Source organism: Apium graveolens, chromosome 2 (assembly GCF_009905375.1).
Source record: "Apium graveolens cultivar Ventura chromosome 2, ASM990537v1, whole genome shotgun sequence".
NCBI classification, from domain to species: domain Eukaryota; kingdom Viridiplantae; phylum Streptophyta; class Magnoliopsida; order Apiales; family Apiaceae; genus Apium; species Apium graveolens.
Genome location: NC_133648.1, coordinates 11,749,856 through 11,821,944, shown reverse-complemented (window position 1 = coordinate 11,821,944; position 72,089 = coordinate 11,749,856). Strand labels below are relative to the sequence as shown.

Below are 72,089 nucleotides of genomic sequence, written 5' to 3'. Positions count from 1 at the left end.
CCGGAAATTGGTTCTCGTGATTCTTCCACCATGTTAGTATTGAAAAATCCTCATCGAACTCATAGTTATATGAAAAAAAACTCTCTAAGCATGCTAAATGAAGTTTAAGGTGTAGATGCATTTTCAGAAATTCTACACTTTTGTTTTTTAGTTAGGATACCAAGCAATGTGGGATTAAACCTACTAGACTGACTAATCTTATGTGGTATAATATTTTGAGTTCTAGGAGTATATAGATCTATAAGACGGTGTAACAAGTCTAAACAATTTTGCACATAAAGCACGTGATTATATGAAACTCCTAATACCGAGTAATAATGTTCTAACATATTTTCTAAACCTTCTTTTCTAACACCGGGATCAATAAGACATGCAACACCATAAATAAAAGGAAATTCGGTAAAATATTCTACCCACTTTTTTTTCATATCAACAATAATTGCACCAAAACAATTATCTTTTTCATATGCTTTTAAAGTAGTAATAATATTAACACACTCAATAATAACAAGATGTACATTTAGCTCGTAAACGTAAGAAAATATCTTAGTACCACCACGTGCATAACAATCAAGCAAATCACGTACCCTATTTGCCAAGTCCCAATCATTTTCGGTAATAAGTCTATCCTCCACTTGATTTCTTGGATCGGAATTATATAACTCGGTGATAACTATCTTATATTTAATTGCCTCGCATAGTAATTTATAAGTCGAACTCCATCTCGTGGGACAATCAATTCCCCACTTTTTGGGTATTAATCCATTTTCTCTACACAATTTTTTATATTGTCTCTTTAATGTGTGTGCGATACGTAAATACTTAATTATTTTTCTAATAGGTGCTAAAAATTCGGTTATTTGTTGAATAACCTTTTGAGCCGATAAATTGACAATATGTGCACAACATCTAACATGCAAAAAAATACCGTCTAAAGTAGTAGGAATATCTTGTGCAATATAGTAAATAGCTTTATCATTTGCCGAAGCATTATCCAAAGAAATAGTAAATACCTTGTGTTGCAAATTAAATTCGTTAATAGTTTCGACAATTCTCGTCTTTATATTATAACCCGTGTGTTGCTCGTCCATAACATCAAAGGCAATTATTCGTTTTTGTAAAAAATAATCAGAATCAATCCAATGCACGGTAACACAAATATATGGCTCACCGCAACTCGAACTCCAACAATCACTAGTTAAAGAAACCATGCCATCATAATCACGAAAAAAATCAATTAATTACGCACGTTGACTATAATATTGTTTTTGTGTGTGACGTTTAAGCTCGTTTCTAGGAATTCTTTTAAAAGCCGGGTTTATTGATTCTTTCATCATGTGCTCTAAATTAGGACTCTCACCGTGAGAAAAAGGTAACTCGTCTAGTGTAACATAAGTAGCAAAAGATTCGATCATTTTATCTCGACTATAGTGGAAAGGCATACCTCCACCGGGAGACGATGTCACAAAACCACCAATTTGTGTTTGTTGCGGTGATTCTCTGCGTGCTTCTACACTTTCGTGACTTTGTTTCGAAATTCCGTGATGCGTTTTCAAGTGTCGATCAAGTGTACCTGTGCCGGCACCTTTAGAGTGAAGAAACGGGGATTGATTTCGATCGCTTTGAATACAAAGTAAACAAAAGCATTTAAATTTGTTGGGATCTTCCGGTACTGCCTGTCTCGAAAAATAATTTCAAACGTTCGAGGAATGTCTCGTAGACGTACAAGAGGGCCCTGCAAAATTCGAACATATACAAAATTAATAATATACATCATTCGAATATATACAAAATTAATAATATATATATAAATTAACAATATACATATTCGAACATGTACAAAATTAACAAGAAGATGTTGATTCGAACATATTCTGTTTTAATAATTACTATGTACATAATCTACCTACGTATTAAAAATGCAAAATTTTAATACACCAAAAAACATAAAAAAATGAAAATTTATATTAACAAAAACAAAAATATAAGAACACGAATATGAACATAAAAACAAAAAAATGAGGAAGAATTTTACCAACTTCCGGTCGAGGAGGTCGCATAGAAGTTGCTTGACTCGATCCCTGAGAAGAAATAGTACCCCTTCCTTCTTCCATTGTTCAGAAAGACTTGCCTGAAAAAATTGAACTCGCCGGAATTTGTTACAATGTTGCCGGATTTGTTCGAAAAAACCGTGTAACTTTGCCTGAATTTCTTTACGTGTGCGACTTGTGTAACTGTGTTGTTGTGACTTACTGACTAGTGACCTGTGACTGTATTGTGAGCAGAGAGCTTGAGTGAACAGAGATAATTCGAGTGAGTGAGAGGGATTGAGAGATTGATTAAGAGTGAGACAACTTAACAGTGAGGGCGAGATTATTTATAGAGAATAAAGAGGTGAACGTTGGAGGAGGTTACAGAGCTTGCAGGTTGCAGGTGAACGTTGGAGAGCTGCAAGTTACAGGTGAACGTTGGAGAGCTGCGCAGGTGACCGTTGTTCTGTGGGTTAGTGCCGAATAACGGGCCGGTTATTGCCGAAACACGGGCCGGTTAGTGCCGAATAACGGGTCGAATAACGATTAATCAAGTTCTCATTCGTTTACGAATCACACGGGCCGGTTCGCGTGCCGTGCCGGTCCGTTCGCGTGTCGTGCCGGTCCGTTCGCGGTTTCTGTAATCCTGATTCGTGTCGGTTCGCCTCTAAAGCCGGTTAGTGCCGAATAATTAACCGGCACGCAACGAGCCGAGTCAAGCGAGTTTTAGGCGAGCCGGTTCACGTGCGGGCCGACTCAAACCGGCCGTCTGGCCACCTCTAGTTGTGAGTATACGAGCATGTCTCTAGGGTATGAGGCATGATTAAGATCATGATCATTTTGTTTGTTTGTGGAAATGTTTTATATATTTTATTTTATTTTTCTCATGGATAACCGGGGAAGGAACTGTTGTACTGTATTTTGCTTGGTGTTTACTAGCGAGCAAAGGTTTTATAAGATGCCCTTATTAGTACCCACCATACTTGTTCTCAGTCATTTAATTGATTTTGTTCAGATTAGTTTGTATCCTTGACTCTAAATAATTATTGTCATATTACTCATCTTCTTGGTTAATTATTAATATCAAATATATTCATTTATTTCACATTTAAATGATATATTCGTACTGGGCATTTGACTCACTCGTATTTATTTCTTTCCGCAACTAATCAGGGGTAAAGCGGGGGTATGATGAATGCAGCCTAACTTTTGGCTTGTTTTTGCTTTCATTAATAAACTAGCTTTTTAACCCGTGCCTAAGTTCTATAATAATAATATTTTTTTTCTAAAATATAAGATACATCTAAATATTTATGATAAATGAGTTAGTATTAAATTATTTATATGATCGATATCTTGACATGATATATCATATTTTGTAATATTAATGATCCCCTTTATTTAATTATTCTTTTAAATATGAAATTTTGATATTTATTACATTGATATGAGTTTATTTTTGTTTATAGTCTAAATATAATTCAATAGGAAAGATGGCATACGAATTAGATGTATATATATTGTTACATGCATGCGTATTATCTATTTTATAATTTACTTTTCATGATACGTAAATTATGATTATCTTATAAAACACTCTTCATATTGATTTGCATGTGTATTCTGAAAACGTCATTCTAAATTCATTAACAAATTCTTTCACATACTATTAATTAACAATCGATACCATAGTAAATTTGGTATTACCGTTACCATTAAAAATATTTCTCATTTTTCGTGTTCAAATGTATTAACTCTAACAACGATTTTCCTTGAATATAATCGGTATAATGAATATATTCCTCAAAGTGATAAATTTTAAACATTATTTTATCGATTTGTGTTAATATTATAATCTGATAAATATCATTAATGTAAAGTACTAAACTGTTAATAAAAATAATTAAATTTTAATGTTTATATGTAATAAAGAGAAAGAATTTCCAAAATACACCGCTTTTGGCTTTCAACTATCCAAAATACCCGGATGCGCGAGAACCGCCCGAAATACGCATTAAAGAAATGCACATTCAAGCTTCTAGAATTTAATAAAGAATACGCATGTTGAACATGCGTATTCACTTTTGTTTTAAATAAGAATGCGCATGTTCACCATGCGTATTCACAAAAAAAATAAAATGTGAATACGCATGTTAAACATTCGCATTCCTTGTTAAGTTTTTAAAAGCCCAATACGCATCCCCCGGATGCGTGTTTCGTGGGTATTTTGGGCGCACAGTACTGCCAATTGGTATTTTGGGCAGTTTGCCCCAAATGGTGGGTATTTTGGTTTTTCACCCTAATAAAGACTAATACGTGTATATTAAATTAAATTCAAATTCTAATAAAAAAATACTATTAATACATACGCATTAAATAAAATGCCATTAATATATAATAATATGGGGGCAATATGGTAATTTCAACATGAATAAAATGTCTCATAAATCCCCTAGATCATTTTATAACGACTCTTCATATTGATTCACATATGTAATCGTTCCAAATTTATTGACAAATTCTTTCACCCTACGATTAACAATCTTTGTCATAATCAATTCGCCATTTATGAAAACTCCAGTTCGTCTCTATTTATGTTTAGTTTTGATGGAACGATGTTCTTATAATAATCTCCATTACCTCTACCAGTAAATGTTATTTAACATTTTTCGTGTTTAAATCTACAAATTCTAATAGCGTTGTTTTTCTTGAATATAATCTATATAATAAATATATCCTCTCAAAATAATAAATTCCAAACATTGTGTTATCAATTGGTGTTAAAATTATAATGAGATAAATGTAAAATTAATATAAAGTACTAAATTGTTAATATAAATAATGAAATTGTAATTATTAGATGTAATAAGACTAATTAATACATGTACATAAATTAGATATAATTAATACATGGATATTAAATATAATATCATTAATATATAATAATATGAGGGCAAAATAGTAATTTCAACTTGAATAAAATGTCTCACAAACCCCGTATTTGCTCTATTATATATATAATAGATAATAGATAAGTCTTAGCTTGTGTAGCCTCTACTTGTTTATGTGGGTGTTACACTCCCCCAGGCCCGCCTCTACTTGTTTATGTGGGGTGTTACACTCCCCCAGGAACAGATAACATATCATACCATGCCATACCAATGTGATGTCTATTGTTTCAATTAAATTTATTGTAACCGGCTCCTTTTACTTTAGTTACTACAGTATAATCTAAATTGCTAGATACCCTTCCTTATTCAAAATCATTTTCCTTAAGATTTTAATTTAAAATTTTATCTTATCATTAATATCTAGTTTATTAGTAAAAAATTTACTCTTTAACCTAAAGAGGGATAAGTAACACGTGTCTTTTCTGAATTTAACTTATAATTCATTATCCCATTTCTAATCCACTTTTTTCAAAATAAATCCCACTTAAAATGTGTTTTAAAATTTTAGAACTTATTATTATTATTATTATTATTATTTTAGTTTTGTATATTCATTCACTTCTACAAATGTTTAGCCTAAAAATTATTAAAAATTATTTTTGATAGAGAAAAAATTATTATCACTTTAAACTAAGGCACAAGGCTTTATTTGCATAACAAAAATCATACATGACACCTCAATTCATGCGTGCCATGTATTTGGTTTTTATCATTTTCATTCTGTTATGCAAGAAAACCACTAAAAGACAAAATTGATCTCACATTAAATTTTTTATTTTGCTTTTGATAATAGAGGAGGGACATGCTTTGTTTTGCAAGAAACGCACAAAAAAGGCAAAATTATTCTCACATTAAATTTTTTTATTTTGCTTTTGATTATGTATGGAGAGACGTGCTTTGTTTTTTTCACTTAGTTTGATATGTAAACAAAAATTTGGCTATCAAAATAACATTTCCCTAATTTATTGTCAACAATCAATTTATTATCAACCAATTGAATAATTAATAAGTCGCCAATTGTGCACATCAGCACATGTTATATGTGAATGCTGCATATTTTACTAATGAAGTTGGTGAAAACAAGATCTTTGAATTAGTAAGACCTATTTCGGCTAACTTTCATTGTCCCAAAGCAAATTGTCTGGGTGCAACATGTCATAACAAAACCCATCTTTGCAAACCAAATCGACGACATAAATTTCTTTTCATACACTTTTTTTGTTAAAACTCTAAAATTACAACAATGTCATCTCATGAATGGGGAATGTGTCGAATGAAGTGCATGGTGATCAGGTTAGGATCCAGAAATATATTTTTAGGAGGATACCCACTAAATTATTGTGTAATCCAAGATATTTGCTGACGCAACAGTAAGCCCTTATGTTTCTAACTAAAAACCTATTTAAACACTATTTAATCAAGTAAGTTCCCGGATTCTCATTCTCACACAAACAACTGATATAGCTTTGTAACTTTTTATCGTATGTTCCTTCTGTTAGTCATGATTGATCAGTAAATTTTATCGATTCTCTTTCTTACACTAATCACAAATGTTTTTTTTTTCTGAAACCTTTGATGTAACTTTTGATTGTTTTACATCCTGATGTCGAGTTCCTCAGACAAGATTGCAGGAAAACATTACTGACATGAACATACAAGATATGTAATTGACCAGGTTACTTATATAAAATAAGGAAATGGTGTTAGATTATTATCTTAAGTAAAGTTAACAAATCTATTATTTATTAATATTTATCAATCTATCTATCTATACTATTAGACGAAATAATAAAAATTTGGTTGGTAGTCGGTCTGGTCAGCGTAATTATAGTAATATTTAAAATAAAAAAATTTCATAAATTAATAAATTTTCATAACAGAATTATAATATGTTTAATAGTTTTCGTTAAAACAAAAATAATATATAAAATTCAACCGACCAGGCTAAACAAAATTATATTATTGATTCAATTTTAAATAAAAAATAAAAAAAACTACATATAATTAGTTGAATTTGAAGAATCGGGCTAAAATAAAATAATAAATATTATTAATCCCGCTAAAAATATTATATTATTAGACCGGACTATAACAAAATAAAAATTTGAAAGTAAATTTGTGGTGTCGATATAATATCATCAAACTAAAATAAAATAATACATATTATCCATTCGATCTACAATAAAATAATAATCACGCTGTACTAAAATAAAATTAAACAAAGTAGTAAGTATATTAGCTGAATTTGGTTGATATACCGGGCCTCAAGCTAACATAAATTTTTTGTCATTGACACGTAAAAATTTACTATTGATTCGGGTTTAAACTTATTAAACTTACATAAATCTGAATGTAGTTAGTTGGATTTGGTCGGTTAACAGACTAATGACAATTCGTATACTATTGATCTCAGCTAAAATTTATCTTTTAATTAAATATAATAATTTTTCGTAAACACGCCTATAAATATCAATAAAAAAATGAATTTCAATTGTTACATTATTTTTTAAAACTGTAATATCACTAACTTATACATATACATGTATATTAATAAGTATTATCAAATCATATTATTAAAGTTTTGAATAAATAAGTTTCATAGTTTAAAAGTTTTACTCCACAAATTATATTCAAAAAGATTATGTAATATTAAAAATAATTTGTGCATCGTACGGGTTTGGCTTCTAGTATTATATAAAAGACGAAATATTAAAAGTTTTGGTAAGGTATCTATTTTTTGGTACACGTTGATTTTACCGAATTATCTTTACTCTAATAGACGAAATATTAAAATTTTTGATATGGTATCAATTTTTTGATATGGTACTAATTTTTTAGTACACGTTGATTTTACCAAATTACTCTTATTTATAGATTTTTATAAACTAAAAATTTTGATATGGTACCAATTTTTTGGTAAATACTGATTTTATCGAATTATCCTTACTTATAAATTTTTACAAGTTATATTTATGATATTTTATTAAAGGCAATTACAGGTGAAGAAGGATTCTATTTTGTAATATCTAAAAAAGGCCCCGAACCATTCAACTTCAACAAGTTCATCGAGATGGCTAATCTCTCGGTTTAAAAATTGAAAAGCAACAGTAAAGAACCGAACTATCTATACAATATTATACTATATGCTAAAATAAAATTAACCATAATTATATACTAAAATAAAACTAAACATAAATTTAATACAATTACTTGAATCTGGTTTATATATCGAGTTTTTTCTATATCAATAATATCTATACAATTTAAAATAATATTAAAAACAAAAAATTAAAAGTTTTGTTAGTTATCGTCTATTTTGGTCATAGTATAGTTACTATAGCCCGTGCGATGCACGATTTTTAAATTTTACTTCTTTTTTTATTTGTTATAAATTTATAAATCTATTTTTATCATTTTTAATGTACATATATATTGGTAATTATGATGTTATTTATTATTATTTGGTGTGATATAATGTGGTAATTATGATGTTATTTATTATTATTTGGTGCAATATAATGGACATTATATGTTATTGATATTTTCCTGTGGTGTAAAACTTAAAACTTTTAATGTGTATTTGTTGATGTTATTAATTTATATAACCAAGTTAGAATAATTAAGTAAATTAAAGAAAGATTGTACCAATTAAACTTTTAGTTTTTCATTTACTATAAGATAGTATAGATGGATAAATAATATATAAATTATATTATTAATAAATGACAAAAACTTAAGGTTTAAAAACAATTATAAATTCCAAAGTGTTAAATAGGGGCAAAATATTGTAATCACGTCACTGTAAAATTTTGAGATTGCACCGCTACAAATAAAGGAGAAAAAATAGTCATGCAATTTGAGGAATATAAAGGTAGCATCAATTAAGATGGACTAGTGCTTATAATTCATTTCGTATTTTTGCATACACTTAGAACATGATATTCATCACGGTATATTTTACAATAAAATTTTTATCATATTATCCTCACTAAAAAGCAGTGTTGTTAATAAAAATAAAAATATTTGATATCAATCCAAAATATATGTATTTGTATCCGAAACAAAACGGATATTATTTATATTCAAAATAAAACCGATGTTATCTCTATTCGTGTTCATCTACAGTATGTATAGTTTTATCATGTAACTTTTATATATTTTTATACGCGTTCTTTTTGTTTTAAATATTTATATTTTCATAGGGAGTGTTCTTTAAAATTTTTGTGCTAGTATGTGTTATGTAAATATCCTTTGGTTCTTTAATTATTTTTGTGTGTGATATATTTTTTACCAGTGCTTTTCGAAAAATAAAAAATTATTTATTAATTTTTGGCATAATTATTTTTACACACTAGATTATAATTGAACACATAATTTTGTATTATGGTCAATTATTTTTGTATTATCTATATTTCTACACCAAAATTTTATATATTTATTATCTTTTATTGCATGTCCTGTAATATTTTTACATGTTCTGTGACTATTTTGTGTCCTGTAAATTTTTCTTTAATGTTCAATATTTTTATATTAACCGTAATTCTTTTAGTGTTATGTGTTTTTTATGTAACTATTTTGTGTGCTGTAAATTTTTCTTTAGTGTTTGGTAATTTTTTATGTGTGTACTATAAATTTTTTCTTTAGTGTTTTATGTTTCTATTAAATTTTAATTTAGTGTTCTGTAATTTTTTATATGTACCGTAAATTTTTCGTTATTGTTATGTATTTTGTTAATGTTGTCTTCTTAAATAATTTTGTGTTCTATAAAAAAATTATTTTTCATATCCTGTAGTTTTTCTTTCTAGAGTTATATTTATTTATCCTATGTTATTTCTACTTTTTTTTAAATCCATATGCTAGTGATAGAAAATATGTGAAAAATAAATTCATAAAAATATAAAAAAAAATGAAATACATTAACATTATATATATTATTTTATTTTTAATTTTTCATCGTAAAAGATGAACAAAAAATTTATAAAATATACGGAACAATAAATAAATAAATATTATTAATCGGAAAATGTACGTGTTTTATATAAGTGCGTGTTGAATGAAGTCAGTTTTGTTAACGTCCGTCTAACTGGATTTGGGCTTTTATGGTATGCCTGCGTGGGTACGGAGAAGAGAATCGTGGGACTTGTTAAGGTACCTCTCATCTATGTCCCAGCTCCCTTGGTGCATCTTTAGAGATTTTAATGATTTACTTTTTCAAAGTGACAAAGAAGGTATTCATGATCACCCTCAGTATCTCATGAACGGTTTTAGGGAATCTATAACGGATTGTGGGCTTATGGAAATGGGTTTGAATGGAGGTCGTTTTACTTGGGAGAAGGGGAAAGGTACAGCCAACTGGGTTCGTGAGCGTTTGGATCGTGCGTTTGCATCGAGTTCTTGGTGGCAACTGTTTCCTTTATGTACCCTTTCTATTCATCATGTAGTTTACTCGGACCATGATCCAATTCATTTGGATTTATTCAATGATAAGTTGTCTAAAAAGGAGTTCCGTTTCAGGTTTGAGAATACTTAGTTAAAGGAACCAAGTTTTAGGGGTGATGTCCAAATGCAATGGGACAGCCTTCCACGTATGCAGCTGATGCCTAAGTTGCTTTCTATTTCTTCTTTCATGGCAAAGTGGGGTAGAAATTTTTTCCACAAATTCAGGGAGAAACTTGGTAAGCAGAAAAGTATTGGCAATGCTTTGGCGGATAAAACTGATTCAGAGAGCATTCATAATTATTTTCTGGAGAGAGACAAGTTGTATGAGTTGCTTTATCTAGAGGAAAACTATGGGAAACAGCGTGCCAAGACGTTTTGGTTAGCCGAGGGGGACGCAAATACCAAGTTCTTTCATGTATATGCTTCCACTAGAAGAAAGTCAAATTTTATTTCTAAACTTCGACTGATGAAGGGGATACAGTAACGAATGAGGAGGATATGCACAGGGTGGCCCTTGAATATTTTCATAATATTTTTGGTGATCACATGCCTAGTCAGCAAATGGTTGATGCCAATGTAATCGGTGTTGTGACTGAAGATCAGAATGAGATGTTGGTGTCAGATTTAACTTTTGAAGAGTTTACCAAAGCTGTGAAGCAAATGCATCATGACAAATCGTCAGGGCCCGATGGTCTAAACCCGACCTTTTTTAAAATTTCTGGCCTAATTTGGGTCGAGACGTGTTTGAAAGCTGTAAGGAGTGGCTCAACCAGGGCAGTTTTCCAGATGATTTAAATGATACAAATGTAGTTCTTATTCCCAAAAAAGATGGTGCAGATCGTATGTCAGACTTGCGCCCTATTTCCCTCTGTAACGTGCTTTATAAAATCCTCGCAAAGGTGCTAGCTAATAGACTCAAAGTGATATTGGATGGTATCATCTCCGAGAATCAATCAGCCTTTGTGTCGGGGAAGAATATTTCTGATAACGTTCTTGTGGCTTTCGAAATTATTCATCGTATGAAAAGGAAACACACTGGCAGTGTAGGAGAGGTCGCGCTCAAGCTGGATATCAGCAAAGCATATGATAGGGTTGATTGTCATTATCTGTTCACAAGGATGCAACAAATGGGTTTCTGCACTAAGTGGGTTCACTAGATTAAAATATGTGTTTCTACGGTAAAGTACTCGATTTGTTTTAATGGTACTAACATTGGTCCTATTGTGCCTAAAAGGGGGCTTCGCCAAGGGGATCCCATCTCCCCGTACCTATTTTTATTGTGTGTAGAGGGTTTATCTCGAGCTATTCAAAGTGCAGAATTAGAGAATGCAATCCATGGTTGTAAAGATAGTCGCTCAGCCCCTGCTATCACTCATCTTTTATTTGCGGATGATAGTTTTTTATTCTTTAGAGCTGAGCAAGATGAAACTGTTAAAGTTAAAGAGATCCTTAATAATTATGAGCTCTTGTCTGGCCAAGCTGTCAACTACCATAAGTCGGGGATTTTCTTTAGTTCTAATGTTCGTCGAGATAAATAACAGGAACTATCGAACATTCTTGGTGTGACTAATGATCTTTCTACTGGTAATTATCTGGGTTTACCATCTTTGGTGGGAAGCTCGAAATACTCGGTCTTCAGGTTTTTAAAAGACAGAATCTGGAAGCGCATTCATGGGTGGAATGCAAAGTTATTGTCCAAGGCTGGCAAGGCTGTTCTCTTAAAGAGTGTGGCTACAGCTATTCCTTCGTATTGTATGAATTGTTTTATGCTTCCAAAGAAGTTATGTCAGGAGATCGAACGCATTCTTAATGATTTTTGGTGGAGTTCTTCATCCTCAGGTACTGGAGGAATTCGATGGATGTCTTGGGATAAACTGAGTGATTCAAAAAATAAGGGGGGCTGGGTTTCCGTAATTTGCATGGTTATAATTTAGCCATGTTGGGAAAACATGTGTGGAACTTTGTTCATAAACTTTGTTCAAAGCTAAGTACTATCCTAATTCACACATTCTTAATGCCAGTAATAATGGAGGGGCCAGTTTTATATGGTCCGGGATATTCAAGGCTAAAGAGGAACTGAAGAAAGGATTCAAGTGGATATTGATGAATGGTAAAGATATTTCGGTAAGTTCAGATCCTTGGCTTCGAGGGAAAGAGGATTTTATGATTGACAATGGGGATGATTTTGATGTTAACATGAAAGTTAATCAGTTGTTTCGTCATAATTCTGCTGAGTGGTACAGAGAGAAAATTTATGATATGTTCAATGAGAGGGATGTCAATGTCATTCTTAATTTGAGAATTCCCTATTTAAACACCCCTGATAGGGTAGCTTGGTTGCATAGCACTGATGGTCATTACACCACTAAATCGGGCTACAACTGGTGGCAAGATAGTAATAGACAGCAGGTTTCTAATGAGAACTCCATAGGATGGAAGAGAATTTGGAAATTGCATGTGCCTTCTAAAGTTAAGTTCTTCCTGTGGCATTTTTGTAAAAACAATATCCCTGTTCGTACACTTTTAACGATGAGGTGTACGGGAATCCCACTGACGTGTCCTATGTGTAGCACAGATGTCGAGCACCTACTCCATATTTTCTTTGACTGCTCTTTTGCCTCTCAGTGTTGGCAACTCATGGCGTTAAACTTTGAGATGTGGGAGGTCGAGGACGCAACAGTATGGTTGTTAGATAAATTGGTTGTTGGGAGATATGAGGAGCTAATCAAGATTGATATGACACTGTGGACTAATTGGTTTTTCCGAAATAAAAAAGTTTGGGATAACAAGGCTGTGACTCCAAGATTTGCATTCGATTGGAGCTTGAAGCATCTTCAGGATTGGAGGTCTGCTGTAGCCAAGGTGAATGTTCCTCAGTCCTCAGGTGTCAATCAGGGTGGTAGAGAGAGTTCGAAATGGGTTAAACCAGTTGAAGGTAATTTGAAGCTTAATGTCGATGTTGCCATCAACCAAGGGTCCTCATATTTCACTATTGGAATGTTGCTCAGGGATCATACTGGTGCTTTTCTTGAGGGACGAACCATGAAATTCAATAGAATAGCTTCAGTAATGGAAGCTGAGGCAACTGGTATTGAAGAAGCTCTCTTCTGGATAGTGTCAAAAGGTGTTAGAGACGTGTGCATTGAATCTGACTCTTTGCTGGCAGTCCAAGCTGTGAATGGTAGTACTCGGTTTCAGCTAGATGTTGGCCACATTATTGATTTGTGTAGGTCAGTTTTAGCTAGTAGAGCTGATGTTAGTGTGCAACATGTTAAGAGATTAGCCAATAGGGCGGCCCATTGTATGGCTCGTATCCCTTGTCCGCTAAATTCCATTGTTTTGATTATGATTCCTCCACGTAATGTGTTGGAGTCGGTGATGTATGATGCAAGTTTTGAGTAATGAAATTCCCTCTTTTATTCAAAAAAAAGTAGTAAATTGAGTTACCATTTGATCCTCCCTGTAGGGTCAGATTCAGTGGCTAACTATTTTTTTAAGGTACACAGGTTTATCAACTTTAACAATGTTCATGTTGTTTGTTATTCTTTAGTACCTTTTACTTTATTTTCTTCAATTTTGACCTGATGTTTTGTATTCTTTTAACATGTGTGTTAAGTCTTTAAAATATTTTACAGTGTAGTATTCTTTTTTTCATCTAGTAATTATGTGTTCTATATTTTATTTATGTTCCTTAATTAATGCTACTTGGTTTTTGTATGTTCAGTGTTTTGAATGATGTTATATAATTTTTATGTAATGTTATGTTAAATTTTTTTATAATTTTTATTGCACAAGTCAGTGAAAGTACATGTTCTGTAATTGTTTTGTGTATTGGATATTTTTCATTAGGGTTCTGTATTTTTTAACATTGTTATATTATATAGTAATTGTTTGTTCTTTAAAATTTTATTTATTTGTTTTATGTGCCCTATATTTCTATATATTTTTTGTTCTTTAAATTTTGATATGTTATCTAATTTTTACAGTCCCTATTTTTATTTTATGTGTTCCCAGTATTTTCATGTTCTATGAATTTTTTTGTACACTTTGTGTTCCTTAATTTGAAATACCTTTTATTTTTATATTCCTTTATTAGTACCTTATGTATTCTGTAAATTTTAATGTTTTGTTATATATTTTGTGTTTCTTTAATTTTTATGTGTTCTGTAATTCTTTATGTTCATTAATTTTAATTTATGTGTTCATTAATTTTATATTTCATAATATAAATATCTATTTATATCTTATAATTTATATTTTATGTTCACTAATTTAAATACTTATATAACACATAAACATTGCAGAACACATAAAAATTTTACACAACACATAAATTTTTTATGTTTTATTTATATGTTTAAGTACTTTATGTTTTATATTATATAATTTATATTTTAAGTGCTTTGTAAATTTATATTTGTGTGTTCTGTATTTTTTATGTTCTCTAATTTATATTTTATGTGTTCTCTAATATTTTTCATGTTTTTCAATTATGTCCTCTAATTTATATTTGTGTACTTTTTATATGTATTATACTTTTTTTTATGTATGTAAGTTAAAAATTATGTTTTTATAAAAAAATTATGCAAATTTAATTTTTAATGTGTAAATGTAAACATTATAGAACACATAAAAATTTTACATAACACATAAAATTTTTATGTTTTCTTTATATTTACAAGTACTTTATGTTTTATATTATATAATTTATATTTTAAGTGCTTTGTAAATTTATATTTGTATGTTCTGTATTTTTTATGTCCTATAATTTATATTTTATGTGTTCTCTAATTTTTTTGCATATTTTTCAATTATGTCCTCTAATTTATATTTGTGTAATTTTTTATGTATTATAGTTTTTTTATGCATGTAAGTTAAAAAATTATGTTAATTATGTTTTTATAATAATTTATATTTTAAGTGCTTTGTAAATTTATATTTGTGTGTTATGTATTTTTTATGTCCTCTAATTTATATTTTATGTGTTCTCTAATTTTTTGCATATTTTTCAATTATGTCCTCAAAGTTATATTGGTGTACTTTTTATGTATTATACTTTTTTTATGCATGGAAGTTAAAAAATTATGTTAATTATGTTTTTTTAAAAAAATTATGCAAATTTAATATTTAATTTGTAAATATAAAGTAAATGGACAATGAAAAAATAAATAAAAAGAAAGAAAAAATAATGTACAAAGGAAAGAAAAAAAAAAGTAATATTTTGTGGATAAAAACAGTAAACAACGTTAAGTGAGACCTGAGACAGGTTTTGTTACACATGTCAAGTTACTCACCATTTGATCCCAAGCCTATATATATATATATGATGTTTAAATATTATAAATATAATATATTTTATATAATTATATAAAATCTAAAATTCATTCTATTAAATTCAGAGTATGTGTTTATATATTTATATATTAACTGAGCCCGCCCGCCTGAGAATTTATGATTTACGGGAGGAGAAGGGTAGCGGTTGTGGATTCCCTACGATAAAAAAAAACTTCATGTGTTTATGTATTTATATATTAAATAAATAATATTTTGTTCAACTTTAAATAATTGTAAAACATTAAAGACATATATAAATATATCAATTGACTTTAATTTTTAAAGATAACAACATTATATTGAAAAGAAATATAAAATTTAATTTTTGAAAAAAGTTAATAGACTTAAATCATTTTAACTCTTAACTTAATTTTTAAAAACTTATCTTAATATTTACTACTTATTTTGCAATTTTTTTAAATTTTATACAAATAAAAAAGTCTCATTGAAAATCGCATTCAATTATTATCTATATCTGGATAGTATCCGTTGGACCCGCATTCTGATATTATATTTGAAAAAATTTCTGATCCGGATACGGGTATAAATACGAATTTTAGAATCCGGATACGATTATAAGCATATTCGTATTTGAATTATCTGTTTGATAGGACTACTTGAAAGTTTTATTAGTCTTACTAAAAGAATTATACTGAATTACCCTTCCTAATTTAAAATTTGGTACACGCTAATTTTACCAAATTACCCTTCCTAATTTAAAATTTTTATTAACACTTAGACGAAACATTATTGGGGTCGTTTGTTTCGTCATATTCTGGAATCAAGTATGAGTTTCAGCAATTCCAACCTCATACCTATCGTTTGATTCAGAAAAAATAGAATTTCATACCCATTTCTCAAACCCCCAAGGTACGGGTTTTTCATACCAAGTAGGGAGTTGGGCATGAGGGACGAGTATGAGTATCAACTTTTATTTCACTATTTTAATTTTTGTTTAAGCAGTTAAATATAAATGTTTAGTATTTAAAGAAATCTATGAACCTAAAATATATTAAAATAATAATAAAATTAAATATTTATTAAATCAAAATATTGACAACCTATTTTAAATTAAAAATATTTATTACAGCACGCAACCAAAGACATGATATTAAATATGATATCAAATATGATACCTGATCCTCAAACCACTCTAACCCGATTTCTGATTACAACCCGATACCACATCTTTAAGCAAATGACCCCGAAAGTTTTGGCACGGTACCCGTCTTTTGGGACACGTTGATTTTACCGAATTACCCTTCTTAATTTAAAAGTTTTATTAACACGGATTAAAATCAATTTTTCATTTGAAATATCAAATATAGGCAATTTAATTGTTTCCGTTTTTCACCTAGCGCCCCAACAGAGCCACACCCCAATTCTCTGGCCTCCTTGTTTTTTATCTGACCCCAGTCGCTTAACTCCTTTTTCTCACCATTTTTTTATTAAATCTGACTATTATCGCTTAATTAACCTATATATGTCATTAGCTTATTTAATTATATTTGTTTTGGTAGTCTCCGGAATATCTTAATCTATTTTAAAAGTTTATACTTACTATATTAAATATTCAAATATAATTAATTATATTCTTATCAACATTATTATAGAAAAAATATTAAAAGTTCGGTTAGTCGGTTGGTCGATTGGTCATCCTAATTCTAATTGATATTGAAGTTAATTTTGTCTACTAATATAAATTCAAATTCATGTTAAATTATGTGTTATTATATTTGATATTAAAGTCAAGTCTTCTACAAATTTAAATTATAATTCATATTCATGTCTATATTATTCTAATTGATGAAGTCAACTTATTCTACTAATTTAATTTTTATATAATTAATTTCTATACCAATATTTACTATAACTAATTGTTATAACCAATATTCTGCCGACCTAGTCTTCATCCAGATGAATTGACTTCGGCCTGTAAAGAGAAAAATGCAAGGGATGATCCTCCGATTCACCTCCGGTGTGAGAGTAAGTTAACTGGTTTTGATATGGGTAATTCAGAATACGAGATAGTAATGTGATCTGAATGTGTGTAAATAAAAGAATTCATCGTGTATATAACCTGAACTACCAACATTACTCTTTGAGGTTTTCGATCGGTTCCGTTTCGTGGGGGCTAGTGGACGTTATGGTCATGGATCACGTCTTCGCCCCTCCTAGGCTAATCAGCTGCTTCCTAAATGGGATAATACTCTTTGGGCCGACCCGGACACATTTATTATGGACCGAAAAGGGTGAACTTATAACGTGTCCCTGGACTTCGGTCGATGATAAATGATAGGGTGAAGTCCAAATCATTCGGCCCAAGGACGTCCCGGTGTGCCAACCCTAATCTTCGGCGCTTTGGAAATCAAAAAGACTCCAACACGTCGCTTGGGTAATTATGCATTACTTAAATGATGACAGTTGTCTATTATCGAGATTTGAGTCACCATCCAGCCGTAGAATTTTAAGCGTTTCAAATCTAACCATCTATTTCAAAACAGATGCCTTTTGGACAGAAAGGTCTCGTTTTTTGTTTATAAATACACTGACCTTTTTACTGTGCATTTCATTTCCAAAATCTTGCCAAAATTCTGTCCAACTGCAAACCCTCAATTTTCAAGCATAAACGACAGGTAATGTATCATCACCATTTCCTAGGGCTCCCTACAGTACGTCTAAGTTTCTTCATAACAATAAGTTTCTTTCTTTGCTTCCTTTATCTCTTTTTTTCTCTGATTTCTGTTATGCATGCTCTTTCCTTTAAGTAGATAGCGCCTTATGTATCTGTTAATTGGGGGTATGTGCCCCTCAAATCCTCTTATTTCATTTTCTTTCTCTTTTTAAGAGAGTTTTATGGGATTTAAAGAGGGCATGCGAAAGTGTTTATGAGTTTGAATTATCTTCGGACAGTTGAAGCCTTTGAACATACTTCGAGAACCGATCTCTAAACTTTGTTGACTATTAACTCCACCTTCTTTGGACTGATCCGGCCTATTGTACTCGGCCCCCCGTCTTTATTTTTTTTTATTCGTTACATATTTGGTCTGAGTACACGACTATCGTTTCCTCATTTTCGGATGCAGGAACATGGATCAGTCTGACCGCGGTGCCAGACCCTCTAATAGGGTACGAGTCCCTTCAGGCCCTTTCCATTTCAACAATACAGTTACCTTCCCGGTTGGAAACAACCCCACACAACTCAAGAAATCCGACATAGAGACCTTCCATGTTAAATACAACATTCCCCGTGGAGCCTACCACCTATAAATGCCAAAGCCATCATATAGGGGTATCCCAATCCCTATCTACCCCAGTCCCTGCTACCGCAGGTGATTATGCAATTGGGGTATCCGAGTCTGCTTTCCGATGCGATTTTCGGGTTCCCTTGCTGAAACTCCTTGAACGTCTTTTTAGGGAGATGAAAATCGCCTTCGTCCAGATGGACCCCAACGGGTTCATCCACATAAACAACTTCCATTTTCGATGCGAAACAGAGAAGGTCAAGCCTTCAAGCATTTTGTTCTGGTTTCACTATGACTTCTGTAGAAACGGATTGAGTGATGGTCTCTTTACCATTAGTCGGATAGCCGGTAAAGGAGACTGGTGTGCCACGAACTTCAGACTGAAACTGGCCGAATTCCGACATAATTATGTCATTAATATATTAATATTCACAACATAATTATGTAAATATAAATTAAATTAAATAAGTTGTTATTCCCTAACAATACAACAAGAATTACAGAAGGGGAGTTGAATGTAATTCTGGCTACTTTTTCAAGATTTTAAAAACTGTTCTAACTGAATATATATAAGTGTTTGATTTGCAAAGTGCGGAATGAAAGAGTTATATAAATCAAAATACAAAGTAATAAAAATACAAGCTTTTAAAACTTTCTGGTGGATTTGAATGTATCTACCAGATATATATATATATATATATATATATATCAGTTTGAGAACTCTGTGTAGCTTAGAATGGCTCATAGTTGCTTTACAAGTTGAATAAATAAACTACAGAGAAATTCTTGACAAGTACAGCTTTTTCTATCTCTCTTTAAAATGTGTTTGCTTAGTTGAATATTCTACTAGCTACACTTGGTTTATATATCACCAAGTTTACATGACAATAGGACAAGATAATAAAATAAAACATATCTAGTTTAACTCCATGCTGCTTCACTACTCTATTCCAGCATCTTTGAATATCTTCACAATTGCATGGAAATGGTAATACTTCTTCGTTCTCAAATTCCTGCTTAACAGGCTGCCACATTCCTTTTGCAAACACCCAACGCATGTGACTGTGTTGTCACTGTCAACAGATATTTGACTTTGATCATCCGTCGGGTACATGTTTGTCATCCATCAGGTAGCTTTGTTAATCATCCGTCCGTTAGCTTTGTTGATCATCCGTCGGGTAGCTATTTGTCACTTGACTCCATTTCACTTATACAGAATTACAATACATCTCATATTTACAATTAATCAACCTATTCTGCATATCCACTAGTAGTCAACATGACTCATATACTCCTACAGAATTTACACAAAGTTGTTTATAGAAATGTGCTACAATTCTTATTATTATATAAGCTACTCACTCGATGGATATTAATCTGTCATCCGTCGGGACTGTAAGGTTTATCCGTCGGGAATATGTTAGATCATCCGTCGAGTGATACAAAATTCGCTAAGTTAAATCTACTAAGGTGATTTATTTAACTTATCATCAAGTTCACAACATATTCCTAATAATCTCCCCCAATTTATGTCTACTGGAATTATAGCCATAAATTAAGAAAAACTTGATGATAACAAAACACCTTAAATACACAGATTTAAAAATAGTAGATAAAACTGATAAGTGCTACAAAATTTACTGAAAATTGAACAAGGCAAAGTGTACAAAGAGTTGCTCACAATCATTATCAAGGTGCTCCTCTAGCTGAGTAGATAAATCTATTTCCTTGATTGTCTGGATTTCTTCCTAAGCCTCCTGTTGTTTTCTTCTATCTGATTCTAGAGTTGTCTGTGGAATTCAAGTTCATCAGCTTCAGATAAATCCAACATTTCTTGCATTTCCAAACGAGTCTCATTGCTAGAGATGCTCAGTTGGTCATCCAGTCTGAAGAATCTTCTAACTCCCTTATCATCCATGAATTCCATCAGCCAATAAGGCCTCAAATGCACTCTCTTTCCTGTGAAGGGAATAGACAGAGTTTTTAGAAGTGCATCTTTGGCTCTATTACTCCTTAGCTCCTCTATTTTCTTTAGAACTATTCTCCTTGCAGTCACATTAAATCCAAAGTTCTTCTTGAAGGATGAATAGACCTTTATCAGTATAGATTGGCTTTCTTGAAGAACCCTGTGAAGTGGCCATGTGATCTCTTTCCATCCCTTGTATTTGAACACTAGCCTTTCAGAAATATGTTTGTAAGCATCAATCCCTCTTACTTCTTCCAATTCTTCCAAGTAGAGGTTTATTTCAGAGAACTTCTTGATGTCACAGATGTATAAGATATCTTCCTTGTTGACTGTGAGTTGAGATTTGGTTAGGGTCTTGGATATAGGAGTCACAGGCTTCACTTTCTTGATTTCTCTAGTCTTTGTCTTCTTTAGCTTGTTGAAGATAGGAAAATTTAGTTCAGGAATTGGAAAACTATCCCAGTCTACTGGCTCATCCTTTGGAATTATGGGCTCACCATGAATATTCCTAGTTGGATCCACCACCTTCAATTCTTCAAATACCATTGAGGGTTTTGATGTCTGAGTTGAAGTTGTAGACTTTTTGGGAATGTAATCTTCCATTTCCTCATCACTGAAGTCCAATTTTCTTTTAGAGGGAAGTTTGTACCTGAATCTTCTTTTCTGTTGTGGTGCATCTTGCACTTTCTGATCTTGAGGTTCAGCAATTACAGATGGTTGTGCAAAAATCTCTGTTATAGTCTTCACAGCTTGAAGTTTGGCCAAGATAGTAGCTTGCTCCTTCTTTTGTTTGAGCTTCTTAGCATCTAAGGCAGCCTGCTTCTTTTCTTGCCTGATTCTTTCCTTCTCTTCCTTCTTAGCTTCTACAAACAGAGGGTGTCCAGCCACCACACAAATTTCTATACCATTTCTGTAGATTTTGGCAATTCTTCTTTTAAGTGCTGAATCAGTAGGATCTTTGAAAAATGTAATTGACCTAGCCAACAGCTTCTTCTCATCTGGCCTGGGTGTCTCTAACACAGTATCCATAGGATTTTTATCTGAAAACTTTGAGTAGTTTCTTTTAGGCTTCAGGATCAGATTTGCCTTTGGAGACTTTATGCAGGATGTTTGACCCTTTTTCAGATAATTCAAACTCATTTCATTCACAGAAATCTGCTTGACTTGAGAGTGATGATTAAAGATTTTGTCTGGTTTCTGAATTGGTCCAAACTTCTGTTGAATTTCTGCATCTATTTTCCTCATTTTTTCTTTTAGTTCCTTCTCAGCTGCTGCTACATCAATCTTTAGCAGTTTGTCATTTGATTCCAGTTTTGCTGCTGCCAGATTTATAATGTCAATGTTGTCCATAGCTGGTGGCTTAGTGAAAGCAATTATTGGCACAATTACTTTGCTGACTTGAATGTTGAGTTGTTTCTCCCCCTCACTTGATGAGTCTTTCTCCCCCTTTTTGTTAGCATCAAGTTTTTGAGTGAAAGGGAGTTGAGCAGCCACCAACTGTTGGAGCAGAGCAGTATGAGTTTCTTAGTTAGCAAGTATCTTGGCCATTGACTTCTCCACATCAGATAATCTAGAGTCCATGGCCTCAACCTTTCTATTGAGATCAGCTTCCTTCCTCAGTTTCTGAGCTATCTCAGTCATGGTGGTTCCAAGAAGTCTAGCATCCAACCTTGCTATGAGATCATATTTTACTTTAGAAACTTCTTGCTTGATTTCATCCACACTTTGACTATGTTGGAGAGCTTGAATCTTATGCAGCTGAAGAGCTTCAAGATGTGCTGTAAGTAGTCTCTTTGTGCTGGCATTTGTAAATGCTTAAATGGTTGTTTGGGTGTCATGAATGAGCTTGAATAGTGTGGATTGGAGATGTGAGTAAGAACATTCTTCAGTTAGCATCCAGGCAGGAATATCTGCATCTCCCCCTATGCTCATGCTGTCTTCCTCATCATCCCCACCAGTATCCCCAAATGAGTCTTCAGCCAGTTCAAAATTACTGCCAGTAGTTGAAGGCATAACATTAATTGCATCCTTTGCTCTTTTTAGAGATTGAGTAGTGTGCACTAAGTTGAGCATCTTTTCAGCCTCCTCATTGCCCTGTAAAGCTAGAGTTTGATAAGCTGTAACAGGATGAGTAAATGTCTCAGCATCTAGGGAAATAGAATCTATGACAACTTGATATTCTTGCTGAAATAGTCTTTTCCTTTTTGTATCACTAACATTCATTGACTCACTAACAATGGTATACATCCTTATCACTCCTGTACCTGCATTTCTCTCATAATCTCTCTTTTATTGCATCAAGGGCTCCCCTTGGCTTCCCACCCTCACACCCTCACCTTCACCATCTAAGGTGGGACTCCCCTCACTCACTTTTTCCAGTCCTGAAGAAATGGACTGCATAGGTTCACTCAATTTCTCTCCTTTTGCCTGGGAGCAACCCAGCCTCTCACTCAGTTCACTCACTGCCCTCAGTCCTAAGAGTGATTGCACTACTACTAAGTCATCTACACTTGTGACAATTGAAGGAATTTTAATTTGTGCATAGACTCCCGACGAATGAAGAATATCCATCGGGTTAGTAGTTTGGCTAGCCGACGGATGACTGCTGTTAGGCACATCCGTCGGGATACAATCACTACTCGACGGATGAATAATATCCACTGGGATATAAGAAATGAATGAGTTTGGAGTAGAGACTATTGTAGACTCTGTGCAGATTGATGAAAATTTGGGCACATATGTCTCAATAGACTCAGAAAGAATTGGCAAGTGAGCCAACAAATCATATAAAAGATGATGCTCACTTGCTTGGATTTTTGGCTTCTCCAATAGAGTTAAAGATGGAGAATTTGGAAGTGATGTATGAATCATGTAAACATCCAGTGAGTGTGTTGGTGAATTTGGTGTTTCAGGTGCTTCAATTATTAATGATTTTGGCTGTGACTCCATATTTATTGGAGCCACATCAATCTGACTTTGAGATGGTGCAGTGACTGGGTCTTTAGCACCAGTTTGCACTGTGTATGTTCCCTGTACATCCCTAAGGGTTTTTGATCTTTTCATTCTGGCATAAGTCTGTGGTGAACTTGTGTCCCTAACCCTCTTGGCATGTGCTCCTGGTTGGGAGCTTGTTTTAATAGTAACATCCTTTTAGGAGGATGAAACTAGAATTGAGCTTATATCCTTATTAACAACCACAGTTTATTTGGAAACTGTGGTGTGGCTAGGCTTGGGTACACTAAACTCACCAACCTTATCCTTAGGGTTTTCCTGGTTTTCACCCTGTCCCTCACCTTGCTCACTCTCCTTCACACTCCCCTCTTTGTGTTTAGTAGATTTTGTAACTGATTTCTTTTGAAAGAAATCAGAGGGGGTTTTCTTAGTTTTGGATTTTGAGATTGTTGATTTGGTAGCTTGGGTAGGCATCTGTTAGGTCATTGACACAGATGTCATAGCCACACTTGAACGCAAAGAAATGTGTGAGGTTAGAAGAGTGGAGACAGTGGAGCTTACCTCACTTACCTGAGGTCCCTCCATGATTGGAAAGTATAGGAGGGGCACATCTTTGTGGTGACTTTCCCTGTTGAGATCGGCAATGACTCCCCTTTCTTGAACTCAACAATTCAGTTTATTGGTTGGGTTCTCAACATCAATATTCTCAATAAGATGGTTAGCAAGCATCATAAAGAATCTAACATAATAGACACCTTTACCTCTCTTATTAAGTTCTCCTAACTTGTAACCTAACTCAAACATGATCAGGTCACTGAGATTAAAGTACTTATCAGTAACTAGCATATAAATCATGTTAAGCATGGAGATGTTAACAGAATCAAAATTGCTAATTTTACCAGAAAATACTTTAGTTACCACATCACATAGATAGCTCCATTCCTTTCCAAGACCTAGCCTCCTAATTTCACTTAACTTAGAAGTAGAAAGTGCATAGCCCATAAAATTTAACATGTTATATATCAGTATCTGTGTATGGAACAGTAGCAGTGTTATCTGAAATTCTGAAGCATGTTTTGACAATGTCACTATTGATGCAAAATTGCTTACCTTTTAAGTGTAAAAGTTATGGTTTTGTAAGATGAGTTGTACACGGCAGTTGTCCATATCTCCTCCACAACTTCACAGTAGATTGTGGGTGATTCCAGCATAGCATAACTGAGTTTACAGCTCTTCACAAAATCCATTATCTTGTAAAAGTCTCCAGACTGAGGAATCTCCTTATTCACAAGAGCTACAAAGTTGTTCTTTTCATAGATATATCCAGATTGAGACATAATTTTGACTACTGGTACCATTGTTAGAGAATGAGAAATTTGCAGAGAGAATATTTGCTTTGGAGAGGAAAGGAAGTTAGAGAAATTGATTTGAGAATAATAAAAGAGTTGTATAAAAATGAATTCTGCTTTTATACTATCTCAGAAATAAACTGTCAAAAATAATAAAGTGAAGTAAAGTAACCAATCAAAATAGCCCAAAATAGCCGTTTAAAAATAAATAAACTGTAAAAATTCTGTCACTTATCCGTCGTGTTATACTTACAAACTGTAAGTATACCCGATGGATAATGTTCAGAGTTTTAACGGCTAAGATTGAGACAATTTGACGGATGAGGATAAATCAATTATCCGTTGGGTTATAAAATAATCCAGAAAAGTAATTGATTTTTACTAACAAATAATAGTCTAACGGATGATCAAACTCGATGGATAATGAACATCCGTCGGGATGTAAATTTTGACTTAGCCAAAATTTCATCCATTACAGAAAAATCAATTAAGTTTATGGCTGCATTATAACTTGCAAAAATATCTGAAATAATTCAAGAATAATTAAGCATACCTAACTCACTTACCAACCTTGAAAAGGTGGATTCATCAAGTGGCTTGGTAAAGATATCTGCAAGCTGCTTTTCACTTGGAACAAAATAAAGTTCCACAGTACTATTCATCACATGTTCCCTAATGAACTGGTACTTGATGTCTATGTGCTTTGTTCTTGAATGCTGTACCATATTTTCAGTGATGGCAATTGCACTTATGTTATCACAGAAAATGAGAATTATATCCACTTGTAGACCATAGTCCAGCAATTAGTTTTTCATCCATAAAATCTGTGCACAGCAACTACCAGCAGCAATATATTCAGCTTTAACTGTAGAAGTAGAAAATGAATTTTGCTTTTTACTGAACCAGGACACAAGCTTGTTTCCTAGAAATTGACAGGTTCCTGTTGTACTTTTTCTGTCTATTTTACAACCTGCATAATCTGCATCTGAATAACCAGTCAGATTAAAACAAGAATCTCTAGGGTACCAAATGCCAAGTTTTGGTGTTCCCTTGAGATATCTGAAAATTCTCTTAATAGCTACTAAGTGAGATTCTCTAGGATCGGCCAGAAATCTAGCACAAAGATAGGTAGCAAACATTATATCTGGCCTACTAGATGTTAAGTACAGAAGTGAGCCAACCATGACCCTGTAGCTTGAAATATCCACAGACTTTTCAGTAGTGTTTAATTCAAGCTTAGTTGCAGTGGCCATGAGAATTTTTGCAGATGTGCAATCCATTAGATCAAACTTCTTTAAAAGATCATGAATATATTTACTTTTACTAATGAATATTCCATCACTAACTTGCTTAATTTGTAAACCAAGAAAGTAAGTTAGTTCTCCCATCATGCTTATTTCATACTTACTTTGCATCAATTTGGCAAACTTTTTGTAAACTTTTTCATCTGTAGAGCCAAATATAATATCATCTACATAGATTTGAACAAGTATACTAGAGCCATTAACATTTCTAAAGAATAAAGTTTTATCAACAGTACCTCTTGTGAAGTGATTTTCTAAAAGAAACGTTGATAAAGTGTCATACTAGGCTCGAGGTGCTTGCTTCAGTCCATAAAGTGCCTTCAAAAGATAGTAGACATATTCTGGAAATTTTGGATCTTCAAAACCAGGAGGCTGACTAACATAGACTTCCTCATCCAAATCTCCATTCAGAAAGGCACTTTTGACATCCATTTGATAGACCTTGAAATTGGCATGAGCTGCATAGGCTAAGAAAATTCTGATGGCTTCAAGTCTTGCAACAGGAGCAAAGGTTTCATCAAAATTTATTCCTTCTTGTTAACAGTATCCCTTAGCAACCAATCTAGCTTTGTTCCTGCCCACTATGCCATTTGCATCCATCTTGTTTTTGAATACCCACTTGATGTCAAATGGATTCTTTCCTTTAGGTTTGGGTACCAGCTTCCATACCTTGTTCCTTTCAAATTAGTTTAGCTCCTCCTGCATAGCTAAAATCCAATCAGGATCCAACAAAACTTCTTCTACTTTCTTTAGTTCTTCCTTAGATAGGAAGTTGTTATATAGACATTCTTCTTGAGTTGCTCTCCTTGTTTGAACTCTAGAAGATGCATCACCAATGATGAGCTCAAAAGGGTGATCTTTAGTCTTTTTTTTTATTGAGGTAGATTAGCTCTAGATGAAGAGGCCTCATTATTGTCTTGATGTGTGACTGAGTTTCGATTATAAGAAACTCCCCCTGAGTTTGTGAATCTTTGATTTGAGAAAGGGGAACTTTCTGGTAGGTGATCTATTCTGACTTTCAGCTTCTCTTAATATTCCGACGGATGATGCACTTTGTGTCCCGACGGATGAAGCTAATTGTCTCCCGACGGATAAGGCAAATTGTCTCCCGACGGATGAAGCATTACAACTTGACAGATGTTGAATTGTGTGATTCATTAGTTGTAGACTTTTCTACATTATCCTTATTCACTATTTCTTGATCACTATCATCATCACCGTCATCACTAACCATCTCCACATTATCAAACTTGAGGTTTTCATGGAAATCTCCATCTTGCAGTCCTTTAATATTTTTATCATCAAACACAACATGTATTGATTCCACAACAATGTTGGTTCTTAGATTGTAGACTCTATATGCTTTTCCCACAACATATCCAACAAAAATTCCTTCATCTGCTTTAGCATCAAACTTTCCATGTTGATCAGTTTGATTCCTTAAGATACAACATTTGCAGCCAAAGACATGAAGAAAATTTAGAGTTGGCTTCCTATTCTTGAACAATAGGTAGGGTGTCATACATTTTGCTTGATTAACCAAAGAGATATTCTGAGTGTAGCAGGCAGTATTCACAGCTTCAGCCCAAAAATATGTTGGTAACTTTGATTCTTCAAGCATTGTCCTTGCAGCTTCAATAAGGGATCTGTTCTTTCTTTCCACTACTCCATTTTGTTGTGGAGTTCTTACTGCAGAAAATTCATGCATAATCCCATTCTCTTCACAAAATGACCTCATCACATAATTCTTGAACTCAGTTCCATTGTCACTCCTGATTCTTCTTACTTTAAAATCAGGATGATTGTTGACTTGCCTTAGGTGATTGATGATGATTTCACTAGCTTCATCTTTAGACTTTAAGAAATATATCCAAGAGAACTTTGAGAAATCATCCACAATTACTAGGCAAAATATTTTCCTTGAGATAGACAACACATTGACTGGTCCAAACAAATCCATGTGTAACAATTGCAAAGGTTCTTCAATTGTTGAATCAAGCTTCTTTCTGAATAATGCTTTGATCTGCTTTCCTTTCTGGCAGGCATCACACAATTCATCCTTAGTAAACTCCACTTGAGGAATACCTCTAATCAGTTCTTTCTTGACAAGCTCATTCATGGTCTTGAAGTTTAGATGGGACAACTTCTTGTGCCATAGCCAACTTTTATATTGACTTGCTTTACTGAGAAGACAAGTGACAGATTCTGTATTAGATGAGTTAAGGTCAGCTAGATACACATTTCCTTTTCTCACTTCAGTGAGAACCACTTTGTTGCTCTTTTTGTTTGTCACAACACAGTTTTATGAATTGAAGGTTACTGAATTGCCCTTATCACAAAGCTGGCTGATACTCAATAAATTATGCTTGAGACCATCCACTAGGGTAACCTCTTCAATGATGACATTGTCTTTTGAAATCAAGCCATATCCCACAGTATAACCCTTGCTGTCATCTCCAAAAGTAATACTTGGTCCAGCTCTTTCCTTGAACTCAGTGAGCAGGGTAGAATCTCCAGTCATGTGCCTTGAGCAACCGCTATCCACATACCAAAGATTCTTTCTATTTCCATGCACACATTAAAATCAAATCAAGTTGATTTTGGTACCCAAGTTTCCTTGGGTCCTGCCTTGTTAGCTTTCTTCGTTGGTTTCTTAGTTTTGATCTCATTTGACTTGGGAAATTCTGATTCATCCTTAGTCATTTGAGTTGGACCTTGGAAACCAGTCATTAAAACAATTTGTCATGCACATTTTGATTAACAGGAAAATGCATGCTATTTGCAAATATGTTATTCCAGTAAGGCATGCTAAATGACATTTGAGGCATACTAAATACAATATAATAAGGATTAGGTGCAAATGGCATATTAGCGAATTGTGCATTCATATTCTGAGCAGACATAGCATTCATAGGCATGACAGTCATGTTGGGAAAGAAGAGGGTGCATACATGGAAGTAGGCATAGCCAGTTTGCAATTAACAGACAAATGATTAACACTGCCACACTTAACACAGATTTTTCTGGGTGCATATTTGCCAGGTATGTAGTTGTTATGTTTGTTAATTCCTACTTTCCCATTTCTATTGTTTTTCTTTTTAGCTTATGTTTTAACCTCAATATTTTATAATCTGTCATTTAATTGCTTGATGAACAGATGACCAACATTAACTTTCTTTTCCTTCCTGATTTGACTTGATTCTCTTGGAATAAAGTTCTTAGAAACTGAGCCATATTTCTCATTTAACTTGGCTAGCTTAGCTTTGCTCACAGGTTTACTCACCGGATGTGGCTCTTTGTCACTCGACGGATAATCCTTTTGATTATCCGATGGATGATTTTCATCATCCGTCGAGTCCGCATATGTCAATAATCCTTCAACCAAATTGGATTCCAGCTTCTCCTTACTCTTCTTCCAGGCTGCATCACAAAAGGACTCAATACCTTGAACTTTAGTGATTTGAGCATGGACATCTCTGGATGATTTCCATGCCTTAATTACTTCATGTTCTCATTCAAGCTGCTTCTTTAAAATCTCTTATTTCTTCAAGGACTCAGTTAATTCGTCCTTAGCAATCTTACACTCAATTCTCAATTTTTTAAATTCAATAAACTGAGACTCTAGCACATTATTCCTCTCACTTAAAAATAAATTATTTTCTTTAATTTTAGCATTTTCCTTAATGAGGGACTTAAGTGTAACACGCAAGTGATATAATTATGTGGACATGTCATTGATTGCATCATTACACTCAGCTTTAGATAAATTTGCTAGGTTAGTGGTGATTACCTGATTACTTGAAGAACTTATTTCTGTTTCATCAGATTTAGCCATTAGGGCTAGGTTGACATAACTTGTTTCTTCATCTTCATTCAATCCATCAGCCGCCCAGTCATTTTCTTATGTAATGAAAGCTCTTTTCTTTTGCTTGAGCAACTCAAAATATTTCTGTTTATGATCAACAGGCTCAAACTTCTTCTTGCTAGAATCTGACTTTCTACACTCATTGGCAAAATGCCCTGCCAAGCCATATTTGAAACATTTGAATTTGGATTTATCCACCATGTTTCTACTTGGCTTGGATGCTCCAAAATTCTTTTTAAACTTGAGCTTGGAAAATCTTCTATATAGGAATGCTAAATGCTCATCAGTATCATCCATGTCATCTTCACTCAACTGATCTTCATTTTCAGCTACTAGCACTTTACCCTTACTTTCACAGACCTTTGATGTAGACTCAACAGCTTATACCTTCATCTCTTTCTCTTTCTCTAACTCAGCAACCAGTGCTATGGACCCTCCTTTCTTCCTTTCTTTCTCCATCCTCTCATCTTGCTCAATTTCAAGCTCATAAGTTTATAGGATGTCATACAGTCTCTCCAAGGTGAACTCCTTGTCATCCTGAGAATTTCTCAATGAAAATGTCATTGGCTTCCACTCTTTTGGAAGAGATCTAAGGAACTTGAGGTTAGAGTCTTTTGTTTAATAGACTCTTCCATGCAACTTCAGAGCATTTAGTAACTTTTGAAATCTACTAAAAATATCAGTGAGAGACTCACTTCCTTCACAGTGAAAATGCTCATATTGCTGAATCAGTAGCTGCATTTTGTTCTCCCTTACTTGCTCAGTACCATCACAAATAATCTGGATTGTGTCCCAAACCTCTTTGGTTGTTTTACAGTTAATGATGTTATCAAACATATCACCATCAACTCCATTGAACAAAATGTTCATGGCCTTCTTATCTTTCCTGACGTGCCCAATATCTGGATCTGACCATTCATGCCTAGGTTTGGGAACAGATGGTTCATTGCCAATTGCAGCTCTCATTGGTACATGGGGACCTCTCTCTATGCAATCCGCATAGGCCTCATATTGGGAAAGAAGATGTAGGTGCATTTTCACCTTCCAGTGGTGATAATTATCTTTGTCCAGAAATGGAATTTTGACTCCAACATCCTTCTTGTTCATCTTGCTGTTTGTTGTGATCTTTACACTCTTTGTACTTCAAGAGCTTGCTCTGATACCAATTGTTATTCCCTAACAATACAACAAGAATTACAGAAGGGGGTTGAATGTAATTCTGGCTACTTTTTCATGATTTTAAAAACTGTTATAACTGAATATATATAAGTGTTTGATTTGCAGAGTGCGGAATGAAAGAGTTATATAAATCAAAATACAAAGTAATAAAAACACAAGCTTTTAAAACTTTCTAGTGGATTTGAATTTATCCACCATATATATATATATATATATATATATCAGTTTGAGAACTCTGTGTAGCTTAGAATGGCTCACAGTTGTTTTACAAGTTAAAACAAATAAACTACAGAGAAATTCTTGACAAGTACAGCTTTTTCTATCTCTCTTTAAAATGTGTTTGCTTAGTTGAATATTCTACTAGCTACACTTGGTTTATATATCACCAAGTTTACATGATAATAGGACAAGATAATAAAACAAAACATATCTAGTCTAACTCCATGCTGTTTCACTACTCTATTCCAGCATCTTTGAATATCTTCACAATTGCATGGAAATGGTAATGCTTCTTTGTTCTCAAATTCCTGCTTAACAGGCTGCCACATTCCTTTTGCAAACACCCAACGCATGTGACTATGTTGTCACTGTCAACAGATATTTGAATTTGATCATCCGTCGGTACATGTTTGTCATCCGTCGGGTAGCTTTGTTGATCATCCGTCGGGTAACTTTGTTGATCATCCGTCGGGTAGCTATTTGTCACTTGACTCCATTTCACTTATACATAATTACAAGACATCTCATATTTACAATTAATCAACATATTCTGCATATCCACTAGTAGTCAACATGACTCATATTGTTTGCAGAAATGTGCTACAATTCTTATTATTACACAAGCTACTCACTCGATGGATGTTAATCTGTCATCTGTCGGGACTGTAAGGTTTATCCATCGGGACTATAATAGATCATCCGTCGAGTGCTATAAAATTCGCTAAGTTAAATCTATTAAGGTGATTTGTTTAACTTATCATCAAGTTCACAACATATTCCTAACATAAGTATAATGGCCTCAGGTAAAACATAAGATATACTATTTACGAGTGCAAAACAAAATATACTCATTCGGGCTAAAAAAATAAAATGCAACCTTGACTAAAATGAAATTAAAAACAAAACAAATACAATTACTTTGATTTGATTTGATTAATATAATGATTTTATATAATAATGAGATTTTTTCTTTGTCTATAATATCAATACTATTTGAAATAAAAAATGATAAAATAACGATTAATTAAAATAAACAGCATCGCACGGGTTATTGGCTAGTATAATTATTAATACACGAAACCCCTTTTTAAATAGTATAATTAAATTTGATTTCATCAATTTTTAGTTGTACCAATTTTTGGTACCATTAACTTTTGTTTTCAGTTATTCATTCACGTATGTATATCTTATAATTCTACTTTTATATGTCTTTTAATTCTACTAAACTTTTGATTACACCGTTTATTTTTGTTATACTTCTACATGTATTATGATTCTATTAAATTTTATTTTATTTTTATTATCTTATACTTATCTTATATTAAATTTAGTTTTATTTTTGCTTGCTTATACTTTTACCTATTAAGTTTGGTTTTATTTTTGTTTCACCCTTTTTGAATTTCATTATAACTGTGAATGTATAATTTGTATTCTTCTTTTACTTCTATTTCTTTTACTTCTATATGACTTATAATATTATATTTATTATTTTACCCATTTTTTAATTATATTGATTTCAACTGAGTAACCCTATTTCCCATACGACCCAATAATATATTTTAATGAAATAACAATTTTTTGAAATCGTATAATAATTATAATTTTTTATTATAATCTTTACTCAAATATCATACTCAATAATTTGAATTAAATTTTTTGAGTAAAAATTAGAATTTTTTTTTGCTAAGTAAAAATTAGAAATTTTGATATTATAGATTTTTAAATAAATTAACACAGTGCAAACGGTGTAAACTAACTACAGGAAAACGCTGGACAGTTGCTACTTAAGTAAACTTTTAGCCTGAAACTTGGAAAAAGATGAGAACTACTTCATGATAGAAATCGAAACAAAATTAACTCATTATGAGTCACTCAGTTGCCAGGCAAAATTACAGAAAGCAAAATCAAGGATCTTGTCTTAAAAAAGTATTTGTATTAAAGAAAACCGTAACCTTTTTAAATTATCTAAAATTTATCAAATGTTCAATATAGTTGAATCGAACCAGCTAAATCATGTTTTTTCAGATGTAGTTACCATCTAACTCATCACTGCAAAATAGCTTGGCGTCCGTTTAGGCGTTCGATATAACCGCAACACAATTCATGATTTTTCAGATGTGGCTATTGTTTATTTTTCATCACTTGCTTCCTTTTTCCAATCAATGTGTACTAGTGTCAAACTACTGATCAATATTGTAAAGTATCTTGAAAAATAAAACCCTCAACTATCACTTGGAAGACTGTTCAATTTGCAGCCGTATCACTTGGAACATCAGCCCCAGCAGGAATTTTTCCAGGAAAGTCTGTTGTCGAAGAATCTGATCCTATCATACTGCAAAATCCAAGATATCTTATGCAGGTAAGTAGTTGAAATTTAAAAACTAAAATCAGTAATTTGTATGTTAGCCAACACTAACCTTCTATCAACAATGACCACTGAACGAAGCTCACAATTGTTAAAGCTGAGTAAATAATATAAACGATCGATGTCAGTAATATAGATAGCAAGCACCCAAGTCAGGTGAACTAATTTTAACAAAGAATGCACTAAACAGAGTCTCAACCATCAAACTATATTCGGTTGGGAAATTTTGATGAAAGGAGGTTAGCAGTGAATGCATCGTAAGATGTGTTGAAGCAATCTATATGTTAAAGAGTTGGTATCCGGAAACAAAGAGTAATCTCATATTGTATACCATAAATCTTGCAATATCATCGTACAAGACTACAAACAGCCTAAATTACAAACATAAGGGCTTAAATTTTGATTGGTATTTTATAAAGTTACATCAAAGAATCTTGTGTACTTGTGTTATATAAAATAGGTGTCACGGAATACTTACAATGTGCCCATTTCACTCTTGATGGAAGGATGACAATCATCTCCATATTCCCTCAGAGTATGAACAAGAAATCCACTGTGGGTAACAACTGCTATCTCTTTCTCCTTTCTCGTCCACAACCTGATTGAATCGAAACAAAAGAAAGGATAAATTAACTAATTAATAACACTCTGAGAAAATCCTATTACACATTTTCCATTATCCAAAGGTCTACAACTAATTTAAGTATTCCAAAAATGTTACAGAGAAGGAGCAAACGAAGAAAAGAGTAGCATCAGTTATCAAGATGCCTTGTAAAACACAATTTGCCTTATACTAAAATCCTCAGAAGTACATCCATTGTAAAAAAAAATGTGCTAATGGTAAAATTGTATGAGATGCTAATACACAGCTGGTAGTCTTTTGAGACAACTCTGCTGACCACTTAATTCAAACACGGTATGAGATGCTTAGATATACAGCTAGAAGTCTTTTGAGGCAGAAACTTCTTTGCTGGCTACTTAATCCAAAGATAATCATATTTAAGGAGTAGTACTTTACCAGTCCAAAAACTTCTTTCCTCGGGCAGCGACCTCTTCATTCTTCTCTCTAATATCAGCTTTCCACAAAATGTCATCTTCGTTTTCAATCTGCATAGAAGTCAAGTTATATCAGTCTGCAACTCTGAGAAGTAGATCGAGTCAGGATAATTAACAAAGAAAATAAACTAGACACTTGATAACTTGGTGGGGGTAGGGGAGCACTTGCCAAGGAAAAATCGACAGCAGGAAACAAGGGTCTGTACTCGCTGATGCTTCTCCTTTGATCACATGGATGAACTCCCTGCATTGCAATTCAAGTGTGATCAACCCAAATGCAAAAGCTAGATAAGAGGCACACTTCAATGTTTCTTTATTTGAGGAAAATTGGTAACAAGCTCTTATTTATATATCCTTCTTATAAAACGGAAACTATAACATGGTGAACAATTGTAAATATTTAAACAGGCAAACGTAAACGTATGGCAATAAAGCATCTTGAAGCAGATTTATAAGATAAGGAATTTCTGAAATAGTGTAAAATAAACTCAAAAAAATTGAAATGTTACTAATTTTGACAACTAGAACCTAGTTTCAGTAACAAGTTGAGGTAACTCAGATAACCACGTTTTATGATACCTCAGCCAAACAATTAAAGGGAGTTTTTTGAGATATACAATACAAGTATAATGAAGGCGTCAGTAACATATTGTTTATCAAATATAAGATTATTATGAAGTGGTAACATTTTGTGTATAAAATAATGCTTTGGAAGAAATGGAAATCAGATGATAGATGTAGTCTTATACATTAGAGGAATAAAAAGCTATTGTTTTTTTTATATCACATACCATATGCTCTCGGCAAAGCTCTACAGCAATGAAAGGTGGGCATTTCAGACTTGAGATTGCAGGGCGATTACTGTTACCAGCATTTTCTGTCATTAGTGGAGGTACATTGGTATCATCGGCACAACCTTCACCCCCAAAAGTTCCAACTGCTGTTTGCATAGTTCTGTAATGTAATTATTAGTATATGTAACCAGAAAAAAGTTAATAGAAGACAGTATAGATGAATTTAAATGCATATTATTTAGCTCAATCTTCCTAACACAAATAATCGAATTGAACTCTTATATTGAGAACAAGTTAAAACAAAAAAAAAGAAACTATCTATGTGCATTCGGCTGTTTCAATGAACCACATGGGAATCTAATGGCAGTTGGCAAAAGTGTAACTGACCAAAGAGTTGCATAAAAATTAGTTAGGTTATCTTATAACAGTAATATTGTTGTAACCGTAACAGAAGAAAAAAAAAATCAAACAGGAAATTTAATAAAATTGATTGGTTCTCTTCCAAATCACAAAGATATGATGCCACAAAAAAAATGAAGCATCCAGTAAGAATGAGTAATCTGTGGCCGAACATTTTTAAATGTTCACCAAAATAAACTCTTTTATTTAAGTTCCTGCTAAGAATGAGAGGTGGAGCTGTAGTGAAACCTGAAGGCAAGGGCATAGTCGTTATTTAGCAAAGAAAGAACGAGCCAAGTTAAATGTGTTTTTACTTTTTAGAAGTCCCTAGTTGGATCAATATTCAACATAAGTTTTGTTTGTGCGTGGATAGAATTGTCAATGGGAAGGCCACATAAAAAGATAAATCTTTTTGTAAATTTTAGCCAGAAACTGCATACACGGTGGTACATCTTCAGATAAGTAGTTAAATGGTGAGATGCTCAAATAATCTCCTTTAGGGACTGAATTCTAGTTAAGTTTATTAGATAGTTCTTAGTTGGTAGATCATACCCTATTCTTTTATTAGCTTCCACAACTTAACGAGAGAATAGAGAAAATATCATATTATTTTCAAATATGTTTATTGTAAAACCCATATTAATGCTAATGTTTTACCGTTTCAAATTTAGAGAAACAAGTGAGAGCAGGGTACCTTAACAATGGTGAAACAACAACTAATTCAACTCTATCAAAGACCCCAGATGCATGAACATGCTTATGAAGATTGTCCACCTGTTAAAATGCATCAAAATAGTTAAATCACTACTCTTGATGGGAAGTAGATCACATAGACCACGACATACAAATTTATAATAAATATTTAAGCATGGGATGAAGGGCTATAGCCCCCACCGAAATTTCAGTAATGGTAACATAATCATATCCAGCCAATTCAAGAAACACTTGTAAATGTGGTTGATCCAGATTTAAAATATGAACCATGAATTTAAGTTTTCTAATTGCAATTGTTATTTCTTTCTTGCTAAGCGATCACTGGATGTAAACTTTCTTGCTAAACAATCGCTGGATGTAAACCAGGCGCTCCTAGACCCTAGAATTAGGCAATATTATTTACTTATACAGATAAACATAGTAATATTCACATTATGAACTCTAGAACTGTAAACTTAAATGCTTAATTATTTTTCATTTCAAGTAATTGAACCGAGAGTCTACAACAGGAAGCAGTCAAATCACATTTCACAAAATCACAAACATTACCTGCTGCCAGCCTAGTGGGGTGAGATGGGCATCAAAGAGTTCTTGAGATAAGTAGGCACTGTGGTCCTTTTCTCCTGCTACATTATGAATTCCTTGAGCATGTCTCACCTGCATACACAATAGCAACATATACATACTCCTGTTTATATGAAGCACTTTGCTTTCAAGTTTCAACAATAGAATCATGCTTTCTATCCAATATATCGTAGCTTCACATCAAGAAAGCCCAGCATACAATAATATATTGTTAAAGACGCAAAATGTATATCATATAGGGGAATGATAGAGGGACGAACCAGGTGAATAGTTTTAGACCGATGCAAAGGGTATACACTAGTGCCAGGAAGAGGATTCGAGCCCATTTCAGAAACCACTGAACATATAAGAAAGCTAATTCAGAAAGGATAGAGGGTAATTACACCTTAAAAATGCTATATAATCACGCAACAAAAACATCACGCATCTTATCAATCAAATACCTTTTCCAGCCCCAAATTGTTAATCCCCTCTACAAACTAGTTTCCTCTTCACCACACACTTAAAAGAATATTTTGTACTCAAGTCAATTAACAACTATCTGACCCTTTTTGCCCAGTAATTCATGAATAAAATACAGTAGTTTTCGGAACAATCAATTGATTATCAACACACCACAACCCTGAAAGTATTAAGAATAACAACATATCCAACATATAAATAGAGCCGCGTTCCACTACAAACCATTTTAACATACAAACTCTATAAACCTCATTGTCAATCAACAAATACAAATGATTCGCAAACTATGTGAATACAATTATCATATAATCTAAACATTAAAATCTACCTATGATTCATAAACAATATAAACAAAAATATTAATACGATTCATATTACCTATCCAGCATTACAGTTAAATCGGGATATACAGGGTAAGTTTGGTTGATTTATAACGTAACACTTTTAGTAGAGTTTGTAGGCTAAAAAGATTTGGCACGCATCGAAATAGCATAACAAACCTTGTTAGTCAGATCAGATCAAAGGCATGAAAATAGAAAACAAAGAACAACAAAACATGAAAAAAGACAGTCTCATAACACGTAAAAATCCACAACGAACACGATATATAACACAACATACACAAACGCATCAAAAATCTATAAATATAAATGTGCAATAATATGAAAACATTACCAGAAAAGGAAGAAGATCGAAGAGTGGGAAAACAAGAGAAACGTTTGTGATTGGTGTTGAGAGAAATAAAAGAAGATGCGGAATCACATAGGGAATATGACAAAGTATTTGTATTCGGTGTTAATAATAATAAATTATTATTATTACCCGAAATAGTAGTTAGAAGTGAAGTCATGGAGCCGTGTTTGATTTGCATTGTTTTCCGTGCATTCCCCGTGTTTTTCTCCACTTATAAAACTCTATCGTATCTGAAGTAGTATCTTATTGTTGGTATTGCGGTCTGATTGTTGCTTTTTGAATGGCTGTCATGGCTTATCATGCGGCTTCTATCAAGTAGCCAAGTCAACTTGTATAACTTAACGGACTTATTTCTTGTCGTTTCCTAAGTTAATTCTCGCCAATTGCTGAAATTTGTTTAAACAGGTTGATTTGTAAGATATATAGGCCGAATTATTCAGAAAAATATGATTTGGCTTTTTCTTCAAGTTAAATTTGTTATAGAAAACGTATAGTGAACTTTTAAATTTTAATTTTTTATTTCTTAATACGGAGTACTATTAAAAAATAATTGTTATTTGTCAGTTAAGAATTACTTAATTTAATTATTAAAAAGCTAAACATTGATAAGCTTAAAGGAACAGTGTTTAGCTAAAAATTGATAATCTAAAAGTTGATGACAACTTCGACTTTTTTTAAATGTTATCCAGGCTCAAATGCAACATTTCATAATACACCAGGACTATGTTAATACATTAACTACTTTTCAGGAATATTTTACTGATTGGAAACAGCAACTTCACAGTTTTCTGCTTCGAAATCCTTCCCTTCTGCGTCATTAGAAAAATCTGGAGCCTTCGGAATAAGTCCAAGCAGCTTGAACATCTGTTGATCAGCATCAAAGTCGTTGTTTGGTGTTGTTAACAGCTTATCGCCTGTGAAAATTGAATTTGCACCAGCAAGAAAGCACAAAGCCTGTTCAGGGATACTGAATCGAACTCTGCCAGCAGACAGCCTGACCATTGCTTTTGGCATTGTAATACGAGCCGAGGCAATCATCCGAATCATCTCCCACACTTCAACCGGCTTAGATTAGGAAAGAAATATAAACAATTAGCGGACCAAAATTTGAAGAATAAAAATGGAGGAAGGCCTAATCTTTTAAGGCCATTTGTAAAGACAATTTATAAGTGGCGTAGATTTATATCTGAGAGGTGCTGCCAAGACACCAAAAAGCTCAGAGAGCAAATAAAATGTTTCTACTCGACATCTTGATCACCAACTAATACAAGTCCGTATCAAAACTACCAAAGAGTAATGCATCAAGACTACATCATTAATCAATAGAATGAGTATATAGGTTGGTCATTTCCTGCTCTTTAAGAGCAACATATGAAGACTATCATTAACCAATAGAATGAGTAAAAAGGTTGGTCAATTCCTGATCTTCAAGAGCAACATATCAGTGCAAACAGAATACAAGAAGTTGACTTGTACCAATAACTATGTGCTTGTTTGGTTGACCATGAGAAATCATGTCCTATGGGAGTTATATTCACTACGAAAATTGTTATTATTAGGAAGTAGGAAATGTGTTTGGTTTGCATGTGGGTATCAACTTCCCATGCAAAGAAAGTGTAAGTTACCAAAGAGGGTTTGGGTAAGTAACTTCCTGTCTTATGTGGGCATTCAAACTTCATTGGAACTTCCACTTCCCTTATGAATGTTAACCAAATAACTTTACAATATGTACTTCCTAGGTAATTTCATTTTTCCTAGGTAAATGAATGGCAAACAAACAAGCTCTATGTCAAGGTAAAGAAGTTATTGGCTTAAACAATTCATAACATATTGGCATGTTTATGCTCGATCGAAATTCTGTTATCAAGAAGCCTCATATATACAATTATTAACATGCAATTTTCTGACAAGTGAGAAAACATACAGACTGAAAAACAATAGAATGGTGAAGATATATTTCTAGCTAGCAGATACATGCATCTTAACGGAAAAGGCGTTCACCTTTTGTTCTTCTAAAGGCGTGCCTTTCATTGCAAGCAGCGCATTAATGGGGACACTCTCTGGGTGAGTAGGTAGTGTTGCCAGAGTGTGCAGTAAACCAACTCGGTCATCTTCTGCTTCTCCAAGTCCAATAATACCTCCTATAACAAAATTATCAAAGTAGCTTATCCCTCATGGTCACATTAAAATTAAGTTAAAAAATTTACTTGTGCCAAATATACTATGTTTTGTTCAAATAATCACAATGTATTTGGAATACTGCTAAAGATACAAAAAGTCGAAACAGTGAACCAAGACACAACAAAGCAAGAAAATGGATAGGGATGTCAGTGAGACGTGTATTTTTGCGTGCCCTATCTGCGCCCCGTGTCCTTGCAGCCAGCAAGAAACGTTCTCCAACCCCCATAGTTAACCCCACGGGGATATTAGGATTCTCCATGTCCAATTCCCACCACTCTCCGTTTGATATATCTATTTGCTACAGTGAAATAATAGGTACTAAGAAGGATTTGAAATGGAAGAAGGCTTTTTACATATTGAAAGTATAGGCAACTTTGATTTATGATATTGCGTTTTATCTATAAATTACTATTTTAAATATGAGTTAAGAAATAGATATAAGCAATAACGAAATATACACATACTATATTATTTTGGGGTGGATCTTCTGAAGAGAAAATATAAATCCATACCCGCGCCACGGGCACCTATTTCATATCCACCGCAAATTCTTGGGAAACAAAAATATACTGCAGCATCCCCCTCTTTATCCATAGCATTGTATCCTGGAGGATAGCGCTTCTTCTCTTGGTAACACGAAGGAGTCTCAGTGGAGGCATGTGTGTACGAGTGCTAAAAAAAATTATGCTGACCTGTACAAATATCTATATATGTATTATAGTGCCACATATTCTCCCCCCATAACCGAGATTAGAGCAAGGCTCCCGCCATTGGAGGTGGCTCGGGGTGGGTTGCCCATTTGCCTCACCGCACTCAAAATTCTAACAAGGTGGGTGAGAGTTACATTTAATTGATTTCAATTTGCATAATATAATTATTCTCGATACCCACTCCAAAGTTGTTGTATGAAGTGTTTATTACCTTGTACTGGTTATCAATGAGATAGGCATGCAAAAATATTAACACGGATGCACATGAAACACAAAACCACTACACAATTAAGAGTATTGCCTAATTTTTGGTCATGTGTCCTAAATGTCTATACCACTTATTTGGGTTCCACTATTATGTCTTTACACTAAGGTGTGATATCTATATAGCACCAATTCTAAGGTCAAAATTATGTAACAAAAGATTAAGTTAATTCAATCACTTAACTTGTTACCGAACAGCTCATTGTTTTCTGACTCTGCAAGTGATGGTTAATTTTTGATGAGATGGTTGAATATCATATGGGTATACATGGCTAAAAGATGAATTAGTTAGCTTCTACGTGATACTGAGGTCTGTAATGTAGCAATCTATTTAACAGAAGAAAAGCAAACAGCTAGTTGAATAGGTCACTAGACACTGCAGATAGAATAAGATCACCAAACCTTTGGGAATGAGGAAGTATACACATATAAATCCCTGAGAATTCTTAGATATGTGTTCTAATGAAAGATATTATGAAAGATATTATCGTTCAACAAGAATTCATGTAAAAACACAGATGCAGACAGATATTCTTAAAATTCTTAAAAAAACATAAATCTTGTGCAGATCAGGAATGCATTTTTGTGCTTCTCCCAGACGGCTAGAATTATTACTATTACTAAAAACATTTCTTTATTCAACATTAAATGAAATCTTTTTCAACATTGGCATGGCAAAACCAATTGGACAATTATGCAAAGTTATTATACCAACTCTAGTATAAGTAACACAAAGTCGAATAACTTTGAATCTAGTTGACCCAGAAAAAAATAATAAAGTTCACCACGACACTAGTTTGCAGATAGTTTTTTTTTAAAAAAAATGATGATATTACCTGAGCAAACATTAATGCCAGCTTCCCGAACATGCTTCAGAGTCTCTAGGCGTTCATCATATGATCTTGTGGTTATTACATTGGGGTAATACTCCCTCGAGGTATCAAGATTGTGGTTGTAAGCTGTAAGCCCTGCCTCTTTGAGCTCTTCAGCTTGATGCTTTTCAATCATTCCTAAGGTGCAGCAAACCTCCATCCCCATACCCCTGTAGATAACATGTATTTAGGTTAAGGACATGCTAAACTACATTAGTAAATTCACAAACTTTCTGTGCAATAGCAAGAGAAAAACTAATTATAGTTTACACTTTACATTATATGTCAATCAAACAAGTAGTAGATTGTCTGTGAATGATTTGGCAAGGAAGTTACCATGTGGATTTAAAGTAAACTGAACAATTATTGAAATAAACTACAAAACACATATTTCTATAGCTTTTAATTCTGATAGAGCAGGCAGATTAAAACGACATCTACCAACATCACAGCCCACTTTGCGGCTTTGCCTACACTTCTAACAATCTAGTACCATCCCAAATACATTTTCTAAGCAAATTGTAACTTCAAGGGACTGGAAAACTAATTCTTATGTATTCTGAATTAACCTGAGACCGAGAAGCAATAAAAACCTTTCAGATTAAACTAACTCCAGCATATATCACAGAGGCACTTTCTTATCCACAATAGAAAACAGCCTATGACTCTGCACATCAGAGTTCATCAATTCATAAATTACTGCTTTGAAACCTTTAATATCTTATAATTCTACAAAATAATTCAAGCTGTGTTTATATCAAAGAGTGATAATAACCTCTTTATAAGCATCAGCTACATATATCTAAGAGGGTCACAAGTCAAATACACAATGCACCAGTTCTCTTCTAAAACATCTGATCACTGTGCTACCCAGGAAAGCAACTCTAAATAGTTTCATGTATAACAAAAAAAAATCACAATAATTTGATGCAAGCCAATTAACTAACCTTATATGAGTTTTCATCTTTCATTAAGAACCAGCTCTAATAGTAAATACACATAAAGATGAATCATACTATTGTTATAAAGATCTTGATTACTTAATTAGTTGGCAAAGGTCTGATAAGCTTGGTAGTCAAGGTCTTGATCATCTAAATTTCTCTTTTCAGTTGAAACATACAAGTACAATTTACGCAATAGTGTAGCCGATAATGGTGCTAAAACTTTGATTTCCTCCAATGATATGCATCCTGATTAATGAGTATATGTCATTTGATCACTTTAGCTGATTACCTTATTTCTTTTACATATTCAAGGATTTGCTTGAAGTTGGTCTTCCTTCCTACAGTGTCTCTCCATGCAGCACCCATGCAAAAACGAGTACTTCCAGCTTCTTTTGCCTGTAAATGTATGTGAAGATCCAAATTTAACAAAAAAACAGAAAGGTGATATATATCAAATATTAATAGTGCTTTTTTAATCCAAATTAGTTGCATGAGAGGAAAGGTATAGCTATACAATCATTACTATATACTCTTAGAGTAGCTAACAGGGTGTCCAGGCAGGAAATAAAGTCAAAATGTAATATTGAGCACGAAGGAATTGAGGAATAGTTAGTTTCATAACTCATTTTTCTTCCGATTACGAATATACAACCCCTAACCTAAAATAAACTACTTTTCATAAAAAAGAGAACTTTTCAAAAACAATACATTCATCAAAAAAGTTCCTAATATGATGTAAACATATGATAGAAATGGCATCGGTATAATAAATATACCTTTGAGTGAAAGAAAAGTTCAGAACGACTTTGTGGCAACTGTATGATCTAAAAATGGAATCATATACCCGTTTCAAGATTATATAAGTGAAATAGTAGGAAATGTTTTTCTGATAAAAAGGGGATACGTTAAATACATATATAATTTCAATTGGTTAAGATAACATGACAAAATTATACGCAATCCAAATATTTTGGGGTCTGTACATGTGCCCGCATTTAGCTTAAACATATGACATTAGAATAAAGTTCACAAATGACGTTAAAAAATCGAGGATAAAAGCTTTACCCCTAACTGCATATAAAGCTTAAAATGCAACAGAGACCTACAATCCAAGATACGAGCATAACCTCTCTAATAAGTTGTACTGCACAACATAAACTCACTTAATCCATAGACACCTTGTCTACTGTGAAGCCACGCAATCAAAAATAGCATATCAATTCTTATAAATATCATCATTAAATGATTAATAACGGATAGACAATTCAAAAATGGGGAGCTATCGGAAAATGAATCAAAAATAGCATATCAATTCTTATAAATTCATCATTAAATGGTTAATAACGGATAGACAATTCAAAAATGGGGAGCTATCGAAAAATGAAACCACACCTTATGTGCCGCATCAAGAACAGCATCCTTATTCATAAGCTTCTGCGCCTTGACACCTGTATCATACCTCGAAGACTGAGGACAATAAGCACAATCCTCACTACATCCCCCAGTCTTAACCGACAACAGTGTACATTGCTGCACCTCCCTAAAATTATGAGCATGTCGATGCACTTGAGCCTACAAACAAAACAAAAAATTCACTATTAACACTTGCAAATAAATAAGTAGTTCAATTGTCTCCAACTTACAAGTTACTTATATCTCCCACTTGTAAGTTACAAGTCACAAATATATACATAAGTTTACTTATAAGTTATAAGTTACTCACTAGTCAGAAATGCATTCATCTATTTATTTACTTATAAGTATAGTTATTTTCATTTATATACGAAACGAGAATTTAATTTTTTTATAATTTATAAGTTACTTATAAGATATCCGAAACTAAATTATGAAATCGAGAACGTACACCATAAAAGAGGAGATCGAGAATGGGAGAGTCGTAAATGGCCTTGATCTGGTCTTTGCTCCAATTGTTTCGAGGACCTTGTTGTATAGTTCTATTAGCTTCTTGTGCTGCTGCTGAGGGTAACAATGAAGAGTAGCTTCTAGTGGTTGTTAATAATGGGGAGATTAACAACAAGCTTATAGTGCTGCTGCTGCTGCGCTTTAACACCGCAGCTCCTCTCATCATCATTTTACAATTCACGTATGTCTTGAAATATTAAATTAATAAATTAACTAACAGAGAACAACTCTACACCTACCTACCTACTTTACTCCATTGCTATATCCGCCCTTGCTCTCTCTTTGTACTTCTTTTTCCATTTTTATCCCTCTTTTATTTTATTTCCTTAATATTTTTGTGTGTTTTCAACTAATTGGTCAATGACCTTGACAAAAAAAACATTTGGTACCATTGATTAATTACTCGTAACTAGCTCTGTAAACGTGTCAATAACTGTGCGTCATACGGGTATATATAGAGAAGGAGTTAGCTAAAAAAAGAGAAATTATTAAACTTTGGACTAATTCAGGAAAGACAACTCAGGAAATTCTTGAGAATGGCTGTTGGGGATTAGAATTAGGATATTCTGCTAGATCTAATTCTAATAAGAAAAGTGGAAAAGAAACTAAGAGAACACCAATAAAAACTGATAATAAGGTCAAACTGAACAAGATTCCAATAAAGACAATTAAGTTTAATCTAAGTGCTAATACTGTCAAATCAATTCATGAGAAAGGTACAATCTCAGCACCTAGATCAAACTTAATTACTGATAAGAGTGAACAGGTTCACACAAAGTCAGTAAATATTGGTTTAATGACTCGGAAACAGCTTAAGCAGAAGCTGAAGGATCTACACATGAAAGACAAGAAGAAAAGGTTTAGGAAAAATAGGAATGGCAAGGTAGGTGTTAATAAGAATGGAAATTATGTAACTCCTCCTAATGCACCTAGAAATGCATGTTCAAACTGTGATAGCACTAATCATCTTGCTAATTCTTATAGGAAGAATAAAGATATACTTATTATTATTTCTAAATCAGAGTTTAGGAATTGAACAGTTAGATATAAACCACAGAGTCCTTGTTTTCATTATGGTAGTGTTTGACACTCTATTTATACATGTAAAGAGTATCACAGTTTGTATTATGATTATTATAAACTGAAACCCTCTTTAATTAAAGCAAAATATGTTTCTGCATGTATAAATATTGATAGTAAGAATGTTAACATAAACTCTGATAAAAAATCTTATGTTGCATATGTTAACAAACTTAAAGAGGCCAAAGGATCCAAGCAAGTCTGGGTCCTTAAAAACACTAACTGATTCAAATTACTGATTGCAGGGTAACAGGAGGAAAACTCTAGTCTTGGACAGTGGATGCTCAGGACATATGAATGGTTAAAAATCTATGCTATCAGAATTTGAGGAGAAGGTTGGCCCAAGCATTTCTTATGGAGATGGCAACTTAGAAAAAATCTTGGGATATGAAAAAATCAAAATTGGAAATGTCATCATTGAAAATATAGCTCTAGTTGCAGGACTCAAGCATAATCTGATCTGTGTGAGTCAAATCTGTGACAGAGGTTACCATGTCAATTTTTATGAGGAGCATTGTGAAATTTTCAGTAAGTCTGATGACAAGATTGCAATGACTGGTGTAAGACATGGTAGTTTATATGAAGCCAGGGTCTCCACAAGTGTTGATGATTCAGAAGTTTGTCTACTGAGTAGAGCATATGTGGAAGACAGTTGGAACTGGCATAAAAGACTTTCTCACCTCAACTTTAATTTATATCAATGAGCTTGTGAGGAAAGATCTTGTGAGAGGATTACCCAATGCAGTGTTTACTCCTGATGACTTATGTGATTCATGCTAGAAAGTCAAGTAAAGGAAAACATCTTTTAAGAGTAAAACTGAATCCTCCATTCTTGAACCATATCATCTACTTCATATTGATCTATTTGGTCCAGTGAATGGTATGTCAATTGCCAAGAAGAGGTATGCACTCGTAATTGTTGATGAATATACAAGATACACATGGGTGTATTTTCTACACACCAAGGATGAATCTCCATCCATTCTTCTTGATCATGTGAGGGAGCTGGAAAAAGGATCAACATACAAAATGAAGATCATCAGAAGTGATAATGGAACCGAATTCAAGAATAGCTCTATGGAAGAGTTCTGCAAACTCAAGGAGATAAAACAAGAGTTTTATGATCCTGGAATTCCACAACAAAATGGAGTTGTTGAAAGAAAAAATAGAACTCTTATAGAAGCTGTGAGAACCATGTTAGAAGAAGCAAGATTTCCTACCTACTTTTGGGATGACTGCTTGCTTTACACAAAATGCAACATTGATCAACAGGCATGGAAAAACACCATTTGAGATGGTGAAGGAAAATAAGCCAAATTTGAAGTACTTTCATATTTTTGGTTGTAAGTGTTTTGTTCTCAAAACTCATCCGGAGCAGCTGACCAAGTTTGATCTAAAAGCTGATGAAGGAATTTTTGTGGGATATCCAAAAGCCTTCAGATTTTACAATCTGAGAACAAGAACAGTCATGGAATCTATACAAGTATCTTTTGATGACAAGAATATGACAGTTCTAAAAGATGCTGATGATCATGACAAACTGAGATTTGAAAATGAAGTACCTTATGCTAAACTTTTAAATCCTGACCCTGATATAGTAAATCCTGATATCACTCGAAGCTCTGGTGTTCCACAGAACAGTGGAAATTCTTCTAACACTGAAGTATATGTTAAGGGGGAGCAACATGACTCAAATCCAGAGACTACTGCGAGTGATTCTACTCAAGAAACATCAGGTGAAACATCAGGTGAAACATCAGGTGAAACATCATCAGACTCATATTCCTTAAACTCTGATGAGTCAAATATTGATAACAATGTGAACACTAATTCAGGGGGAGCATCAGGAAATAATAGTGGTATTAATCAAAGAAATAACATAGAGTTCATGGATCAAGGGGAGGTTCGTCTTCAAGGAGTCAACTTCCATCTGCAAAAAAATGGTCTAAGTCACACACACCTGACTTAATCATTGGAAACCCTGACAGTGGTGTGAGAACAAGAAAAGTCACTCAAAACGAATGTCTCTATCATTCTTTTCTATCTCAAACTGAACCTAAGAAGGTTGAAGAACCTCTGCAAGATATTGACTAGGTTACAGCAATGCGACTAGGTTACAACAATGCAAGAGGAGCTCAATGAATTTGAAAGGAACAAAGTCTGGACTCTTGTGCCAAGACCAAAGAACAGATCGGTCGTTGGCACAAAGTTGGTGTTCAGAAACAAAACTGACAGTGAGGGCATTATCACAAGGAATAAAGCAAGACTGGTTGCAAGGGGTTATTCATAACAAGAAGGCGTTGATTATGATGAGACATTTGCTCCAGTTGCAAGGCTAGAGGCAATTAGAATCTTTATTGCCTATGATGCTCACAAGAAGTTTAAGGTGTTCCAAATGGATGTAAAGAGTACATTTTTAAATAGAGAACTCGAAGAGGAAGTTTATGTTGAACAACCTCCAGGGTTCATTGATCCAAAGAATTAGATCATGTATACTTACTGGATAAAGCACTTTATGGACTAAGCAAGCTCCAAGGGCCTGGTATGAAATACTTGCTATATTTCTGCTAGAGAGTGGTTTAACAAGAGGTACAATTGACAAAACTCTCTTTTATAAATACCATGGTAAGGACTTGTTATTAGTACAGATATATGTTGATGATATCATTTTTAGATCTACTAGTGATAAACTTTGTGAGAGATTTACAAAGCTAATGCAGTCCAGGTATCAAATGAGTATGATGGGAGAATTGAGTTATTTTCTGGGGTTACAAGTTAAACGGACTGATGAAGGGATCTTCATAAATCAATCCAAATATACCAGGAATTTACTCAAAATTTACTCAACTGGATCAACTCCCATGGCCACTGCAACCAAGTTAGATTTAAATACTGGTTCTTCAGTAGATATAACTAACTACAGAGGTATGATTGGCTCACTCATATATCTGACTGCTAGTAGACCTGATATCATGTATGCTACCTGTCTTTGTGCAAGGTTCCAAGCTGATCCTAGAGAACCTCATCTACTAGTTGTGAAAAGAATTTTTAAGTATCTCAAAGGCACCATGAATCTGGAATTATGGTATCCTAGATATTCAGACTTTAAGCTAATTGAATATTCAGATGTTGATTTTGCAGGATGCAAAATAGACAGGAAAAACACTTCTGGAAGCTGTCAGTTTCTTGGTGGCAGATTGGTTTCTTGGTATATCAAGAAGAAAAAGTCAATGTCCACATCAACTGCAGAAGCAGAATACATTGATGTAGGAAGCTGGTGTGCTCATATTCTATGGTTGAAGAATCAGTTACTGGATTATGGGTTAGACTATTCTTCTATTCCAATATATTGTGATAATCAAAGTGCTATTGCACTGACTGAAAAATCCAGTTCAACATTCAATGACTAAACACATCAGCATCAGGTACCATTTCATAAGGGAACATGTGGAAGCAGGTACAGTGGAATTGATATTTGTTCCAACAGATCAGAAAGTAGCAGATATGTTAGGTCTCAATGTGTTTGTAGAAGGGGGGTTGAATACAAACAGTACCAAATAATCGAATAAATACGGAATAAAAAAAAGTGAAACAAAATTCAAGTTAAATAAAAATATTATTAAACTTGAAAGGTGTTACAACAACTGTATCGATTACAAGGTATTAATCTCAAATCAATTATCACAAATCTAGAATAAATTCGACATGAACTTTTTCTATTTTTGCAATAATTAGAATCAAATGCTAAACGCGATTTGAGATTAAGTTCTAGAGATTTTAATCCGCTAGATTGTTACACAAGAGCAAGATAAAGATTTCTAGTGGATTGGATTTAACTTTACAATCTAGAAATTTAATCTTGAAGTATGCAGATGAAAAGATGAAATATTTCATCTTGTTTTTCTTTTCTGCTTTGTTCTTGACTTCTGTGTACTGGAGTATTGAGAGGCTGCTTCTCTGCTTCTTTTTAATCAACAGCCGAATAGAATTGAATTGGCATGACAATCCTATAGCTGGCAAGACTTTCGGTAGGACAATGGATTGAACTAGCAAGACAATCTGAATGAACTAGCAAGACAATCCTTCTCCTAGTGTAACTTTCGGTGAGACTATTGAAAATGGCCTAGCATGACAATTGGTATGACAATCCTGATTGTCATGCTAGTTCATTTTCAATTGTCTTGCTGATTTAGTGCAGATTTTAATCCAATTTAAATTCTGAAAATTCCTAAAATTAATTCAGAATTAATTAATCAATTAATTCAGAATTAATTAATCAATTAATTCAATTAATAAATAAATTATTCTTCGCAGATATAATTTATTTTCTTAATTAAATTAGATGACTTAATTAATTAATAGAGAATTAATTCTAGTCTTCAACAGCACCCATCCTTCTGCAGATCTTCTGAAAATCACTGAAAATTATGAATCAATTCCACCACTTCAATGTTGACACTCGATGTACTGTCTGGTTTATGAGTGACTAACTTCCGTGACGTTTCTTCATGTCTTGACTTTGACACTTGCGCAGATATAATTTATTTTCTTAATTAAATTAATTGATTAATTAATTCTGAATTAATTTTAGGAATTTTCAGAATTTAAATTGGATTAAAATCTGCACTAAATCAGCAAGACAATTGAAAATGAACTAGCATGACAATCAGGATTGTCATACCGATTGTCATGCTAGGCCATTTTCAATAGTCTCACCGAAAGTTACACTAGGAGAAGGATTGTCTTGCTAGTTCATTCAGATTGTCTTGCTAGTTCAATCCATTGTCCTACCGAAAGTCTTGCCAGCTATAGGATTGTCATGCCAATTCAATTCTATTCGGCTGTTGATTAAAAAGAAGCAGAGAAGCAGCCTCTCAATAATCCAGTACACAGAAGTCAAGAACAAAGCAGAAAAGAAAAACAAGAAGAAATATTTCATCTTTTCATCTGCATACTTCAAGATTAAATTTCTAGATTGTAAAGTTAAATCCAATCCACTAGAAATCTTTATCTTGCTCTTGTGTAACAATCTAGCGGATTAAAATCTCTAGAACTTAATCTCAAATCGCGTTTAGCATTTGATTCTAATTATTGCAAAAATAGAAAAAGTTCATGTCGAATTTATTCTAGATTTGTGATAATTGATTTGAGATTAATACCTTGTAATCGATACAGTTGTTGTAACACCTTTCAAGTTTAATAATATTTTTATTTAACTTGAATTTTGTTTCACTTTTTTTTATTCCGTATTTATTCGATTATTTGGTACTGTTTGTATTCAACCCCCCTTCTACAAACACATTGGGACCTAACAAGATATATTCACCAAGCCTCTTTGTGAAGCTACTTTCATAAGATTGGTGAATAATTAAGACTGCTGATATTTTGAAGCATGGTATCTTATTATGTGTCAGTACTTGTTAGATACTGATTATTGTGCTAAATGTTGAAGTCATGATAACATGCAATTATCTTCCATGATCTTATGTGAAAACTGCATGTTGAACTACTGATCTTGTGTACATGCTATGTGATTAGTTAAACTTGCTTTGACTAATAGATTATGTCAGTAGTTGATAATTTCTGATATTGGTCAAACCAATTTTGACTGATAAATCCTGATAGTCGTATTTAAAATACTGATAATGGTCAAACCACGATTGACTGTTATATTTCATTGATTATTTTGAATTTATTCGAAATAAATGGTTACCCAGTATTTTTAATTATTCAGTGAGTTAGTGGAATATCTTTTAATTACTTAAATGGGTTAGCTACTGATGTAAGTATCTAGTAATACTTGAGTACTTATATTGGAAATAGGAATCTGAAGAGAGAGATTACTTTTTGTTTACCTAGATACGCCTAATCGTGTATTCGTATATGGTTAATTATTACCTGGTTAATCAAAGAGTCTTTTCAGTTTCTATCTCCTCTGCTATAAATACAAACCTTCCACTTTCAAAACATCTCACTGCCTTTTCATTCACAAACTCCAAATAAACTCAAATTTTTCATTCAGAATCTATGGCCACTGATTGTTTTTGTTACCCATGGAGTTTATCGACCAGTTGTCATTCTTGAACATGAAAGGCTGTATTTTAATCCATTTCATCTCAAAGTAATCTTTAAAGGCCAAAATTATTTTCCATCTGAACTTCCACAGTCGATTTGTGATCGACTTAACTTGGATGACACTCAGTCACATCATCTCTTTAGAATGGACGTCCACTTCGAAGAGATGAGAAGAGCTGAGGAGGCTGAGCAACACCGCCTCGAGGAAGAACGTCGCCTCGAATGGCTGGCATTGCAAGAGAATATAATTTCTCTTGCAGGTGATGTCACGCATATTCCGTCGTAGGTCGATGAAGAAGCTGGAAGATGAAAAGAAAAAGAAATCTGAGTAGTTAGATTATTTTAGGATTTTATGTTTAAAATTCTATGGAATCTTCTACTTTGCTTCTTAATTAATGAAAATATTTTTGTTTTCTTTGACTCGTTAAGTGAATACTTGTTTACTTTCTTGTTTGTGCTTAAATGTTTTTGACTGTTCATATCCAAATCAGTACTGCATGCTTAATTTCAGATGTTTTTAAAAGTGCATTTGAAGAAACTAATCTCTGTTTAAGTTCATATGATCGCTTCAGTACAGATTGAGCACACTACAGGAAGTAATTGTTGTTAAAGAAGAAATTTATGAAAGATTTAATTCTTAACCAATGAGGATTATCATTTTTGAGTGTACTTGACTATCTAAAATGTCTATTCAAGACATACCTTTGAGACTTTCTTTTTCTATTCAAGAAAGTCGTTCACACTCATTTCTTAAAGTTACACAAAGTTACATATCTTATATCTTAAATTTCTTCTTACAACTGAAACACTTGAATCCATTACTCAAATGTTGCCAAAAATTAAGTGATATAATTCTTGGGTTATGCTCACCACTCAGAATCAACATTTAGTTGGTTAGAGACTACTTGCTGAGGTAGATCTTAATGATACTAACAGAGACACGGAGGTTTCATCAGTTTTTACTGAAGACTCTGTGAGAGCTTTTCAGTAAACACATTCAAGTGTTAGTTCTTTGCAAGAAGAACAAGGTTTGAGATCATTAATACATGACAGTAACCTAATCAAATCCTCTCTCATTCAAATGGAGGTTCTCATTATTGATGAACAACAACGGTCATAACCACAGTACTAACTGTGAATTTAATCGTGACTTCGGATTCACAAGGTATAAATATTGTTATTACTTTATCAGAATTTATTCTAAATACTGATTTAGTCTTTTCAACATTTATTTTTTGATATAAATCATATTGGTATGATTACTTCTAGACCTTATTTAAGGACTACCTCTACTTGTATGACCACATATCGCCCTTCTTTAGCCACCTCTTATTTCTGTAGGACAATCTTTTTGAGCTTTTTTTGTGAGATGTGTGAAAAGATTGAGAGAAAAACAGAATTGAAGAGAGGCAGGATCCTTCCTAGAAAAAGGAGAGGTAGATGAGAGATAGGATTTAGTAATCCTTGTGAGGAAGCTCTGAGTATTAAAAGTCATGAGATATGTGGTGTGAGAAGTAGTGAGACTACTTTAAAAGAATAGAGAGATTAAGTTTTACTTGTTATATGTTTGCAGGTGCACAAAGTACTAAAGAAACAGATGTTGAATAACATTCTGTTGAACCTCAAGTATACTATGATGTACTAAGTGCTGTTAATCTCCCTGCAAGTCTAAGTACTGATACTTTCTTGCAGTCCATACATTCTACCATTCTACCACATGAGAGAATCCATGTTTTTGTTGAAAAACAGTCCATTTACTCTACTTTTCCATCACCTAAGAAAATCCATGTTGTTGCTGAAGATGAAGTCGCACAACAGTCCATTCATAAAGCTTCATCAATTTCAGAATCACCCCAGCATTCTACAGGAACTGAGATCCTAGAAGTTAATTTCAAAGCTCCAATTCATTTATCTACAATACTTGAAGATGTGGAGTTAACTGTTGATGGTGTGGAAGCTTCTGAAACTGTTGGATTACATACTGCACCAATTTTTAATTCTATTATACATGCTGAAGCTAGTGAATGGTGATAAAGTTTAGCAATTAGTGCAGAATCCAGTTGCTATTGAAGAATTTAATGATGGTGAAGAAGCTAATATTTCTAATGTTGTTATTGATCATGAGGATGATCTTTTCTTCCCTGAAGATATGCCTATGCATGTGAGACAACAGAAAATGAAAGAGTTAGATGCTAAGAAGGACAAGGATTATTTTGATAATCTCTGGAATGCTCATTAGAAAGATGATACATATCCTATTTCCAGAACAAAAGTTGTTGCACATCTGGAAACATCAGAACAAAAGATTAAAGATCATAATATGTTGAATCATCTAAAAGCATCAACTTTAGTTGTCAGATCCCTACATACAGCTCAAGAAGCAACTACTTCTTAAATCAATCAAATCAAAGAATCATTGATTGCTTCAAGGCTGATTACTCATCAGGTAATTTAGAAACAAATTGCACCAATAGTTATCAGGAAAACTGCAATTGAAGCCAGTCAAGCTAGATTGGAAGCTAAACAAGCTCAACTGTCTGATCAACTTACAGAAGTACAAAATTCAATGGAGCTGATTCTTTCTCTACTGCTTGGTGATGATGCCAAAAAGGGGGAGAAAATTGTTAAATTTAAATGCAAACAGCTGACATTGATGAATACTGATGATGAAAATCCTGATGGAAGTGATAAGGAGGGACTAAAGGATAGTGAAAGGAGAAGAGGTGAAGAGCTAGTTGGAGTTAGTGGTTCATCTAAAGAAATCACTAGATTTCAATCTAGACAATATGGAGAGAGTAAGAGGAATGAAAAAAGAGTTAAATATTTAACTGTGACTACAAATATGCAACAATCTTTACAAGTCATAAATTCTGCTAATGAAGACCAAGGTATTCTGGAGATAGAAGCTGGTGCTGAAGCAAGTCAATATCTTCAAAATCTGAAAGTAAAAGGAAGGAAGACAACTCTGTTCGATAAGGATCCAAAGATTCAAGTATTTGACTCTGAGGTGAGTAGAAGAATCTTTGAAAAAGACAATCCTAGAGTTGATCTTGAACAGCTAAGGCAAATGGAGGAAGACTTCAAGAATTCCATGTAGACAGCAAATGTTGATATTGTTGTTATCTCGAAAGTAATTTGTGAAGATGATTCTTCTAACAGACCAACCAGAGGTATAGTTATAAGGGAAATCAGTCAGGAAAAAGATGAAAGATCTCTCAGATCACAAGTTATTTTAACTGCTGACAAGAAGCTTAAAGGAAAAGAGAAGATATGAGTGAAGTCAAAGATTTCAAAGCCTAGAGCCAAAGCTGTTGCAAAGAAGAAATCAGTATCTAAGGAAACTAAATCTCAAATACTGATAGATCCAATCTATACAATAGTTCAAGCTTATGATACTGAAGAAAATAGTGAAGAAGAAGAAATCAGCCAAATTCATCAAAGAAGGAAGATTTATGGAGTTGACTGGGCTGATAAACTGAAATTAACCTCTGAGATTTCTCAAGTTAAAGAAGTTGTTATTCAACCAATCACAACCTCTAATTCTACTCATGTTGTTGATTTCTTAAACTCAATTCAAGCAGATTTATCAAATTCTAATTCTGAAGACATAGTCTCTGATAAGCCAGAACTTACTTTTGAAGAAAAGAAGAAGCTACCATGGGGAAGCAAGAAACCAGCACCTAGAAGAGATTCTTCTGAAACATTAAAGAAGATTTATAGTGGAAGTTTCACAAATGGTCTTGGAAGATCAAATGCTGATGATCCATTTGTTGGAGATGCTTTGACTCTAAGAAAGCATTCTTATTTTACAGAAATTGGAGATAATGTAATGCTTGAAGACTTACAGAAGATCATATTAGTGCAAATTGTTATTGATCATATTAAAGAGAAAACAATCTATTTTCTGGAGTTTGGGAGAAGTTTAAGGTTGAATCAAGAACATTTAAGAGACAAACCATGACAGGAATTGGAACTTATTGCTACAATTCTCAAGGTAACTAATCCGGTAACTGCCAGATGGTCTGCATTCATAAAGAACTCGATACAGTTAAAACAGAGAGGAATTTCTTATAAATCTAACTACATTCCAAAGTATATTGATCAATCTAAATATGCTATTGATATGCCTATTGGATGAGCCAAGATAGAAATGAGTCTATGAACTAAAGTTTTAACCTTTAATCCTAATGGAAAGAAAATTGGGTTTCTGGAGCTGGATGATCTATCTCTTGGAAATTCAAAGTTACATTATCTCAGGGCTGCCGTCTATCAGAATGATGAATCAACAGATGAACTGAGGGAACATAAACAGAGGATGCAATGGTATTTGGATGTAATGGAAGAGAATGTGCTGAGGAAGTTTCTTGAAGATTTTCCAGACTGTTTAGAGTTCAGAATGAAGAGTAAAGGCTGATATTCACTAAAGCAAGATTAAATATACATACTTGATTCCTGCATTTAGATAGATTTGACATCATCAATTGGAACTTGTCCATATTTCCATAATGAACAAGTTGGGGGAGATTGTTAGAAGCAATTGATGATATCAAGTAAAAACTATTAAAAGTTCACATCAAAACTTATATATCAATGGATGATGATGATATCAACGGATGATGATATCGATGGATGATGATATCAACGGATGATATAATCATTATTTATCACATCAGTTGATCTTCGATAAGGAGAAGGAAACAGGAACTCAAGGCGGTGAAGGAATTTATCTTAAAAGCATTGTATTAGGTTTCCTTGTTAATAGAATAGGATTCTTTATACATTATGTAGTTGTGCTCTATATAAAGCACATATTAGGTTCATGCTATAAGCATTGCGAACATTGTTATATCTTTCGCATAACCTAGCAGCTCTCAAGAATAATTGTTCATCCTTTCGAGAGATTACGTTTGTAATCAGTTTTTATCTGTTAATATAAAAACTGTTGATTATGTTAAAGTTTTGTCGAATTGATTGTATTAACTGTATTCAGCCCCCTCTACAGTTCATTAAAGGCCTAACATGCACTACTCTACATATTAACACTTTCTAAATTCACTATCTCTTAACTTATTAATGGAAAGTGGTCCATTTTCTTTACATGCAGCTGGCTCAGCAAATGTACCCATGTATAACGAGTAAAATCGTCTACAATAGTCAAGAAAAAACTATAATTTGTATGTGTCTTAGTCCTATAACGACCTCCTACATCAATATGCAACAATTCAAGCACTTTAGAAGTTTTAATAGAGCTATGAGGAAATGGTTGTCTACTTTACCTAGCTTCTGGACAAATTTGGCTAATAATAGGAGTTAAAGTACTGCATTTAGGTTTAATAAGCTTCAGTTGAGAATAGACAAGTGGCCAAGCCTCATATGCCACAAATGAGTATCAGTAGAACTGTGTGAAGTAAAAGTAGTGCAAATATTCCTGGTGTAAGAAGAGACAATAGATAGCATAACAGTAGTAACAGTGTAGAGTCCATCACTCAGTTTACCAAGAAGCATCAGATGTTCTCTTTGAGAATGAACCCGTAAGAGGCATTTGTCATCATAAAATATCACTTTACAGGATATATGTTTTTATATTTTATAACTGAGATGGGGTGAAATTGAAATTCAGGGACATGAAGAATATATTTCATAATGATGTTATCATTTAGTCTTACTGTCCCTTATGCTTAACAGGGATTTGACTACTATTGAAATTGTAATATGTTTAGCAAAATTAGTAACAGGTCCAAAATCCATAAAAAATCTCAAATCTGGACATATATGGTCAGTGGCACGACTATCTATAATTCAACTTGATTTTGAAATACTCATTAGACATATGTTACCTGCTAAGAGTGCATGAATAAAAATATTAACATCAGATTGGTTGGCTAAGAGAAACTGCTTGTTGAGGAAATCCAAGAGTTGAGAGTATTGATCATCAGTGAGAGCTCTAGGTGAAACATGTAAAGAACTGACAGAGTTATTAGTTGGAATCATCTGAGAAGAATCTTGATCAACAACAGAATAATATTGAAATATGATTGTTGCAGCAGTAGACCTATATTTTCTGTCCTTGAGCCCTTTGAACCCAGGAGGAAATCCATGAATATGGAAATAATACCTATCAATACTATGACCTTTCACTTTAAAGTGGGTGCAAAAATAATTGGCCCTTGGTTTAGATGGCCTTTTTGATCCAACATTATGAGGAAATGAAAATCCAGCATTATGAGAAAACTAGTTGAACAAACCGCGCTTCGCGCAGTTGAAAACAATGGTGTTTAAAAGTGAGCTGAACAACTAAATTATGAACTTTTCCGAGAAATGAGATGCTGGACATATATTCTCATAGCACCCTAGCACATAACTGGGTGCACAAATTTTCAACTGCTTGGGTTTCACCAGCAAGGCATACAATTTGAGTTTTGAATCTTCAAATGGACTCGTATTATCAAATGACCCAGATCCTGATACAAAATTACAACTTATTAAAAGCATATAAAAATCTAAGAATTATAAGACAAAATAGCCTAATAAACTTTTTACGTACAAAAAATTGTTGGTCTACGTATAAAAAATCAAAACAAAATCCAGTAGCATACATATCAAAAGTCAAAAGTTGTGCAGCACAACCATCGCCAAAAAATTAAAAAAAACTTATTAACGCCTGCATAAACCAAAAATATGCACCACATCATTACAATTAAACTAACTTCCTGCTCCCCACAAATAAAGCCACTCAAAAAAACTACACAAGTGCATAAACTCGCTTTTCGTTTTGACTCTGCTAGTGCCTTGTCTTATATAGCAGCATCCAGAAGGTTGATTTTCAAGCCATCTATTTGTACCTGCATTAAAAAGTGTGTAAATACATCTACAAGTACCTAATGAGCAATGGTTTGAAATAGTTACTCTGTTGAATCTCACGAAAAACTTGGAGAATCATATCAAATAGCCAACCGCACTGTTAGTTATATTACACATAAAATTGGCTTTATAAATAGATTTAACACGAAACCTAAAATCTTTATAATAGTTTGCCACATCTCTATCACTTGGAATTATCTTATTCACTAAAGCACATTTCTATCACTTGAACTCTCTTTTTTACTAATAATGTTTCCTTTTGAATCTAGACTTCCGGCTTGCACATCATATGCTAATATTCAAGTGTACCTGCACTCAATGTAAATGTTGGAAATCATAAAGCTAATCATGCAATGGCTTAATCACTCACAAGGACTGTCAATTTCCTTCATCATTATTCAAAATTAGTTGTAAATCATACATATAATATTTAAATACATAAGCTCGGCTGATTAAAGAAAAAATATAATATTTCTGTTGAGATTTTAAATTTTATTTGTTAACAACAAACACACACACACACTGATAAATGGATGTGAATTACAAATATTCCTTTAATTTGAGGCAAAAATTGAGCCCAGTGCGACTTTAAGCTAAGAGTCTTGGGTCGATGTTGTGTTTTTGCAACATAATCTGTTATTCTAGAGGAGTTAGATCTCATGAAGCATTCATATTTTATATTAATACTTTATCTTGGTAATCAAACACTTTCCAGGAGCTTGCTACTTTCATATATTTTAGATTGGCACATAAAAAACATATACATGGGAAACAAATGCTAAATTAATTATAAACAAATTTACTCTATAAAATTGTTGCAAAAAAGTCATAAAAATCATACTAAATACTTACCTTTATAGAACCAACAAAGGGTACTTTAAAAATGTCCAGAGAGATCCTATATAAAAGAAGAATCAAATTTCCATAAACATCAAGTGGAACACACTTAAAGTTGAGGGAAAAGAAATTCAATTACATCAAGGATATAACCATTAAATATGATGAAGCAAAAATATTAATAACATATCCTAATACTAAATCAAGGAGCAGTGAAAACTTGAATTTAAGATCATGTTCAGAATTTGGTGCACATTTTGACCTTAAACAAAAATGAATTACAACTTAACATATAAGACAATAATAAGTAGCCTAAAAATCGGTTTGACAAAAATATAACCAGGGGAAATCATAATTAACCTAAATGCAGGCTGGTAATCTGCAGGAGCTCCTCCTTTTTAATGCCAAATTCAGCAGGAGGACCTTTCTGACCACCTCTATACCCATCCCTGCCACCAAACCTAGGTGTTTTTCCCTCAAACCTGGATAACCTTCATCAGAGTCTGCGGAAAAAATTGGATGTGAGATTGAGATAATCATAAGAAACTCATTCCCTTTATTGATAATTTGGTAAGGTACCAATCGTAATGCATCCAAGCAAATGTCTAAGACGCATTCTCTCTCGACTTAAAGCTATGCATTAGCTTAATCATTTGTAGATTCGAGACATTGATATCGGGGTGTCGACAAGATTTTAATCCTTGTTTTGTATAGAAAACACCCTCTATACATTATATCCATTCATTAATTCATCACATAAACATAATCAAACACATACACAACATAAAAAAAAAGAATAAATCTATCCAGAATTAACAGCCTATATTATGAAAATAGTGAAGAATGAAAAACTTAAATACCTATTGATTCTCATTAAAAGTTGCAAAATAAAGCTTGCATATCATTTCTTAAAAATGTTTGAGCTGCATCAAATGAGAGGCACAAAGAATCCGAATGTTTTCCCTAATTAATACACTACATAGATCAATATATACCCCAAAAGATTAATATGTGAGCTTAAATATTAAAAAAACTGAAAATAATTATTATGATAGCATGAATATTGTACCTGCTTACTTCCTGAGAAGTGCAAACACATGCATACTATTGATATAAAAGTGGCTTGAAAAAAGAGTCAGTACTATGATAATAAGAATCAATATCAAATAACATAACATATACATCAATACATCAAAATAGTATACGTATAACACACAGTTATAAATCTCAAAGAAGGCAAAAGTAATCACACATATAATCTGCACGACGAAGACGAATCAAGCCATGTGTTTGAAGAACACAGTGATTCAGATTTTTTCTTAGCAATACAATCTGATTTGATAGAATGTGGTACAATAGTTTACACACGTTAAATGTATAACTCACCCAAAATATTGTTCCAAAGGTCTTTGCAAATTTATAATCGAAGTGGAGCAATTAAGAGTTGGGCTCTTCAATTTCATTGAAATATTAGGAAGGCAGAGAAAAAAGAAACACAGAATAACACAATTTGGAGGAGGTACGTCAACCTCTCGTGATTTTTCTTTATATAGATATATATAGATGAAGATCCAGTATTATGAGAAAATAAAGGCCTGAAGTTATAGTTGCCACCAGTTGTAGGTCTCTCGAAATTTTGGACACTATTGGATCCAAAAGATTTCTGAGAATTATGCATTTCATAATTCCTCATTTCTGCAACAAATGTTACAGTTTCAGCATTCAATGAAAGTTGAGACAAGTCTTTATGATTATCCTTATGTGCCACAAGTCTATAAGCCTGATATATAGTAGGTAAGGGCTGCATCAGCATTATATATCTTCTCACAGCACTATACTTATCATTCAGTTTAAGTAAAAACTGCAGTAATCTCTGTTCTTGCTGTTTCTTGAGAAATTTTTGTTCCACGTCACAGGTGCATTTCTCACTGTTAGGGAGAAAACACGCGCTAAAATTATATGCAAGTATATGTTAGGTCACACACACTGTAGAAGGGGGTTGAATACAGTGTTTAGCATGATCAAAATCGAATATAAGAACTCAAGTAACAGAAAATAGATTTTATTCAACACAATAAACTCTGTTACAATATGGAACTGTCCTCTCTTAGTGATGAACAAATTATCACGAGAGCTGCTAGGGTTACAAAGAATAATAACTTCGATAATGATAACACTTATAGTGTAAACCATATGCCTGTGTTTATATACTACACATTTACAAGATAAATTCTAATTGATATGGAATATAATTTTGCTTCCTAGAATATATCAACTAGTTATCTTTTCTTCCAAGTATTCTATTCTTCATAAAATTCTTTCTTCATGCATAATTCTTTATGTCTTAGTCTCGATCTTCTTTCCTTTCAATCAGCCGCCTGTCTTATCTGAAAGTCATCTTAAGTCCTGATATTATCTCCTGATAAATATCTTCTGATCACTTAAGTTCTGATAACTTAAGTTCTGATATCTTAAGTTCTGTCTTCAGTATAAGTGCTGATTTCCAGTTAAGAACTGATTTGTCCTGTTAAGTAAGATCTGAAAACTAAACACAAATCATATTATACATGACATTATCAAATATATCTAACAGTATACGTGTTCGTAAGTAATATATAATTCTTTCTAGTTCGTTCCCACAGAGACTGGTTTAGGTTAATTCAATTTATGCACTTATGCAACAATGATATGGCTGTCGTTCAATGCTAAGACAAATAACAAATTGGGTTTTGATTAAACTAAGAGATTATACTAAATAAAACAGACTCAAAATTACAAAACAAACCTAATGCATGAATGCAACTACGTGAATGCAACTAAATGATAATGCAATCGATCCCCTCGGAATAACCATAACAAACCAACAAGCGAATGCCTCTAAGAATGCAATTACTTTAAAACAGAATTCGAATAAACCTCACAAACCAACTCACAACCTAGAACGTGCGTGTGTGGATGTTTAACAGATATACTCTTGAAACTAGATCAATAACCATACCTATCTTATCATAAAAACAATCACAAGTTTATAAACAAAATAGATGTTAAGCACATAATGACTCACAACACCTTATTTCAACTAGAGTTATACAGGGATTCATGCTATTATTGAACACATAACAAAGATGCCTATTTGACCGTGCAATGAATGAGGTCCCAAAAGACTTGTACAATAATATCCATGTAACGAGCGTTAGGTTAGCGAATCCCGGACTATAAAAGCCTTAGGTCATTAGGCACAAAGTCCCCTAGAACTTAATAACTCGAGTATTAAAGAGATCAATCTTGATCAATTATGCATAACACATATTTTTTTTCTCTTTTCTTTTTTTTTTTCTTTTTTTTCAACAATTTCTGAATGAGTGTGTTTCGCTCCATCTCATTCAACCCTATACTACTCATAAAATATGATCCGGCTACTAGCCATTTGACGCCTAGCCTTATTCACAACTAGCAATGAAATCCAAGTTTTTCTCCAAATAAAAAATCAGTGTTTTTACGTCATTACGAGAATATCACAAATTCTAAATATAACCAAGTGATTAAATCTCAACAACAAACAAGTATGATCATGATCTAGCTCTAAAGCAATCCTATAAGACTTTGTGAAAAAAAATTGTTTCTAATATGCAAATCAATTTATTAGGGCTTGAACATCCCTCTATTCGTAATCACTATACTCACATCAACATCAACCAATCAATCAGAAATAGCTCAACCTAAGGGATCATGTTATATGCATGCGCAACCACATGGACTCACATAATAACACAAACAAAAATGCAAACAAATATGTCCTAAATAAATAATCATGCAAAAATATGAATGAACTACAACTAAACATGCAATATAAGTCTATATGAATCTATATGGACACACACACACACACTACTAATCCTTATATTATCACCCCCAAACTTAAAATTTTCAATGTCCTCATTGAAGGTAATAATAAGGATTTCAAGCATACCTAGTTGTCAGAAAGATCACCCTCCTCGGGTGGAAGATCAGGTGGCCAATTAACCACAGATCATTGGTAGTGTTATGTACTCTTCTTTCATCAGAACTACCCAACCCAGATTCATCTCTTGCTTCCTTTCCTGTAACAACTCTTGCTTCAAAACCACTTGTTGCAGTCTTCAAAGGTTTAGTCTGTTTAGCTTTGGTGAATCCTGGTAGGAGTATCTTTGAAGGTTTAACATGAGCAATGTCAGAGGTTTCCTTTTCCTTATCTTCTGATATCAAGCCAACTTGAGCTATGTCAGAGGTTGCTTGCTTCATTGTCATATTAGAACTTACTATATCTTGACTCTGAACAACATGAGCCATGTCAGAGGTTGTTTGAAAAATCTTTTTTTGCATCAGAGTAAGATTGGCATCTTCTTCATCATCAATTATTTCTTCATCCATGACTGGCATATAAACCTTTACAGGTTTATCAACTTTTTCTTTGCCCTTGGACCTTGGATCAATTTCCACTTGTGATTTGACTTTGGTTGCCTCAGAACTTGTTCTTTCCTTTATCACAATACCCATAGGCTTTGGAAATTTCTTTTCAACAACAGAAGCTTTAGATTTTGTCTTGACACCTTCTGCTTTGAGTCTAGCTTATTCTTCCTTTAGACTTTCAAAGTCCATTCCTGGATTTTCTTTAAGAAATAACTGCTTTGAAATTTCTTCATCAAGTTCCAGATGTTCACCAGAACTTATCCTTTTACCAGTATCAGAACTTATTCTTCTCCCAATATCAGAACTTGTTCCTTGACTTGTAATTCTAGCTTTACTTGATGAAAATCCTTTGCCTTGACCTTGACCTCTACCCTTGTTAGAGTTTCCCAGGTCATCATTTCCATCATCCTTTCCTTTCAGTGTCTGAATAGATTTGCATTTCCAATCTGCCTCCAAGAAATTGGCAGCTTCCACTTGTGATTTTCCTGTCAATTTTGTATCCTGCAAAATCTGCATCTGAGTAACCTACTAGCTTAAAGTCTGATTCTCTAGGATACCACAATCCCAGATTAGCTGTACCCTTAAGGTACTTAAAAATTCTTTTCACGGCTGTTAAGTGAGGTTCTCTTGGATCTGCTTGAAATCTTGCACAAAGACAGGTAGCATACATGATATCAGGTCTACTTGCAGTTAGATAGAGTAGAGAGCCAATCATACCTCTGTAATCAGTAATATCTACTGATTTACCAGTATCCTTATCCAACTTAGTTGCAGTGGCCATAGGAGTGGATGCACTTGAACAATCCTGCATTCCAAATTTCTTCAACAAATTTCTGGTGTACTTAGATTGACAAATAAAAGTTCCTTCTTTATTCTTCTTGACCTGAAGGCCCATAAAATAGTTAAGTTCTCCCATCATACTCATTTGATATTTTGACTGCATTAGCTTGGCAAACTTCTTACAAAGTCTGTCATTTGTAGAACCAAAAATGATATCATCAACATATATCTGCACCAAAAGTAAGTCCTTTTCATGGTTGAGGTAGAAAAATATTTTGTCAATAGTCCCTCTGTTAAATCCACTTTCCAGAAGAAACTGAGCTAATATCTCATACCATGCTCTTGGAGTTTGCTTAAGGCCATAAAGTGTTTTATCAAACCTGTAGACATGATTGGGAAATTTGGGATCTACAAAGCCTGGAGGTTGTTCAACATATACCTCTTCTTCCAATTCTCCATTGAGAAAAGCACTTTTCACATCCATTTGAAAGACTTTAAACTTCTTGTGAGCAGCATAAGCCAAAAATATCCTTATGGGTTCCAATCTAGCAACTGGTGCAAATGTTTCATCATAATCAATTCCCTCCTGTTGAAAGTATCCTTTTGCAACCAGCCTTGCTTTGTTCCTTGTAATTATGTCATCACTGTCAGTTTTGTTTCTGAACACCCACTTTGTCCCAACAACAGACCTGTTCTTTGGTCTTGGCACTAGGGTCCAGAATTTATTTCTTCAAATTCATTTAACTCTTCTTGCATTGCCTACACCCAATCAGCATCTTGAAGAGCTTCTTCCACTTTCTTTGGTTCAGTCTGAGAAAGAAAAGAGTGATAGAGACATTCATTTGATGTAGCTGTTCTAGTTCTGACACCTGCATCAGGATTTCCAATAATTAAGTCAGGTGTATGTGCTTTAGTCCACTTCCTTGTAGATGAAAGGTTTTCTCTAGAACTGGATGCTTCCCCATGATCCATGCTGTCTCCGTCAACATTTTCTGATGCTCCCCCTGAATTTATGCTCTCTGAGTTGGATCCTTCAGAATTTGAGTTTCCAGAAATATCAGAACATGAGTTTCCAGAATTATCAGAACTTGGCCCATCAGAACTTGACAAATCAGAACTTGAAGAGCCTTGTTGTAGATTCTGATGCTTCTTGAGATGTGGTTGTATCTTCAGTATGCTCCCCATGCACAGGTGCATCTTCTTTTGGCGTAGTCACCACAGTTTCAATGACATCAGAGTTTAATCCATCAGAGTTTACAGTATCAGGTTTTAGACTGTTAGGAGTTACAGAATCAAAATTTAAAGCTTCATTTTCAAATCTCAGCTGATCATGATCATTGAAATCTTCAAGTCCAGTAATCTTCTTATCATCAAAAGAGACATTGATAGATTCCATGACAACTCTTGTTCTTAAATTGTAGACTCTGAAGGCTTTTGTAGAGAGTGGATATCCAACAAAAATTTCTTCATCAGCTTTTAGATCAAATTTAGATAGTTGTTCGGGATGAGTCTTAAAAACAAAACACTTGCATCCAAATACATGAAAATACTTCAGATTTGGCTTCTTTTTCTTCACCATCTCATATGGTGTTTTTCCATGCTTGTTGATAAGTGTTGAATTCTAAGTAAAACAAGCAGTCTGCATAGCTTCAGCCCAAAAGTAGGTTGGCAACTTTACTTCATCAAGCATAGTTCGTGCAACTTCAATAAGAGTTCTATTCTTTCTTTCAACAACTCCATTTTGCTGTGGAGTTCCAGGAGCAGAAAATTCCTTCTTTATTCCATGGTTTTTGCAGAACTCTTCCATTATCAAATTCTTGAACTCAGTACCATTATCACTTCTTATTATCTTCACTGAATCTTTGACCAATTTATCCAGTTGCTTGACATGATCAATCAAGAGAGATGCAGTTTCACTTTTGTGTGCAAGAAATACACCCATGTGTATCTGGTGAACTCATCCACTATGACCATAGCATATTTCTTCTTTGTAATAGACATGACATTCACTGGACCAAATAGATCAACATGTAGTAGGTGATAAGGCTCAAGAATTGATGATTCAGTCTTGCTCTTGAATGAAGATTTTCTTTGTTTTGCCTTCTGACTTGAATCACAAAGGCCATCAGGAGCAAATACTGATTTTGGCAGTCCTCTCACAAGATCTTTCTTGACTAGTTCATTTATATTGTTAAAATTTAAATGAGAGAGTTTCTTGTGCCAATCCCAGCTTTCTTCAATTGATGCTCTACTCAACAGACAGATTGCAGAACCATCAGTACTTGTTGAAAGCTTGGCTTCATAAATGTTACCATGCATATATCCTTTCAGTACAACTTTTCCTGTAGATTTGCTTACAACTTCACATTGTTTTTCAAAGAAATCCACATGATAACCTATGTTACAGATTTGACTCACACTCAGCAGATTGTATTTAAGTCCGAGACCAGAGCTACTTTTTTAATGATGACATTCCCAAGATTGATATTGTCATATCCCAAAGTTTTTCCAATGTTTCCATCTCCATAAAAAACACCTGGGCCAGCTTTCTCCACAAAGCTGATAGCGGGGCTTTATTTTCAGTCATATGCCCTGAATATCCACTCTCCAGAACTAAGATATTTTTCTTGTTGCCCTGCAATCACAAAGACCACTAATGATTAGTTTCAAGGACCCAGACTTTCTTGGATCCTTTGGCCTTTTTAAGTTTGTTAACATTTGCAGCGGATTTAGCATCAGAGTTTATGTTAACAGTTTTCTTATCAGAATTTGCAATATCAGACTTTGCATCAGAACTTATACTAGAAGGAATAATGCTAACTTTCTTTACAGCAGGTTTTATTTGATAATAATCATAGTACAAACTATGATATTCCTTACAATTATAAATGGAATGCCATAAACTACCACAATGAAAATAAGGATTTTGTGGCTTATATCTAACAGACTGACTCTTAACTCCTGACTTTGAAGGTAAGGAGTTTATGTTCTTATTCTTCCTGCAAAAAGAAGCCAGATGGTTAGAGTTTCCACAGTTATGACATGTTTTTCTAGGAGCATTAGAAACAGGCTTATAATTGTTACTTTTGTTCACGCCTTCCTTTCCATTCCTATTTTTCCTAGGTGGCTTTACCTTGTTTACATTCTTAACATCTTTCAGCTTATGTTTAAGCTGCTTCTTAGTCATTAAGCCTATGTTGACTTCATTTGGCTTATCCTGTTTAGGTTTGTCAGAAGTTACTTCCTCCTTAACTTCTGATTTCTCAATATCAGACTTTGCAGTTACAAACTTAACAGGATTTACCTTTGGTTTTTGTTTAACAACTATAGGCTCAGTTTCTACAGTTCTCTTACTGTTCTTATCATCTCCATAACCTAAGCCCTCTTTCCAGTTTCCACTACTCAACAAATTATGAGTGAGTATAGTCTTCCTATTCTTCTTGATTGAATCAGTTCCCTGACACCTTGTTTCCAAAGCATCCCATATCTCTTTTGTAGTCTTGCATTGAATTACCCTTTTTGACATGACATTATCAATGGCATTATGCAGCAAGTGTCTTACCTTTGAATCCCTTGCAATCGATGAGATATCTTCAACAGTGTAATCACTTTTCTCCTTTGGTACAGACTTTGCTAGCTGACCTGCAACTTCCACAGAGAGTTTGGTTGGCATATGTGGTCCTTCATTAATCCTGTCGAGATATTTTGGATCTGTAGCTTTCAGAAACATAGCCATCTTCACTTTCCATATGGAATACTCAGAATGTTATTTCAGCATGGGAACTCTTATAGTCTCATATCGACTATGGGTTATGGTTTTTGGAGGTTCTTCAGTTTTGGTGGGCTTGGTTGGAGTTTCTTCTTCAGACATGATTGTTTTTGGATCTTAAACCGTTTGTGTGTTAACAGATAGCTCTGATACCACTTGTTAGGTCACACACACTGTAGAAGGGGGTTGAATACAGTGTTTAGCATAATCAAATCGAATATAAGAACTCAAGTAATAGAAAATAGATTTTATTCAACACAATAAACTCTGTTACAATATGGAAATGTCCTTTCTCAGTGATGAACAAATTATCACGAGAGCTGCTAGGGTTACAAAGAATAATAACTTCGATAATGATAACACTTATAGTATAAACCCTATGCCTGTGTTTATATACTACACAGTTACAAGATAAATTCTAATTGATATGGAATATAATTCTGCTTCCTAGAATATATCAACTAGTTATCTTTTCTTCCAAGTATTCTATTCTTCATAGAATTCTTTCTTCATGCATAATTCTTTATGTCTTAGTCTCGATCTTCTTTCCTTTCAATCAGCCGCCTGTCTTATCTGAAAGTCATCTTAAGTCCTGATATTATCTCCTGATAAATATCTTCTGATCACTTAAGTTCTGATAACTTAAGTTCTGATATCTTAAGTTCTGTTTTTAGTATAAGTGCTGATTTCTAGTTAAGAACTGATTTTTCCTGTTAAGTAAGATCTGAAAACTAAACACAAATCATATTATACATGACATTATCAAATATATCTAACAGTATACGTGTTCGTCAGTAATATAGAATTCTTTCTAGTTCGTTCCCACATAGACTGGTTTAGGTTAATTCAATTTATGCACTTATGCAACAATGATATGGCTGTCGTTCAATGCTAAGACAAATAACAAATTGGGTTTTGATTAAACTAAGAGATTATACTAAATAGCATTACTAAGAGAATTAAGGTTGAATTACTTATATGAGACAAACATGGGATTCTAACTTCATTACTACTTCATTCAAAGTCATTGTTCTTAACCTTAGCATGTGATGGTGATGATAACTAATCAGATAACATGAAACTAGCAAACGCCAACTGTCTTTGTATGAATACCCTACTACCAGACATCCACAAAAGAGACAGAATCTGAATAGACACCAATTATGTTTAGACCCTGTATGTCTATAGAATTTGACAACATAAAGGTTTAATGCGCAAGTTATCTGTTGTGATTACATAGGGCAAGTAAGATGGTTAAAATTACCTACAAATCATGCATAATAAATACATGAATCTATGCTAGCATGGCAAGTTCTAAACCTCTATATTCACTTTTGATTCAACATAGATTAACACGTTATCTTATATGTTAGCTACGCACATAAGACGAATAAGCACAACCAATACTAGGATATCAATCAATCACCACACACCAAGATATTGAAACAAATTAATGATATAAATCCATAAGTAAATCCGTTAGAACCCCACGATAATGGTTAGTTCATAAACGAACTCATCGTCACCATGGGTTCCAATGAAAGCATGGTAATAAACAATATAAGAGTATTAGGGTTCAAAGACAAATCGAAAATAAGCATCCAAGTATCAACTATATTAAAGAAAATAAAAGTCTTCTTCTCCGTATCCTTCTCGTGCTCTCTAGGTCTTCTAATTGCTCTCCCTGGTCTCCTTGTTGTTAAAAAAAATTTATTGATATATATGTAGGCTCCAGGATGACCAGGATTCTCAAAATCTTCAATTTCGACTAAAATCAGGATTCTGGTGCAGAAACAGGGTGCAGGCGCTCTGTTTTCGGCCACGGCCGCGCTAGAATAGTGATTCCAGTGGCGCGGGCGCGCTGGTTCTGGCACGGCCGCGCGCTGGCCTCCTGAAAAATTTCGAACATTTCTTCTTTTGGCCGTATCTTGAGTTATGCTCGTCAGAATTAGGCGATTCAACTGCCCACGCGAAGCTAACGAGATTTTCTACAATTTGAGAATGGGATAGGCTTCCAATTCTGATCTTTTTTCAGAATAATTCTTTGATAAACTTCTTTCTTCCTTTAAGTGATGCCTGAAATGCAATAACACAAAAACACATCAAGAATACCAATAACTTGAGTCCAAAACACCAACTTAAGCCTATAAAGAAGTGTTCTAAGTAGATATAAAATCCACTCATCACACCCCCAAACTTGAATCGATGATTGTCATCAAGCATAAACAGACTCAAAATTACAAAACAAACCTAGTGCATGAATGCAACTGCGTGAATGCAACTAAATAATAATGCAATCGATCCCCTCATAATAACCATAACCAACCAACAAGCGAATGCCTCTAAGAATGCAATGACTTTAAAACAGAGTTCGAATAAACCCCACAAACCAACTCATAATCTAGAACGTGCGTGTGTGGATGCTTAACAGATATACTCTTGA

General features: G+C 33.5%; 2 protein-coding genes and 1 long non-coding RNA gene across 6 annotated transcripts; all 3 read right to left on the bottom strand.

Annotated features, from left to right (window-relative positions):
* Positions 1 to 33,669: 33,669 nt before the first annotated feature.
* Positions 33,670 to 39,179, bottom strand: LOC141706956 (phosphoglycerate mutase-like protein 1). Of its 4 annotated transcripts, XM_074509867.1 has the most exons (11): positions 38,884 to 38,976; positions 38,190 to 38,247; positions 38,007 to 38,083; positions 37,711 to 37,818; positions 37,142 to 37,221; positions 36,046 to 36,208; positions 35,424 to 35,498; positions 35,217 to 35,305; positions 34,677 to 34,796; positions 34,251 to 34,295; positions 33,670 to 34,165 (listed from the first exon to the last, which is right to left on the bottom strand). In XM_074509867.1, the coding sequence occupies exons 3-11, from the start codon at positions 38,070 to 38,072 to the stop codon at positions 34,078 to 34,080; spliced, it is 834 nt and encodes a 277-aa protein (XP_074365968.1). In that variant the 5' UTR covers positions 38,073 to 38,083; positions 38,190 to 38,247; positions 38,884 to 38,976; the 3' UTR covers positions 33,670 to 34,077. The 4 variants fall into 4 exon arrangements, with proteins under 4 accessions (XP_074365968.1, XP_074365966.1, XP_074365967.1 ...); XM_074509865.1 differs by lacking the exons at positions 38,190 to 38,247; positions 38,884 to 38,976 and adding an exon at positions 39,031 to 39,179; XM_074509866.1 differs by lacking the exon at positions 38,190 to 38,247 and having other exon boundaries at positions 38,884 to 39,024.
* Positions 39,180 to 39,512: 333 nt separating this feature from the next.
* Positions 39,513 to 46,100, bottom strand: LOC141706955 (biotin synthase, mitochondrial). Its single transcript, XM_074509863.1, has 6 exons — positions 45,737 to 46,100; positions 45,265 to 45,444; positions 44,162 to 44,268; positions 42,893 to 43,098; positions 40,903 to 41,042; positions 39,513 to 39,966 (listed from the first exon to the last, which is right to left on the bottom strand). The coding sequence occupies exons 1-6, from the start codon at positions 45,962 to 45,964 to the stop codon at positions 39,658 to 39,660; spliced, it is 1,170 nt and encodes a 389-aa protein (XP_074365964.1). The 5' UTR covers positions 45,965 to 46,100; the 3' UTR covers positions 39,513 to 39,657.
* A 13,391-nt stretch (positions 46,101 to 59,491) lies between these two features.
* LOC141705809 (uncharacterized) lies at positions 59,492 to 62,167 on the bottom strand. The gene is made up of 4 exons (XR_012568484.1): positions 62,035 to 62,167; positions 61,009 to 61,151; positions 60,664 to 60,709; positions 59,492 to 59,792 (listed from the first exon to the last, which is right to left on the bottom strand). It is a non-coding gene; the product is annotated as an uncharacterized LOC141705809 (long non-coding RNA).
* Between the last annotated feature and the right edge of the window lie 9,922 nt (positions 62,168 to 72,089).

What these genes read in the sequence shown, in the direction of transcription:
- LOC141706955 (XM_074509863.1), bottom strand. Translation starts at nt 45,964, where the DNA reads ATGATGATGAGAGGAGCTGCGGTGTTAAAGCGCAGCAGCAGCAGCACT. An exon ending in TTCTTGATGCGGCACATAAG is followed by an intron (nt 44,269 to 45,264) that starts GTGTGGTTTCAT and finishes ATACATTTACAG; the next exon opens with GCAAAAGAAGCTGGAAGTAC. An exon ending in CGCCTTTAGAAGAACAAAAG is followed by an intron (nt 39,967 to 40,902) that starts GTGAACGCCTTT and finishes TCCTAATCTAAG; the next exon opens with CCGGTTGAAGTGTGGGAGAT.
- LOC141706956 (XM_074509865.1), bottom strand. Translation starts at nt 39,079, where the DNA reads ATGCAAATCAAACACGGCTCCATGACTTCACTTCTAACTACTATTTCG. An exon ending in GTTGTTTCACCATTGTTAAG is followed by an intron (nt 36,209 to 37,141) that starts GTACCCTGCTCT and finishes ATTACATTACAG; the next exon opens with AACTATGCAAACAGCAGTTG. An exon ending in AGCTTTGCCGAGAGCATATG is followed by an intron (nt 35,499 to 36,045) that starts GTATGTGATATA and finishes ATTGCAATGCAG; the next exon opens with GGAGTTCATCCATGTGATCA.